This window comes from Antechinus flavipes, chromosome 3, assembly GCF_016432865.1.
Source record: "Antechinus flavipes isolate AdamAnt ecotype Samford, QLD, Australia chromosome 3, AdamAnt_v2, whole genome shotgun sequence".
NCBI lineage: Eukaryota > Metazoa > Chordata > Mammalia > Dasyuromorphia > Dasyuridae > Antechinus > Antechinus flavipes.
In genome coordinates, this window is record NC_067400.1 from 568409245 (window position 1) to 568480018 (window position 70774).

Genomic DNA, 70774 nt, shown 5'->3' on the forward strand with positions numbered 1-70774 from the left:
AAAGAGAAGGTTGCTTCTCTTTGCACCAGAAGTTCTCTGCCTCTAATTAATAAGACTGGGGCTGGTAACAGGAGCTGGGAATTATCTTGGATTGTCACAGATGGGAATTGTTTTTTTGGGGCAGATGGAAAATGTCCTGGCTGGTCCCTTACTACCTTCCCTCAGGAGACAGACTGAGCCTAGCAGGAGATGAAGGGCATAAAGTGCATGGACAAAGGAATATTAAGCTTCTCTTCTCACCTGAGGTATCAATCCAGGGCTTCAGGAGTCCCTTGTGGGCCCAGTATAGAGAAATCACAGCTTAGGCTTGAGAAGGCCTTTTTCTTATCCAATCACCATGGAAACTGAGGGAATCCCCCACGGCTTCCCTGAGGAGAGTTTGTGAGACAGAGAAACCCAGAAAGGGAGGGAGATGGAGACAGAGAATCAGACAGAGAGGGATTACAGGGAAGCTCACAGATGAAAAGAGACAGAAAGAGACAGAGAGATACATAGAAAGAGAGAAAGAAAGAGAGAGATGGAGAGAAAAGAAGAGGAAGAAAGAGGAGGAGGAGGAAGGGGGAGAAGGAAGAGGAAAAAAGAGAGAGACTTAAAAATGGAGAGATAGAAAAAATCAGAATTGAAGAGAAGAAAATCCTGAGATGAGGGGGGTGGGATTCTCTAAAATGGAGAAACAGAGAGAAAAACGAATAGATAGAAAGAGGGAAACTTTTAGAGAGAGGGAGTGAGAGACTGAGATATGGAGACAGACTCAGACACGGACCAGAGATAGGGAGTCTCAAAGATGAGAAGAGAGACAGAGAGACTCAAAAGTGGAGGAAGAGAAAAGCAGGGAGGAGGTAAGAGAGATATTGTAAAGCCTACAGAAAGAGAGTATAAGGAATAGAAAGACAGAGAGACAGATTTAGGATGGATGGAGAGAAATATTCAGAAATAAAGGAAGAGAAATTGAGATGGAGAGGGGAAGGGAGGGAGGAGAGAAACAGACAAGAAGGGATATGGAGATGGAAGCTAAAACACAGAGAAAAAGGGATAGACAGACACATATTCAGAGATTTAGACTAAGGTAAAGAGGAAGACAGAAAAGCATTGGGATAGATCCAGACAAGGATAGAGATAGGGTAGAGAGTCAGAGAACACTGAAGTAGAGCTAGAGAGACCCAGAGATGAAATTAAAGGAAAGTAACAGAGTATAGCCTCCTTCTTACCCCTGTAATTACCTTCCTGGCTCCCAGGAGCTGGTGGACTTTGGGACTGGGAGGGAAAATGGCAGCCAGTCGACACAATTTTTGGTGGTGCTTCAGGGCCCCAACCACTGTACCCACCTCTAAGATGAGAGTGCTGGACACTGACTTCTGAGCTCTTTCTAGTTCTATGGTCCTTCCTGATGCTCTATGACTCTCCTCTTGACTAGCAAGGGCCACAAGAGCCATTAATGATGGTAGGAGGTATTAGCAGGATCAGTGACTTTCACAGCTGCTCATTCCATGCCAGCTTAGATTAAAATTTATACAAAGAGATACGGTTTTCCCTCCCTTTCCATGCTCTCATAATTGATTTCAAAGTTTCACCTTCTACAGTAAATGGCAATGACTAGTTCCTGAAGCCACCCCATCTTCATTCTCCCTCAGTATATCCTTCCTTACATCTTCTCCACAGAGTGCCAAAGTCTCCTAGTTCTCAGTCTCTATTCTATAGATGTGTCACAGAGTTTCTCTTCCTTTTCCCTTGCTTATTGAAATTTCCAACTAACCTCATTTTGATATCTGATCTAATAGGAATCAGGTATATAATTCTTGGGGTTAGTGGGAAGCTGGAAGCCCAAGCCAGGAGAGAGGATACTCTAAGGAGATAATAGAGAATAGTAAAAATGACCTCTTAATTGAGTCAAATTATAAGGATACAAATCATTCCCAAATTAATAAATGAACAAAGAATATGAACAGACAATTTTCAGATGAATAAATTAAACCCATTTATAGTCATATGAAGAAATTCTCTAAATCACTATTGATTAGAGAAATGTAAATTAAACAACTCTGAAATACTATTTTATAGTTTTGGTAAGAATTGGTAAAATTTTTGGTAAATTTGGTAAATTTGGTAAAAATGACAGGAAAAGATAATAACTGTTGGAATAGATATGGGAAAACTTAGACTCTACAGCATTGTCGGTATTGTAAAGTAATCCAACTAGTCTGGAAAGGAATTTGAAACTATGTTCAAAAGACTACAAAATTGTGCGTATCCTTTGATCTCTTCTGGGACTGTATCCAAAGAGATCATAAAAGAGGGGAAAAGATTCACATGTACAAAAATGTTTGTAGCATCCCTTTTTGTAGTGGCAAAGAATTGGAAATTAAGTAGATGTCCATCAGTTGGGAAATGGCTGAATAAGTTATGATATATGAATATAATGAAATATTATTGTTCTATAAGAAATGATGAATTGGCTGATTTCAGAAAAACCTGGAAAGACTTACATGAACTGATGCTGAGCAAAATGAACAGAATGAGGAGAACAGTGTGCACAGTAATAGCAAGATTGTGTTATAAAGAACTACGATAGACTTAGCTCTTCTCACTCACACAGTGATCCAAGACAATTCCAAAAGTCTTAGGATGAAAAATGTCATCTGCATCCAGAGAAAGAACCATGGAAACTGAATGCAGATCAAAGCATGCTATTCTCATTTTTGTTTTGGCTTTTTTCTTTCTTATGGTTTTCCCCTTTTCTCCTAATTTCTTCTTTCACATGACAAATATGGAAGTATGTTTAAAAGGATTGTATATGTATAATCTATGTCAGATTGCATGCTGTCTCGGGAAGGGAGGGAGGGAGGGAGAAAAATTGGGAGCACAAAGTCTTACAAAAGTAAATGTTGAAAACTATCATTGCATGTATTCAGAAAAATAAAATTCTATTAGAAAAAATGATCTCTTACTCCAACCTATGATTTCTAAGATTTTAAAGATGAAAGAGGACACCAGACAGAGGGAAGGTGCTAGTCACTTTCTCCTCCACACTCTGAAGAGACATTTCTGACATCTCCTCTGCCCCTTTGCTCAAGAGTTTTTTTTCAGTTTCAGGGAAGTTGAGATGACACTCTAACCCCAGGGAGTCTGTTCTCCCTGACAGCTGCATTGCCCTAGAGTTAGTGGGAAAAATTCAATCAAATGTAAAATATAAAAAAAGGAGAAGAGAGCTGGCTTTGGAATCAGGAACACTTGGATTCAAGTGCTTCCCTCTAATAAATAATGGTCATTGACCTTGGGAAAGTCACTTAACTCTCAATGTCTTCAGGCAGCTATGAGACTCTTCAGTTTCAGAGAAGGTATTGATCTGTTCTTGTAGAGGGAGATTTCTTACCAGGAGCTCCCTTAGTTGATGAAATCATAGATCCCAGGATTTCTGGAAGACATGTATCTCTCATTTGTTTTAGGCACAGATGACCATTAAATAGATGCACCTCTGAGTTTGGAAAGGGAGGCTTAATAAGGAAAAGAGCACTTATCCAGATGAGGGCTCAGAGGGAGAGATAAGAGGGACTCTGGAGGTTAGAGGGTGGGGAGAACAAATTTTAGCAGCTGCTGTCAAATTAGGACATTGTTGATGGAGAATCAGTCCATCGGTGTGATTCAATGTAAAGGGATACTGAAGTCAAAGGATCAGCATTCAAGTGCCTATTGATAATTGCTTATAAGTATTGATAATTACTTATCTGTGTCACCTTGGGCAAATCAGTTAGCCTTCTTGGGCCTCAGTTTCCTCATCTGTATAAAGAAAGGCTTAGACTAGATAATCTCTGAGGTCTTTCAGAACTTTAGATCAATTCTCCTATGAATGAATTTGTTGCTTTGTATTTTTCCAAGTATCCTCTCTTTTAAAAATATATACTCATTGATATCTTTTGTTTTTACATGGTCTAGATTTTCTTTTGTGTCTCTTTCTCTCCATTTTAGAGCGCTTTCTCAAATAACAAAGATTTTTTTTTCCAAGGAGGAAAAGGAGACTTTTTTTGTTATCAAAACTAATTAATATGTCAAAAATTGACATTTATATAATGTTTTTCATCCATGGACCCTTACCTCTTCAAAAGAGTGGTTTGAGATGTACTTTAATATCCTTTCTTATTCTTTACAATTTGTTTTTGATAGTTTTGATGTGGTAGGTTCTTTCCACTTCATTGTTGTAGTCAGTGTATATATTGTTTGCCTGGCCCTGCTTATCCCAATGCATTTATTAAACATGCACCAGCTGCTGTGTTAGTCTCCGAATCTAAGAGGATAGGGGCTCTAGCCACTAGAGAATGAAATTTTCAGCCCCAGATGCAGGCAGAGAAGTTGGTTCACTGAGATGTGGAAGGAGTGGAAAGAGAAGTGGCAGAAGCACTCACAGCTGATGAAACCTCTGCTCTTTTATTACAGAGATACAAGGAGCTAGATTCTGGCTCTTCTTTGCATTGGTGGATCTTCTTTGAAAGATGTGACAATTTCATAACAAACTTTTTCAAACTTATATGATGGGCATACAGTTCATCACTGCCCAGACTCAAAGCTGTATCAGATTGGTAGTAGGACTTCACTGGACTGGAGCTCAAGTGGCCCAGTCTTTGAGAACTCAGTAGTAGGCCACCTCCATACCATCAGGAATCACTGGGTTGGATAAGAACCTTTTAGAATATTGAAATGCAGGATCCTTATGCCCTGGAGTTTGTGAGGATAGGAAAAGAGGACAATCAGTTTGAAAACAGGAGGGACAAAAGAAGGAAAAGTCAGTTAGGAAGCAGGAGATTGGTCTCTGAGCTATACAGGTGGGATTCAGGATTCAGAATTCAGGATTCCGTATCATAATGAGACCATGGATTTAGAACCAGAAGCATCCTGAGAGTCCAATCTCTTATTTTACAGAAGAGGAAATTGAGACTCAGAAAGTGGAAGTAGTTCTTCCACTGTCACATGGATAGTGCCGGAAATGGTATCTGCACCTTGGTCTTTCTGATTCCAAGTCTAGTTCTCTCAGGCTGCATCCTCCCAAGACTATTCCAAGAAAGGACTGAGAGCCTTAATGAGGTAGGGATTTGTGAACTTGTTTTTTTAAGTTATTAGTTTGATAATTGTATTTTAATATAGTTGATTTCCTTTGTGTTCCTATGTATTTTGTATGTTAAAATATTATTCAGAGAAAGGGGCCAAAGGTATTATCAGACTACCAAATTTAAAAAGGATTTAGAATTCCTAATCTATTGGCTTCAGCATTCAGGAGCAGAGAGGCTCCTGGGTAGATTACATAGACCTTCAAATTTCCTAGATTTGCTAAAATAACCAAACTCTTGTAAAAGAGGTCCTTGAGACCCTTAAAGCATCCTCTCCTTTCAGTGGCTATATCCTGTTGCAAATGAAATCTTTACCTCCTCCTGGCCCTGCTATCTATGGTCTCTCTCCTTTGACTTTGGCTTCACTTTAATTCAGCAAACATTTATTAACACCTTTTTTTTCAGAGCCCTGTGCTAGGCACCTGGGGAGACATGAAGTGTTGGTAAAACTTTGTCCTCATGAAACTTGCAGATTAATGGGAAGGTAAGACATAGACACAGGTAACTATAATACACAATATTACAAAGCAAATTCATGGTTCTGGAGTTAGAGAACCTAGATTCAAATTCTATCTCTGATGCTTACTACATAACTTTCCTGGATCTAAGGGTTCCTCCTTTGTAATAAAACAAAGTGACCTCAGAGGTATCTTTCAGTCCCAAACCTACGATGTACAAGTACCTTGATAAAAAAAAGTTTAAAAATGATAACTTGAATTTCTGGGCCTTTTGAAGTTTACAAAATACTTTCCTCACAACATCCCTGTGAGACAGGATTATCACTTTTGGTAGAGAAGGAAACTGAAGCCCAGAAAGGAAAGATTGTAGGATTTGGACCAAGAAGGGACTTTAAAAATCATCCAATCCAACTTGCTCATTTTTGAGAGGAGGAGACTAAGTGTATTTGTCCCTAACAGAATAGCAGAGCCAGGATTTCAGCACCAAGGATACCTCCCTGGTAAGCGGAAGGGATAAAATCCCACTCCTATTCAGGAAAATAACTTAAGCCTAAACCCTCAGAGAGTTTACAATCTCTTAGGATATAAACATAATTATGTACAAAATATCTGCAAAGTAAATACAAAAAGAAAAAAATTCAGGGGCACAACACGCAGTACAAAACGAAGAGTTATCTTCCAGCAGGAGGAATCAAAGCAGGCTTCCCGAAAACAGTGGCATTTGAAATGGACTTTAAGGGAGGGAGAGGAAGACAAGAACATTCTAGGCATAGGGTTTAGGCTGAAATTATTTTCCTATGTAGGAATGGGATTTCCTCTCTTCTCTCTTCCACGCCCCCCCCTTCCACCAGGAGCACTCAGTGCTGAAATCCCTGCCTCTGTGGGGGATCCCAGCTGCCACACACTCTCCCCCCCCCCAGAACAGACTGGAGTGTCCTGGCCTCTTCCTACCCACATCCTGGCATCTGTGTCTGCGGGGGTGGTCCCTGCTTAGGAGCCCAGGATGGAACATCCGAGGGTGGGGCCTCCCAGGCAGCCTAAGCCAGATTCTCCCAACTCTCAACCCCAGGCATTTCTCTCTCCTTTGGGTCCATTTTATCTTTCCCACACTCATGGGGGATCCTGGGACCTGGAACCCCCCATAGCCATGAGATTCCAATCACTTTATAAGCATTTGCATCTATAATTCTGCCTGAAGATGCCATCCCCTCCATCTGTCCCTGCCATCTGCTCCTGCCTATGTTTTCCAAACCGTTTGGAATTGGATTTTTTTTTGGTGGGGGGTGGTGAGTAGAGGGGGGGATGGGTGGCCTTGGAGTCCAGGCAGAGGGCAACTCCAGCCACTTTCCTGTGAAAGAGGACAAATAGCTGAGAGATAGTCACAGATCCCCAAATTCCATAAATGGAAAGGACCTCAGAGGTCTTGCAATCTTATCCTTATCTAATCAGGAATCTGTAATATCCCAAACAAGGGATAACCTCTAATTGAAGGTCTCTATCAATGAGTGATAGAGGTAGCTAAGTGGCACAGTGAATAGAACACCAAAATTGGAGTCAGGAACACCAGAGTTTAAATCCAGCCTCAGAAACTTCCTAGCTGTATGACTTCAGGCAAGCCACTTAACTTCGATTTGCCAGTGAAGAAAGAATTGTCAAATGACTCCAGTATCTTTGCTAAGAAAATCCCATGGACAGAGGTCCCCTAGGTCACAAAGAATTGGACATGACTGAAATGATCTAACAATGAGGAGTTACTTCCTTCTGAGGAAATTTATCTTCCTGCTGGACAGCTCTAAATCTTAGACAGCTTTTTCCTTAGCTCAAGTCCAAATCGTCATCACTTTCCTCCATTCATTGTTCCTAGTTTTGTCCGAGGGTCAAATAATAAGATTAATCCCTCTTCCATAAGATAGTTCTTCAGATTCTTGAAGACGGTTCTCATGGCCAACCCCCATCAATTTATCAATCCCAGGAAGGAACTTTAAGGGGCATCTAGGAAAGTGAGATCCAGAGAAGTTATATGACTTGCCCAGTATACACATGTAATTAGTGTCAGAGTCAAGATTCAAACTTTGGTCTTTTATTCCATATCTAGCTCTCTTCAATGTGCAATGTGCATGTTCCAGATTTTTGGTGAAGCATCCTTTTAGGCTCACTCACCCAACTCTTGTTCACACTAGTAGTTTGTGACTCCAGAAGGCAGCAGATTTCTCCCTTCTTGAGGGTTGTAAGGGTAACCATTGAGAGACTGTGTCTTCTAGTACTGTTACTCATGAGCCCCATCTAGTGTGATCTTGGATCGTGATCAACCAATGATATCAATTCACTTTTACAAAGGAATGTTTAAGCCAGGTGATTCAGGCAAGTTCCAGTGGTTTTGTGATCTAGAGGGTCATTTGGACCTAGAGAAAGGACTTAGGCATTGAGTGTGGATCACAGCATAGTATTTTCATTTTTTGTTGTTGTTTGCTTGCATTTTGTTTTCTTTCTCATTTTTTCCCTTTTTGATCTGATTTTTCTTGTGCAACATGACAATTGTGGAAATATGTATAGAATAATTGTACATGTTTAACATATTGGATTTCTTGTTGTCTAGAGAAAGGAGTGGGGGGAAAGGAAAGAGAAAAATAAGGGAGAGAGAAAAGGAGGGAGAAAAAATTTTGGAACACAAGGTTTTGCAAAGGTGAATGTTGAAAACTACTTATGTATATATTTTAAAAATAAAAAACTTTTAAAAAATCAAAGAGATATTTACTGAGAAAATATAACAAGTAGATATAAAATATAAAAAGTAGATAAAATATAACATTCACATACATAATCTTCCTCCTTCCTTCCCTCCCCCCTTTTGCCTCTGTCTGTCTCTCTCTCTGTGTCTCTATCTTTATATCTATCTTTGTGTGTCTCCCTCTCCCCCTTTTTCTCTCTCTTTGTATGTGTCTCTCTGTCTGTCTCTCTATCTGTCTCTGTCTGTCTGTCTCTTTCCCTTTCAGTTTCCCCTTCAACCCCCAGGGAAAGTGAGCTTAAGTTTAAATAATAATAATAATAATTAATATTTACATAGCACTTACTACATGCCTGACATTGTGCCAAGTGCTTTACAATTATTATTTTATCTGATGCTCCCAACAACCCTGAAAGGTAGGTGTTATTATCACCCCCATTTTATAGATGAGGAAACTGAGACAAACAGAAGTTAAATGCCTTCCCCGGGATCCCATAGCCGGTAAGTGTCTGAGGCAGTTTGTCTTGTATATTCCAGACTTTGTGTACTATCAACAAGTACAAAGGGAGCAAGGCATACATATAGGGAACATTTGGAACCTAGGGTTACCTTCTCGTCCTAGGGGTCCCTCTCTTTTCAGGCTCCCTACCAAGTTTGCTTCAGGTGTCTATAATATATGAATCACTCCTGGGCTGGCTGCATAGAGCACGGCCCAAGCCATTGCTGGGACAGGCCAAGCAAGTTGTTCAGCAAATTGTTGTGCTAGTTTCTGACGGAGCTGGCTTCGGCGGCTGCTACTGGCTCCGGTTATTGGTGAGAACTCTGGTGGTTCTTCCAAACTCACTGGCTGCCTGGGCACTCCCTTCTTGGGGAACTCTTATGCTGAAGACCAGGAAAAATAAACATAGAAGAGACCAAGGAAACACAGGCACTCTGTGTTTGGGCATGTGGTCACTGGGTGGGGAGATAAAGCAACTGCTGCCTTTCTCCGCACTGGGGAGATCATGGCATTTCTTGCCTTGCTTTCCACCAGAAAGAAAAAAAATCATAAAAGAGTCTAAGGGCAGTATCCTTTTGCACATGAATTTAGTTTTAGCTTCTTGTCTCTTGAGTTATCAGTCCTATCCCTGAAGCCAATTAGAAAATCAATAGGAAGCTTTTTTGCCACGACATAATACAGACCCCTGAGTCAGTCATGGCCCAGAGAAGGCTCACTTATCCCCCATGTGTTGGATTGGGATGAAACAGGGAATTTCGTACATGTTATGTATAACCTACTAGGAAGGGCAAAACTGAGCATGCTCCAAAGACAGGGTCCTCATTGGCCAGGATTTCCATTACCTCTGATTTTCTAAAAGGTAGCACCCAGAACTGAAGATATAATGCTTCAGAAATGATCTGACCATTGTGGAAGTCAGTGACACTATAATCTCCCTCATTTGGGACACTATACATCTATTAATATCAAGATTGTGTCAAGTTTTATGGACACCATGTCACACTCTCAGTTATATTGATCTTGGTCCACTAAGATCCCCAAATCTCTTTCACATGACTTCTTGCTTATAACCTCATCTTCTTCATTCTATATTTATTCAATTATTTTTTAAACTCAGGTGTAGATTTTTACATTCAATTTCATATTATTAGATTTATGCTTTTGAGACTTTTTGGGAATTTAGCCTTGTCATCTTTCATGTCATCTACAAGTTTGATAAATGTGGTATCTACATCTATATCCAAGTTATTGATTTAAAAAGTGAATTACATGGGGCCAAGGAGTCTTAGGGGACCCCAAGAGAAACCTCTTATCAGCAACTCTCCAAGGAGGTTTCTAGGTGGGGAAAACTTTTCTGGATTCTCTTTAAATTTCCCCCCTCTCATTTCTTCTGTCTTCAAAGTGGACTTCTTTCCCTGGTACTGGCTTAAGTGAACTCCCCAGCATATGATCCAGTCTCTCAGAAGTTTAAAGCAGCATGTGTAGTGGAACCTGGGTTCAAATCTTCCTTGTTATTTGTATGACTTTGGATAAGTCAAACAACCTTTGGGGATTTTCAATTTCATTATCTGTAAAATGACTGGGGACCACTCCTTACCCTCTTTTAGCTTATTAAATTCTTACCCATCTTTTAAAACCCACTTTCAGTGCCACCTTCTCTGGGAAGCCATCCCAGAGCTGTGGATCCAAAGCTATTCCATTTTAAGAATCATCTTCCCTCTTCAACACGTGCCTAGTATCTCTCTAAGATCTTTATCATGTGTATTGTACATTTGAGTGATCTGTGCTAACCAATCCTTCTGTGGCTGTAGTTGTTATTGTTAAATTCAGTTATCTTCCTCCTCCTCCTTTTTTCCCCCAGGGCAGTTGGATGTGACAATGGATTGGGTGCCTCAGTTTCCTCATCGATAAAATGAGCTGAAAAGGAAATGGCAAACGACTCCAATATCTCTGTCAAGAAAACCCCAACTGGGGTCATGAAAAGTTGGACTTGACTGAAAACCATAATCTTTCCTCCCCATCCTTACCTGCTCTCTATTTCCAGTACAGGACTCTGCATACAGCAAGTAGTTAATTCAATTTTTATTGTCTGAATGATTGCACAAACATTATTCCATTTTTAAAGGTCCTCCCAGACAAGAAATCTGGTGAGTAGACAAAATCCTACATTTAGACTGGGAGGGACATGATGCAGAGGTTGGGAAGCTCCCTAAAGGAATAAGAAGGGCTCCAAGTGTAGCTGAGAAAACTTGATTTGGAGTTAGGGGGCCTGCGTTGAAATCTCATCTCTGTAGCTAATGACCCATGTGTAACCTTACTCTAAAAGGAGAGGAATGAACCATGTAGCCTTTAAGGTTTTCCCACCAGGATAGCCTGTTATTCTTGTGCTACATTTCCCTCTTCTTAGCCCTATCTAACAGATGAATAAAGTAAATCCCAGAGAAGGGGTATCATGCAAGGCTACATCCCAGGCTACCTATAGGAGATAGGGTGCAAGAAAGGAAGGAAGGAAGGAAGGAAGGAAGGAAGGAAGGAAGGAAGGAAGGAAGGAAAGAAGGAAGGAAGGAAGAAGAAAGGAAAGAAGGAAGGGAGAAGGGAGGAGGGAAGAGACAGAGGAGTGAAGGAGGGAAGGAAGAATGGAAGAAAAAGAAAGAAAGGAAGGAAGGAAGGAAGGAAGGAAGGAAGGAAAACAAAAGACCTGGTCTGTCAAGGACTCCAGTGAATGCCCTCTGCTCCAGGCTTCGGCTCCCTGGGCCGATGAGTTTAGGACAGACTGGTGGCTTTATTTTTTCCAGAGCTCAGTGGTGAGGAACAGAAGGAGAAGGTATGGACCTCACCTTTGGGCAAATAAAACAGAGTCACATGGCTCTCCTGGAGCTCTTGGACAAATCTGGAAAATAGGACCACTTTCAGGAGCAATCTGTAACTCTTCAAGTATAATTATTATACACAAGGGTCCAAAGAGAGAGTTAAGAGAGGGATATAGGCAAAATGTGGATGTATGAATACACAGATGGGAAGAAAAGGAAGGAAGAAAAAAAATTAGGGCAGAAAGATCACTAGATGGGCAATCTGTGAGCATCTATAAGTTTCCTGTTCTATAAGAATGAGGAGATTGTCATCCATGACCTTTGTGTTTTCTTCCAGCTTTAAATCTCATGAACTTCTGATCCCAAAATTACTAAGAAATCAGGTTAGGGAAACTCGGGGGAGTGTATTGATTGAATAGGATGACGGAAGCAAAATCGCAGAATGTCAGAACTGGGAAAATTCCAGAGTCAGGAGGGGAGAAATCTTAGAAGAGTGAATGTCAGCACTAAAAGGAACCTTAGGACATGGACTCTTTGAGCTAGATGTATCCAGAAAGATCTGAAAACACAGAAGGTAGAATGTCAGAGCAGCTGGTAGAGGGGTAGATGAGAGATCCTCAAATCCAACTCTAATTTTTACATATGGGGAAACTGAGGCTTAGAGCTGGCTAATATCTTCAATAGACCAATGGAACAGAGAAGTCAGGATACTTCAGGCTTGTGGGGGTGGTCTTGGTGACAGACAGAAGAGGCTGAGTCCTTGGGAGTAGAAGAGCAAGAGATGTGAGATACTTATCATGGAAGGAACCCTTTTTCCTGATTTGCTGGTATTTGCCTTCTCTATTCTCTATATCCCTTTCTGGGAAAGGGGATCCCAATTCAGCTGAAGGATGGAGATCACCTCTCTGCCTCACCCTCCAGAGGTAATGCATAGGGTCATTTTAGCCTTTGCAAGTTAAACCTACTGTGCCCAGGGCATGGGCACTTCCCAAGACCTTGATCTTGTGCTGAGAAGCTTCGGGGGTGAGGTGGGGTGGGCAGAAAAGTGAAATAACAGAGGGAAAGGGGGCCTCCCCTCCCTATTCTGCCTCTGCCAGGACGCTGTGTGCAGGAGGCTGCTTTGGAACACACCCCCACACGGATGGCGTCTCTCACGCCTCCGCCAGGGGGTTCCACGTGCCCTGGCACAGGGCTGGTACAGAAGCGAGGAGAAGCTGCTCATATTCCTCCAGGAGGTGCTAGTAGCCTCCCCCAGCCATTTCCTCAGGGGACCCCCTCCCCGGGCTCTGCCCACTTAGCTCATAGTGCCTGATGCCCAATCTCTGAGTCACTGAAGTCCTGACCAGGAGGAATCTGTGTCTTAGGGGGTGGACCTGAAAATAGACCATAGATAACTTTCTAATGAGGGAGAGATGAGAGACTCATGAACCCATAAAGTCACTGGCTAATTAAGAGGAGCATAGAATTAGAACTGAAAGGACCTTAGAAGTTATCCAGTTCCCTCTCTCCCTCCCATTTTATAGATGAGGAAACTGAAATCACACACACAATCCCACAGTCTAAATTTGAATCCAGTTCCTCTGACTTCTGATCCAGAACAGAGTCCTACTGTTTTAGGGGAATAGGGAATATTTTCAGAGCAGGGTAGGAATGGGATTCTCAGGAGAGATGATGAGAAATTAAGTTCCCCTCTTTGGACTTCCTGACACCAATCAGCTGAGTAACGTTGGACAAATCACTGATCTGTCTGCTGCAGTTTTCTCAATTGTAAGATGGGAATAGTAGCTGCACATACCTCTCAGGTTATGAGACCAAATGAGATAATATTTGCAAAGCATTTAGGGGCAGCCCCTGGTTCCAGACTTGGGGCTTTCTTACTAGCTGTAGGATTCTGAGCAAGTAACTTAACTCTATTTGCCTCAGTTTCCTCACCTGTAAAATGGCTGAAGAAGCAAATGGCAAACCAGTTCAGTATTTTTGCCAAGAGAATCCTCAATGGGGTCAGATGGGACTAAACAACCAATAGTGATTGCGACCAATAGTAGGAGGCTATTAGAGGACCTCTAATCAGCTCATAGCAGTAATAGTTCACACTTCTTTAATGTCTTAGAATTTTAAAACTTTTATCTCAATTCATTAGGGCTCTCATATACTGTGTGATCTTGGATAAGTCATTTCCCTTTTTTAAATCTCAGTTTTCTCTTCTGTGGAATGGGGATATTATCATTCATACTGCCAATATGGCAGTGTTTTGCTCACCACAACTCCCTGAAACAGATAGGACTCAGGAGGCCCAGAGAAGGACTTTGCCCAAGGTCAAACAGTTTAAAAGTAGCATTTAAAACCAGGTGCCCCAATTCCAAACCCTGAGCTTTTTCCACATTCCGTGTTATCAATTATTATACACACTTTACAAATGAGGAAATTGAGATTAACACACACACGTGTATATATATATACAGAGAGAGAGAGAGAGAGAGAGAGAGAGAGAGAGAGAGAGAGTAACTGGCCTATGGTGACTCTGGGAATCAGTGTTAGAGGCTAGACCTTTAGGCCACCACGTTCTGGTTCTATGGGTTCTACCTGGGATCTAGGTAGGCGCTCCCCTGCACGGAGATGACCGGGAATTCTCCCTTGTCATTCCCTGGATCCATTCCCTCTATGAGCCGGAGGCGGAGCGAGGTACAGGTTGGGGGCCAAGGTCATGGAGCTCCCTCCCTCGCTCCCTTTCAGTGCGGCCCAGAGACCCTCGCGCTTCATCTGAGCTTCTACACAATCCGCGTGTGCCCCCCCGCCCTTCCACCCCCCAGCCTCCCGCAGCAGCTCCTGCTTTGCGCCGGCGCGTGGGTGTGTGGGGAGGGGGCGGTTCCTGTCCTCACTTGCCCTGATAACCTGGCCCCCTCGCGCCCCTCCCCCTGCCTTATGGTCTCAAGTGTGAAGTACCTTTGGGGACCCTCACTGCAGGGTTTTCAGAAGGGGTGTCCCGGAGGCGGGGCAGGGGAGGGGGCGTGGTTGCGGGCCAAGTGACCCACGAGAGGGGAGCGGGAGGGGGATCCCTTGGAATCCCTAGCTGCACCTACCTCACCAGGTATCAAGTCTCCAGCAGCGGGCCCCCAGCCCCTGTCTGGCTCAACTCAGCTCAGGGGAAATACAGGCCTGGGGAAGGGTATCGGGGGCGGGGGGTGGGGGGAGGCGGTGCAGAGGGAGGTGCCTCCAGCCTCCTCGGAGGAACCTGAGGTGCCTGGTGGGGTAGAGAACTGAGATCCGGAGCAAGTGGGGAGGAGGGGAGAAGCACTGGGACCCTCCCCCCAGCTTTGGGAAGGGCACCCCCTCTCTGGGAGTTTGGGGTCTGAAGCCTGGAGGGGAGGCGTGTGAGGTAAGAGCAGGGGAACCGACACTAATTTGGGAAGACGGGTCGAGGTCCAGCTTGCTGCTGACAGCCATCCCTTCCCAAATCGAGGTGTGTGGGGGGGCATAAGTGAGGTGAGGTCCACACCCCAGAAATCAACGGTCCAAGCTGGGGGAGTTGGGGAGTCCCTGGGGAGAGGGAGGGGCTCCGCGGATGAGCCTGGGGAGGAGGAAGGTGGTAGGACTGCCTGTGGGGCGTCTCCCTCCCCGCCTTCCAGCACCCCCCTCCTCCTGCCTTCCAGCATCCCCCTCCTCCCGGGCCTCCCCCCTCCCCTCCGGCCGCCCTCAGTCGCCTCCCCCGTTGCAGCGCCTCGGATTCCCTGCGTAGTCCGTGTCTTCTTGCAGAGGGGTGAGTGGGGGCAGCTCCGGGGAGGGACTGGGGGCTCCTGAGGGTGGGGGAGGATGCACAGGAGAGCAGAGTGGGGGAGCTGCTCTTGGGACCCCCGCCCCCTCTTCTCTAGAAGCCGGATTCGCTGCTCGGCCCCGGGATCCCCATTTCTCCACTGCCTCCTCTGCCCGAAGAATCGGAGCAGGAACCCCATTGCAAATAGTGGGGAGGGGGGCTGTCCAGTGGGAACAGGAAAATATGGGTAGGAGTATCCCAGAGCAAGAACAAGAATCCAGAGGCTGAGAGGGTGTCCCAGATCCGGGGTAGGACAATGTCGGTATCATCAGCTGTGTGTGTGGGAAAGATGCAGAGTGAGGGAGGCTTTGGGGTTTTGAGGGGGGACCTGAGGGGTAGGAAGACTTGATGGTGGAAAGGGAGAGGAATGGATGGTCCAGAAGCCTCCGACAGACTCTAGGGGACTTGGGCGGTCTGTTTTTGGCAGCCCTTTCAGGCTAGGCTGGGAGTTCTGGAGATGGGTTTCCAGTTGTGTGGGTACTGGGTGTGGGCAGAGGAGGGAAGCTCTGGCACTTCTCTAAAGAGGGAAAACCAGGATGTTTCTCTTTTTCTTGGGGGGTGGGGGAAGGATCTTCGGGATTGCTAACTCCAGCCCCTTCTTTTTGGCCCCCTTCTCCCTTTGGGGATAGGGTGGTGGAATCACTTTGGAAGGCTGAAGAAAGGAAAGGGTCCTATCCCTGTGTGCCATCTGCCCTCCTCCCACTGATCTAAGGCCTGAGAAGATCTACCTTATCTCAGTCCAGCTGTGTTTTGGAGCCCCTTTACTCAGGAGACAAATAGTCTCCATACTGTAGGCCCAGCTTCTTGGGTAGCAGAAAAGAAAATGATTGGGTCTACTTCCCTAACTGACTCCCCTATATCATCGAGAGGGGGGCATATTATTGGCCTGGGTCCATAGCCCAAAGCATCAATTTTTGGGGAGGACGGTGGTATATCTGAGTTGACGGTGGTATATCTGAGTTCTTAGGACAGGGAGGGCTGATCCAAGAAGGACAGGAACACATATTTGCAGGCATATGGATGTCTGAATATATTTACAGATGCGTGGACATGGATGCGAGTGCATGTATGCATGGATAATAGACACAGTCACAGGTTTATGCACACAAAAGCACTCGTGTATTTATGCATGCCTATAGACATTTATCATTCCACATGTATGCACAAATATATGCAATTACAGGTGCACAGAAATCCATACACGAACACATGCAATTACAGTCTCACAGAGTCTGCTGCCTCTTCTATCTCTGTCTCTTACACACACACACACACACACACACACACACACACACACACACACACTGGTCAGCCATTTCCAAGATGCCTTTTCCCTCTGTATCCTTCTCTTCTCTTTCCTCCTGTGAAATGGGACTCTTCCAGTTCTTATCAAATGTAAAGAAAGTGGGGCAGGTGGTTAGAAGGCACAGGACTTTTCTCACCATGGGGTAATGGGAGGATAATGAGAAAGAGACTATCCTGTGGCCCAGGGTACTGGAGGATATTGGGGCCAGTGTCTAGGTGAGTCATTATGCACGCACAAGTGTGTGTTAAGTTTCTAAAGAGCTGTAGAGGAAGCTGGAGAGAATACTCTGACTTAGGAATCAGGAGGCCTGGATGTGGGTCCCGCCCACGACTTAGCTGTGTGATCTTGGACAACTCATTTCCCCTCAGTTTCTTCATCTAACACTAACAAGGTGGAGCTGCATGGTCAACATTGTCCAGCACTCTCGTTCCAAAATTTTGTGATATCATGTGCATGAATTATATGATAGTGATCTTAGGTGTGCTTGGGTACAAATGAGGTCGTTCAAAGAGCAGAGGGAAAAAGCAGAATGGGGTAGAGTGAACAAACGTTAGTTGGGAGGCTGAAATTTCTAGGTTCATTCTTTTCTCACTGAAGAAATTCCCTTCTGAGCCTGTTCTTGGAGAAAGCTTAAGGCTCTCTGGTCAAGAGTGAGATGGAGTCAGAAAGAAAGCAGGCTCTCAAATCTCTCCAACCTTCCTTTTGGCTATTTTCCCTTCCCTTCTCTTTTCTGTTCTTCTCTTCACACTTGTAACTGTTCATGTCTGTTTTCTCTGTTCCTCCATCTCTGTATTGCTCTGACCAGCCCTGTCTCCATCCCTCTATCGATTCTTCTATTTCTCCATCTCTACATCGTTGTCTGTTCCTCTGCTTATCACTATTTCTCTGCTTCCTTCCTTCCCTCATCTATCACTATCTTCCATCCCTCTCTCCTTGTCTCTCCCTGTCTCTCTCTCTTTGGCTCCCCATTATAACTTCTCTGAGTTTTCCCTCATCCTTCTATTTACTGTCTCTTTCTATCTCTCTATTTCTGTCTCTCTCTCTGTCTGGTTCCCTATTTCCGTTCTTTGTACTTCACTCAGTCCTCTTGTCTCACGGTCTATGGCTATCCATCTCTTTCTCTCTATGTCTCTCCCTGTCTGTCTCTGTCTTTCTGATTCCCTGTCATTATTTCTCTGTGCCTCCTTTCACTCTTCTATTGCTTTCCACTCCCTTTGTCCCTGGCCATCTCATTGGCTCCTTGTTGAGATGACTATTTGCATCTCTCTGTCTTCAAAATTATCCCTGGAACTCCCTCTGTCCCTTTCCCCCCTTCATTGTCTCTCTCTCCTTCTATCTTTCTTTTCTTTGTGCTCTTCCTGTGGAATGCAAGCAGGGGTTCTGAAGTCCCACTGCCGCTGTCATGGGAAAGCAGAACAGCAAACTGCGCCCAGAGATGCTACAGGACCTTCGGGAAAACACGGAGTTCTCCGATCTGGAGCTGCAGGAGTGGTACAAAGGCTTCCTGAAAGACTGCCCCACAGGCATTCTCAACGTGGAGGAGTTCAAGAAGATATATGCCAATTTCTTCCCCTATGGAGATGCCTCCAAGTTTGCTGAGCACGTCTTCCGCACCTTTGATACCAATGGCGATGGCACCATCGACTTTCGGGAGTTCATCATCGCTCTCAGTGTCACCTCTCGAGGGAAACTGGAGCAGAAGCTCATGTGGGCTTTCAGCATGTATGACCTGGATGGCAACGGCTACATCAGCCGGGAGGAGATGCTGGAGATTGTCCAGGTACGCTGCAGCCACCCTCTCCTCATCCCGTTTGGCCTCCCACCACCCAGGCAGGGTAGAATCCGTCCATTCATTCATCCCCTTGGTCAACATTTAATAACACCTTCTATGTTCAGGCCATCCCTGTGTTATGAAGGAGATAGAAAATATAGACAAAAATGTAGACTGTCTCTAGTAGAGGGACATGATACAAACTGATCCCTCTAATATACAATATGACACAAGTGCCCTGGAGAAATAGAAAGTGCTATGTGAGGGGTGGAAGGCTAGATGATTATTAACAGGGGATTCAGACAAGGCTTCTCAGAGGTGATATTTGAGATGGGATTTCAAGGATGGTGGAGAAAAGGAGGGAAGAGATTACAAGCATAGAGAACTGGGTAGGTGAGACACCAAAGTGGAAAAAAGCTCTTTATATTGGGGAGTGGGTGCAGAAAGAAAGAGTTAATCCGTTTTTTGGAATATAGTTTGTGTTTGTAGAGTAATATGAAATAAGATTAGAAAGGCAGAGTGATATCAAATTGGGAGAGCCTTAAATGCCAGGCATAAGTGTCTGAACTTTATTGAAGCACTTCAACATTTGAATACTAACTGTATGTAAGGCCCTATGGATATAAAAGCAAAGGTAAAAATTGCCTTCAGGTAGCTTACATTTTATAGGGGGATATAACATGTGCTGCAGTGGATAGAGCACTGGACTTGGAATCAGGAAGATTTATCTTCATGTTTTCAAATCTGGCCTCAGATCCGTACTAGCTGGGCAAGTCACTTAACCCTGTTTGTCTGTTTCCTCATCTGTAAAATGAGCTAGAAAAGGAAATGGCAATACCATTCCAGTATCTCTGCCAAGGAAACCCCAAATGGGGTCCTGAAGAGTTGGAGATGATTGCAAATGGCCAAATGACAACATAAATATAAAATCATTGGAGGAGGGAGAAAACACTAACAACAGTGGTTGGAGATGAGGAGTCATGAAAGGTTTGCTCTAGGAGGTGACACCTGACTTGAATCCTTAAGTGGAGCTAAGGCTCCTAAGAGGTAAAGGTAGGAACACAGCACATTATAGACATGGGACACAAGCCGTGTGTCAGCAATAGGGAGCTATTGAAGATTATTGGGCAGAGAAATAGCATAAGCATATCTATGCATATATCTGGTAGTATGTAACTGTGGGGTTGATGGGCCGATCACAAGACTATAGCCACGATCCAGGCGAGATCTTAATAAAGAGGGTGACTAGCAGGTGGGTATAGAGCAGGGGACAGGATGCTTTGGGATGGCTGGTACAATGGGGACACAGAGGAGAGGACACAGTTTCTGTCTTTAATCTGATTTTTATCCCTTCGCTGCCCTGCTCAGTGGCTTATGATCAAAGCCACAATTACTGATCCTGCCATTGAATATTCTTCACCCATTAGTTCCGACCTGCCCATTTAGGCTGGTCTCATGTCATGTTCCTGTCCAGCCCTTGGCTTCAGTCAGATTTTTAATCTACTGTCCCAAGGGACAATTAGCATTGGAGAAAGATTACAAAGAGCAGGGAGGAGACCCGGATTCTAGTTTGGTCTGTGCCGTCAATTCACGGTGTCTCAGTTTTCTCCTCTGTAAATGAGGAGCCTGGACAAAGATCAAAAGAGATAATTGTAAAGTGCTTAGTACAGTGCCTGGCACATGGCAGGTGCTATATAAACGCTAGTTATTAATTATTCACATCCAAGATCATTCCAAGCTTCTTTCCAAGCTCTGTACCCTCGAACATGGTGTTCCTTTGAACACTGACCTCTCCCTTCTGATCCCAGATTGTACCCACCCACAGGATGGAGCTTGGGATCATTATTTCACTTTTCATTGCCGAGGAAATCTATTTCCCTACAGTGCTTATGGAGAGGAGTGTAGAGGGAAACCAGTGCTTCCTCTCAGAACGGCTTAACAAGCCCTCCAAACGCTGTCCTTGGTGCTCATCTGCATAATTTCCTATAAATTGGTATAAAGAGCTGCTCCTTGATCTTCCAGTTGCTGAACTCTCTTTACCAGTCTTGCCTCCTCACTTGATATCTGACAGCTGATGTTTGAATGTGCATCCATTTGCATAATTTCTCATCTCCCCCTTTTACTCCCCCCATTTTGTACCACTAAGGACCCCTGCCCCACATTGGCCAAGCCGAGCACTCCCAGAGCAGATGCTCATTTAGATTCCTCATGTAGAAGTGGAGGAGGGGGGTTTGCCCCCCAAATGCACTAACGTTTCCTTTTCTTTGATGTCTAAGTTAAGAGAAATTCCCTGGGCCCCCAATCTTTCCGTCTAGGGAGGTAGTGGAGGGAAGGGATCCTGGCCCAGAGCACCCCCTGCTGTTCACAGAGGTCAATAGCTCAGGTCATTTCAACATATCTATCATTGCAAGGAAGAAATTGGGGAAGAATGGCCCAGGCCACCCTGATCAATCCATCTTCCTCCTTCCTCCTGACTCTAGGCCATTTACAAGATGGTGTCTTCTGTGATGAAGATGCCGGAGGATGAATCTACCCCTGAGAAGCGGACTGAGAAAATCTTCCGCCAGATGGACACAAACAATGATGGTGAGGGGACTGGGGCTGGGGGCTCCCTGGGATCCTCTCCGAAACCTGACCCCTTACTCTCCAGATAGCCTTTCCCTATTCCCTGCCCCGCTCCTTCCCTCGCCAACAAATCACTGCCTTCCCCCCGAGTCAACTCCCACCAGATGACTGATGTTCTCTCCAAACTGACCCCTGTCCTCCCCACCAGGGAAGCTGTCCCTGGAGGAATTCATCAGAGGAGCCAAGAGCGACCCATCCATTGTCCGGCTGCTTCAGTGTGACCCCAGCAGCACCTCCCAGTTTTGAGCCTGGGGCCTCCGGGGGGATGTGGAGAAGGAAGGGTCGAGGGCCAGGCTGGGACCCTGCCTTACCCTGTCTTCAACTCCCATCTCCCACAGCTTCCCTTCCCATGTCTTTGTGTCCAGACTGGATTTGGGGAATGCCCAGGCTAGGGTGGGGCCTAAACTGTCCCTTGCTCCTACCCCAGATTCCTGGGTCCCATTCTCCACATAGCAGGGGTAGAGCCTGCCTCCTTCCCCAGCCTCTGGCCAGGGCTCAGCCCAATTACCCTGGGGTGGTCGGACATGCGAAGGGCAGGAGCTGGGCATGTGGACATACTTGCAATGGGGAAGATAGTGTGTCCCTGTGCATCCAGGAGCTGCCCCCTCACCTCACCCTGGTCCTCCCCTCAAAGTCCAGGGACCGTTAGAAGCCTGATATCCAGTGGATCTTCCCTGTCCGTGAGTTTCTCAGCCAAGGGGACAAATGGCTCCCTCCAAGGGAACGTCACATCCCCCATCCATGACCAAGAGCAGGATGCCCCCCACTCCGAATAAGGTCTAGCCAGCCCTGGAGCTCAAAAGAAGTGGGGGTGGTAGCCAGGAGGGAGCCTGGGGCATTTGCCTGTGGAGGGACTAGAGATGGGGGAGCAGCTCTGGAGGAGGGAAGTGGCCAATGGCATATGGCACTGTCAACATATTCTGCTCCCCCCTCCCTCAAGCCCCTCGGATACCTACCCAGATCTGGGTCTCTTCTGCTCTGGCGTGGAGGTCTGGGGAGCTGGCAGGGGATTGTGGGAAGAAGCAAATCAAGAGCCCCTTCCCCCGGGGGCAGCCCTGCCCTGAGCACTTTTCCAAATGTACACGCACAGATATGGGTCTGGGTCTACCCACCCCCTGGCCCTTCCCCATCACACCCAGACCTGTCTGCTCTATCCCCCAACCCACCCTTAAAGCTGGGTGTCTCAGAACATCCCCTCACCTCCTGCCCCGCTCCTAGACCCGGGGGCAGCATCAGCAGTCCCCACCCCTCTTCTGAGCATGCATTCACTTGGAATTACTTTGTTCTTTTTAATAACTTCAGAATAAAGTCTTGTCTCAGTGCCGTGCCCTGGGCCAGAGCGGCCACGGGCTGGGAGTGGTGGCTGTGGGGAGCAGGCAGGCTTCAGATGCAGGATGGGCTGGGGAGGCTCCTGGCGCCTGTCGGCTCCTTCCAAGAGACGGGCTGCACGTCTGCCCAGGGGAGGTGCGACCCCCTCCAGGGGGCCGGGATTCCAGCGTCCGGGAGCCGATCAGTCTCTCAGGGGAAGGCGGGCTCTGAGCTGGAGCAGCTGAGCAGGTCTCGGCCATCAGAAAGACTTGAGTTTTCTGTGATCTGTGACAGGAGCCATGAGCAAGTTGGTCACCGAATACCCCCACCCACCTTCACCAGCACACACACATACAGGGGGCTGAGTGGGCTGGGAACAGGGGGTATAAACAGATGTGGTTGGGCTGAGGGATTGTCCCTAACCCTCCTCCCAAAAGGAATCCCGGTCTGGAAAGGGCCACAAAATCCTGCCACAGAAGGGCCATCTCCTCCAGATCCCCACCGATGCAGAATTACCCTCCATGGGATCCCCAAAAGGAGGCTTCTGGATGCTGTTCTCCTATAATAGAGCACCCGGAGCCTCCCAAGGCAACTTATTTCACTTTAGGCAATCTCTAATTGTTAAAAATCGACCCCCTGTTCTTCTGCCCGCCCTTCACCCATCTGTACTCCTGCTCTCTGGGGCCACACAGAACAAGACTAATCCCTTCCCCACATGATAGTCCTTCCGACTGGAAAGAGCTTCTGTGTTTCACCCGGCGTATGCCCTACATCTCATAGATCCGGAAGAAATCTGAGAGATCTTTTGTCATTTAGGGCATTTTTAATTTCCCTTCCCAACCCGGTTAGCCTCCTCTGGACATGTGGCAGTTTTGCCAATTAGATTTCCGGGACCAAAGGAAGTCAGGAAATGATACTTTCTAGGGGGGACCTCAACTCAAGTCTCTCAGAGTTGGAGAACCTGTATTCACAACCCACCTCTGAAGCTTCCTTCCTACCTGAGCTCGGACCTGAGCTCACAGTCTCTCTAAACCCTCAGTTTCCTTATCTGTAAAATGGGAGGCTAGACTAGATAACTTTTAAAATCCTCATCTGGAAGTCTGAGAGTTAGGGTCCACCTTCTGGGGAGCTCAAGACACCGGACATATCCTCTCTCTTCCCATCTTCTCTCTGTCATGCTCCAGGCTTAAATTTATGGGAAACAAGTCACCCCTATATCTGGAGCTTATTATCAAGGAGAAAAGACTTGAATTCAGTGGTTTTTGAGGTTTCTCCCAGAATTGGGAAATTCTACGAACACACTTCTGCCTGCTGATTTCTCTCTGCACTCAGAGAGCTGGCAAAGAGCACGGGGAAGGGCAGGTTCCCTTTATTAGTTACTAGGGGATGGAGCTCTCACCCAAGGAAAGCCGGCTTCCCTTTCTTGGGAGATAGGGAGATAGGGAATTTTAAGGACTAGCTGGGAGACAATGACATGCCCTCCCTAGCCAGCTAAGTCTTAGGTTTTCTCACCTTTGTTCACTGGGGACAGTCTCTTGTCCCCTGCCGGATAAGGAAATAAACAGGAAGAAACATGCTGTCAAGCATGAGGCTGGACAACGGGGGTCACACACCTGGGCAGCTCCTGGAGAGAAGCCAAGGGGTCCTGACTCCCAGGCCCAGCATAGGGTGGGCATGGGAGTGTAAGGAGGACTGGGAGAGTCCTTACCAACTGATTCGTCTTCCCCCACCAGGGCCTCAGTTCCAGCAACTGGTGAGTGAGCTGGGCTGCCCGCACAGCAAAGGCACTTTCAGCCACACAAAGTGTCAAGGAGATGGCCCAGAGACAGAGGGTGGAGCTCTGTGGGAGGAGAGGCAGAGAAAGTTCAGGTCTGGAGCTGAAGGGATGCGAGGCTGATGGACGGAGAGCTAAAATGCACCCCAGACCCAATCCCTGAGGGCCGAAGGTCACCTGGGGGAGCTCAGCGCCAGAAAGAATCCGGACTGAGCCCCCTGGGAGGCTGCCCTCTCCTACAGATATATGTGGGGTCTAAAGGGTGGTCCAGGGAGTCAAGACCGAAGGGGTCACTTACATACAGGACATATTAGGTACCCAGGGAGCCCTGCCCCCAGAGAACATTTATAGGCACCTCAGGGAGGACCCTATGGAGTGGGGGGTCATATAAGGTGGACAGAGAAAATCAGGGGGAGACTGAAACTTAACTTGTAGGCAGAGGGTCTCCTTGTCCTACGGAGACTCATCATTGGGGGTTACTTACATAGATTCGGGTGGGATCAAAGGGGCAATCCGGTGTCAAGGAGAGGAGCTCGGAGTTACTGAAGGAGCAGGTGGCGAGCAGTGACCGGCCCTGGTTGGCGAAGGTGATGGCAATAGATGCCAGGAGTCCAAGGGAGCAGACCAGGGAGAAGAGGGCACTGGTTACACTGGCAGCAAACACTGTCCATCGCTGGAGGAAAAAAGGTCCATTTGTGGGGAAGGGGCAGTGGACAGAGAAGAGACCCTTCCCCAACAAACACAGGCTTCGGGCTAGGCCATCTCTCCTCCCACCAGCTGTGACCAGTTCTCAGGGGACAAAGCTGATGGTGATGATGATGATGATGATGATGTGTGTGTGTGTGTGTGTGTGTGCGAGTATAATAAACTAGCACTATCAGCTAAGGGAAGTGGGATAAAAATCATTAAATCCAATCTCTTCATTTTCTATAGAAAGAAACATGGAGAAGGGGCTCAGGCAGGGGCAGAAGTCGATATTTTTGGCTCTCCAGACGGTGTTCTTTCCTTTACTCAAACATCCCAGTGTTCTCTGGGGGAGCCCAACTCTCCTTAATGCCATGGTCCCCAAATCTCCTGCTGCACCCCACAAAGGGAGCTCCATCCCATCCCATGCCATTCTTCCCAGCCTGGTCCCATGCTCCCCTCTTGTCTGACCTCCCCATCCCAGCCTCGGTCACCAGGGACTACTATACCAGAGAGGTGAGGGAGAAGAATCTGGACAGCACAATGACTGTGATCCCACAGGCAATGATCTGCGGGCAGAAAAGGCATGAAGTGAAGGGAGGCCCTTGTCCCCCCATAGCTACTGATGGAGGCAGAGGCAGGAGGAGGCCGTGGGTCGCTCCTTCTGTACCCATCGCTTCCCAGGGCTGCTCTTGAGGCACCCCCTCAAAGCATCCTCTCTAATTCACTGACGTCCAAAGCAACATAAGCTCTTAAAAAAATAATAATAACTAACAAACTAAGGTTTGACAAATACTTTATACATATTAGCTCACTTGACCTTCACAACGACCTTGTAATGTTGATATTATCATCTCCATTTTACAGATGAGGAAACTGAAGGTGAGAGAGATTAAGTGACTTGCCCAGAATTACACAGTCGAGGAAGTGTCTGAGCCAGATCTGAACTAGGGTATTCCTTAATTCCATCTCAATGCAATAGGAAGATAATCTCTTTGGAACCTTAAGCCAGACCAAGGATACAGACTGTGGAGAACATTAGCCTTGGAGCGGTCCTTCTGTGTGGGCACACTGCCTGTTTAAGGGGACTAGGAAAAGGGGGTAGGGCTTGGAATTTGGGACTGACTATACAGACAAAATTCTTTCCTCAAATCCCACACCCCAGCTGGTCTTCTAGGAGCAATGAATTCTATTGTAAGGCTGTGAATTCTACTTTTAATAACTTATACAATAATTCCTATTTATATAGCTTTTGAAGATTTATTTTAAAAAATTATAGATGAAGAAAAATGGAGGCCCAGGGAGATAAATTATGTAACTTAGTACAGCAGAGCCTGGATCTAGGGGTCTATGAGCACAACTGCTTCCCTTATTTCTTAATGTCTTTACATCTGACACTTACTGTTTGTTCCCATCCTAATCCAGACCCTCCTTGCATTTCTGTTAACAGCCTCAGATTGGTCTCCCTGCCGTTGGGATTTTCCCCTTCAATACAAAAACCCCTATTCTGTCTTCATTACAGCCTTCTCTCCCAGCTTCTTCCTGCTGTTTTCCCAACAGAGACCCTCTAGCTCCAAATAATTCCTCTCCCTTAATCAATCAATCAACATTTAAGTGCCTACTATGTGCTGAGGGTTGAAGAGACAAAAAAGAAGCAAAATGCAATCCCTGTTCTCAAAGAGGACGTTACAATCTAATGAGGGAGCTCCTTTCCTCCAAGGCCCACTGCATTCTATAATGCCAGTTATACCCATCTTGCAAGGGCCATTTCAAAAACCATCTTTTTAGGGAAGCTTTCTCTCAGCCCCAGCTTCCACTGAACTCTCCCTTTCTCTGAACTCTGGCAGAGCCACACGGTTTACTATATACTACTTACTACTATAAGAGCCTAGAATATGGAATTGGAAGGGTCCTTAGAACTTCTTCAAAACCCCTCATTTTATAGTGGAGGAAACCAAAGGTGATTTGTCCAAAGCACCGCAACCAGTGTTAAATAGCAGAACTTCAGTAAATGACGGAGCCAGCACTTGAAGCCCGGCTTTTCCCGGCTCCTGCCTCCAGCCTCCACTCCATTTATAGAAGCTACTTGTCTGTGTTGGAGGCGTTTTTGATCTTTTTTTTCCTTTCATGAGCATAAAGACTAGTTGCTGCTTAATCATTTAAGAAAAGCCCCATTTGTAAAACAAGGATTTACATAGATTTAAAGATGGAAAGGACCTTAGAGACTGAGTCTTACCCACTTATTTTACAGAAAAAGAAACTGAGGCATCAAGAGTGACTTGAAAGGAAGGTCTTTCTGGTTCTATCTGATACCTCATATTGTCTTTCAAAACCAGATATGACTATGAAGAAGTGGAGGAGAAGGGGTGGGATGGATTTTTTTTCCTATCTTAAAAATGTTTTACTGACTCTTTAAAAATGTTTTCAGTCATTCCTGGACATAAGTTCCCAGAAATGAACCTTCTTTGTAACAAAGAAAAATAGGTAAAAACAGGAGGTAGAGTCAGTCCATCTGACAATATAGGTGACCTTCTGCTCCCAGAGTCTCCCACCTATGTACTGAGAAAGAGTAAGTGGGGTTCATTTGCTGTTGTTTCCTAGGAAGAAGACTAAAACTGGAACTAAGGCAAGGGTTTTAGCTTTGTGTGTCCTAAACTCCTCTGACAGTTTGGTCAAGTCTACAGACCTTTCTCAGAATATTTAAAATGCATAAAACAAAATGCACAGGATTACAAAGGAAGGCAATTATACTATCTAAATATTTTTTTAAAAGTAGTTCTCAAATTCCAGATTAAGAACCAATGGTTTAAAATATTTTCTTAAACTGTGGGTTGAGAACACATATGGGAGTCTCATAAAATTATGATTTATTATCAGTAAATATTTGATTTGCATACCTATTTTATATATCTATATACTCAGAATCATGTGAAAATTTCTTGGGCAAAAAGGGGTCTCCAGTAGAAAAAGTTGAAGAAGCTGTGTTCTAATGGAGCATTTTCTAAAATATCTTCTAACACTAACAGCGATTTTTCATCACTTACCCTTTCTAGAACTCAGTTTTCTTCTCTGTAGAGTGAGGGAATTAGAGATGCCCACCAGATTTAGAACTAAGCCCCCCCTCCTAGCTGCAGCTTGTATTTAGTTCCAACCTCTAACCTTTGCTCTCTGAGCACAAAGACAATGCCCAGCTCCCACTCCACAGAGGTCTCTCCCCCTCCCAAGGAATGTGAGCCCCACAGCAGGTACCAAGATGGCCGAGGTGACGGCCAGGATGTTGGAGACGGCATACTGCAGCGAGATGGCATCCTGGGTGTCTGTGACATAACGCAGAGCTGTGCCGTGCAGCAAAGCACCCGTGATGAAGCTGATGTGCCCCAGAACTAGAAGCACCAGGCCAGTCTTCATCAGAACCTTCTTGTAATCACTGCAGCTCAGGCCACCTAGAGAGGGGAAGGACAATGGGGGCAGCGTCCTGAGCCCCTGCTCTTTGCCGCTCTGACCCTCTGCTCTGCTCGTAGAGACTGGTTTTCAATCCCTGCTATCTCCCCTCCAGTTCTTAGGAGGAGACCAGGTTGATTAATATTTTGTTCCTTGGGGTTATCCTCTCTCCTGGCCCTGTAGTCATGTCCTTCCTCCAGGGGCACTTGAGTCCAGACACCAGTAGCTGACAAGGAGATACCCCTTGGAATGACTCAGGCCCTTTCCAAGCTGGCGGCCACTTATTTGGTCCCATGAAACCTTTCCTCCCTAATGGGACATCTCTCAGTCCCATTGTACAGATGAGGAAACTGAGGTTTGAACCAGAGGAGGGAGTCTGCTTGAAAAGTCCAAATGAATATATTGACTTTCCTTCTGAGGACTCCTATGTCTGTCCCTTCCTGAGGGATCCTGTTCTTTACCTGCCTGACAGCCCTTCTTCCCAGGGGATCTCCAATATTCCTTCTTTCTTTCCCCAGCCCATCAGAGGAGCCCAGCTCCTTAAGGAGCAGAAAAAGCCAGACTCCAGGCTCTTTACTGGGGTTGGAGGAGGAAGCAGAAGCTGGCCCCGGAGAAGCTCCTTAGAGGGAGCAGGTGGTAGTAGTAGGGGGCGGGCTGGGGAAGAAAGCTTGGAAGAAGGTTTGGAGATGACCTAGTTTAATCTCTTCCTTGTGAGGATAAAAGAACCGAGACCTGGACACCCACAGCCAGCTAATGGCAGAGCAGGAAGCCACAGGTAGTCTCCTCTGCTGTTGCCCAAGTTCCTGTGTCTCATCATTTCCTTCACATCTGGGTACCGGGAGCCATGAGAACTAAGGAAAAGGGCTGTGGGACTCCTAGTTTAAGGTAATGATGGGGGAAAAACAAATAAACAAAACTCGGATCATGGGTGGGGGGTGTCTGGACATCTAGGTTCTAATTCTCGGACAAGTCCTTTATTCTCTCTGAGCCTCAGTTTCCCCATCCGTAAAATGAGGGCTCAGATTGAATCTACCAGGGCAAGGAGACTTCGAGACCAACTGGTCCATCCCCTGATCTTGTCCGGAGGGCGACTTGTCCCGGTTCTAAGGAACTCTCAGTCCTATGTAGGACAGGACAACAATCTGTCCCTCCCTCCTCCTCCTCCTCCCCCGGGGCTGGCGGGCAAGAAGAGCTAGCTCACCCAGTCGCAGACACATCGTGGTTCCTACGGGCGAGGGTCCCAGGCTCCTTGCTGGGCTCTGCCTTACTGAGGCTCCTCTTCCCGGGGACCTCCCCGAGGCCCCATGGCCATCCACATACCACCGCTCGCCAGCCCCAGCCTAGCCCCAGCGGCCCAGGGGGGTGGTCCGGCTGGACGTCCGCGGGCCAGCGCCCTCTTCCCGCCTCTGTAAGCCAAGGCTCTGGCCCGGCCTCCCTTCCTTGGCTTCTCTTCCCATGAGCCCGCCCCTGGGCTTGGCCCAGCCCAGCCCAGCCCGGCCCAGCCCAGCAGCGCCTCTGCATCTCCAGTTCCTGTTTGACCAGCTCAGCTGGCGCAAAGGGCAAGACCCCACCTCCCCCTTCCCCCAGGAAGGGATGATTCATGACTCTGATCCTTCCCACCCACCCTCTCCTAGGCAGCCGGGCTGGAGCAGCCAAGCCGGCTAGCCCACCATGCCGGAGTCTCCCCCCACAAGCCAGGACGTCACCCAGCCCCTCGCCTCGGTGTGGGGCTCCAGTCCCAAGAGGAGAGGAATGGGATTCTCTCGGTGGCCAATAGGCTCCAGGCTGCCCTTTTTGGGGAGTGGCCAGAATGAATCACTCACCCTATTATTGATGGGGAGGGCCCTGGGCTTGTATTCCCGGCTGATTCAATAGATCCAAGAGGTTTGCGTCTAAACACTTGGGGCTCAAATCTCTTTGATATTGTATAATGCTGGGCAAGTCACCTAAGGTCTCTTTGACTCAGTTTCCTCCTTTGTAAGATAGGGGACTTGATTTAAATGACCTCTAAGCTCCTTTCTGGATCTAAGACTAAGACCAGTGGTTTGAATTCTAAATCCTGGCACCCCTGCAAATCTGCAGTTTGATTTAATCTTTCTGCCTGTTTCCTCACTTGTAAAATGGGAATAATAAACCCTGCCCAAAAAGAATAACAGCATTTATCATTACAAAGAACAGTACACACTCTGTATAATCTTAACTAGAGGAGAAAGACAAGGCAGGATTATTATCCCCATTTTTATAGATGAGGAAATTGAGACTCAGCTTGCGTGGTGGGGGTCACTAGGAAATGTCAGTGCTGAGGGTTTCATCTAGATCTTCCATCTACAAATCCAGCATTCTCCGCATGACACGATAATGCCTTCTTCAATGGACAGAACATGCACTTGATGCTCATAAAGCTCACATATAGAGTGATAGTATGGGGGCACCTAGATGCTGAATTGGATAGAGCACCAGCCTTGAAGTCAGGAGGAAGGACCTGAGTTTAAATGTGGCCTCAATCACTTAACACTTTCTGGTTGTGTGACTCAGGACAAGTCACTTAATCCCAATGTCTCACCAGGAGAAAAAAAAAAGAATAAAGTGATAGTATTAATATTAGTCAATATCCATCCATTTATTCACTCAGTATTTTTTAAACCGGAGAGGGAGGGAGGGGAGATCAGACAATGAAACTGCCTCTCAGTCTCCTTGTAGCATTATCATCATCCTCTCGCATTCTACAGGTCTGAGTTAGACCTCCGGCAGCCTCTGGCTCCCATATCACAAAATATGGGAAAATATAGAAGGGAAGAGAGTATATTATGAAAGGCTGAATATTATGAAATTTGGACAGCTAGGTAGGGCCGTGGACAGAGCACCGGGCCTGGAGTCAGGAAAACTCATCTTCCTCAGTTCAAATCTGGCCTTAGACACTTACTAGCTGTGGGATCCTGGGCAAATCACTTAACTCTGTCTGCCTCAGTTTCCTCATCCTTAAAATGAGCTGGAGAAGGAAATGGCCAATTGTTCCAACATTCTTGCCCAGAAAACCCCAAATGGGATCAAAAAGAGTGGAAAAGGACTGAAAAATGACTGAACTCCAACTGTAATTGTTGTAGGATTCCAGAGAAAGAGAGTATGTGGAGAGACTCTCTAGGGGCAAGAATAATCAAGGAAGGCTTCTTGGAGGAGGCAGAACCAGATCTTCAAGATGGAGGGAGATATCATGGGTTAGGCCATGGGATGAGCTCAAGGGTCACCTCCTTTGCATGGTTTTATTCCCCTAGGTGTTAGTGCTACCTCCCCCACCTGCACCTTCGTCACTGTGTATTTGTTTTATTATGTCCTGTATTTATTTTTCTGTGAACATGGTATAGATCTCCTTATTTGACTGTAATCTTTTCTGAGAGCAGGAATTATCTAACTTTTCCCTTTTGTGCCCTCCAGCACTCAGCACGGCAGGAAGCACTGACACATAGCAGGCTTTTAGAAAACACCCTTCAATTGAAAAAGGTCTTGGGAAAAGGCAAAATGTGGAGGCATGAGGTAGGCTTGTGACACGGAGGAGGGGAGACAGGTGGAGAGATGGGGTGGGCCTTTAAGGAAGGGATTAGGAGGGAGTGTTGCCCCAGGGTGTGCTCAGGCAGGTTTGGGGGAGTTCTTGAAACATGTGGGGCTGTGAGGACCTTCCAGGCCTTGTGGCCCAACCTGGCCGGCTAATCACCCAGACTGGAGAATTACATCAGATTTTAGCTCTCTTTTCTCTTCTCTTACCAGGGCTCTGGGAGGGGATTTGATGGGGAGCTGGGGGATATGCTGAGAACACTCTATGAAACATACAGAGCAAATGTAACCCCCATTTTATAGATGAGGAAATAATTTGCCAAATACTACAATAATTCAGTTCAAAGCCAAAATATATAGGGACATAGGACTTAAGAACACAGGAGAGGCCCTTGGAGATCATCTAAACCAGGATCCTTGAAAAGGAAAATTTTATGAGGAAACAAAGACCCTATTATTACTCCCTACGCTTGACCCAGTCTTGTTCAGTCCAAAGCTCTTTCTGATGTCTTCCTGAGCCCATCCCTAGAATGTGTCAGAGGCTCAGGACACCAGGGCAGGATAAAAAGCTCCTTCTTCTGCAGCCCGATGATAACGATAATAAGAGCTATCATTTCTATGGCCCTTCAAAGTCTGCAAAGCCCTTTATGATCTCATTTCAAGTGGCTCCTGCTTTTACTGGGCTGGCTCCAGGGATCTTATCAGCACTATCTGACTCAGAATTGAATTTGGGGACACAGACGCCAATTCCCCCATAAAAATCTCCAGCTCCCTGCCATCTCCAGCTCCCACTCTCCCTCTCAGACCCAGGGATCTACTCAGCTGCTTAAGTGACAATGGTCTGAGAGAGCCTCTCCCTTCCCTCTCCTCTCACACAATTTTCCTAGAAAAGGTTTCATTTAAGAATTGTAACTCCAAAGGAGGAAGTCCATCTCTCTCTCTCTCTCTCTCTCTCTCTCTCTCTCTCTCTCTCTCTCTCTCTCTCTCTCTTTCCCTCCCTCCCTCTCCTGTCTCTCCTTCCCTCTCCTGTCTCTCTCTCCCTCTCTTTGTCTCTGTTCTCTCTCTCTACCATCTCTCTCTTTTTCTTTCTCCCTCCTCTCTCTCCTCTCCTTCTCCCTCTCCCTTTTTCTTTCCCTCTCTCTTCTCTCTCTCCCTCTGTCTCTGTTTCTGTCTCTGTCTCTGTCTCTCTCCCGCTCTCCTCTCTCCATTTCTCTCCCCTCTCTCTCTTCTTTCCCCCTCCCTCTCCTTCCCTCTCCTTCCTCTCTCCTCTCCTCTCCTCTCCTCTCCTCTCCTCTCCTCTTCTCTCTCTCCTTCTCTTCCTCTCTTCTCTCTCACTCTCTCTCTCTCTCTCTCTCTCTCTCTCTCTCTCTCTCTCTTAATAAACTTTGCCTCTTGACTTGAATATGGATTCAAGCCTGCTAATTTTTTTGAAACACCTTGAGACACTGGTCTGTGACCCCAACCCTTTCTGAACCTCAACATTGACATGTTGTCTCTCCCATCAGACCGTGAGAACCAGGGTTATCTTTTGCCTTTCTTTGTATCTCCAGCATTTAGCACAATGCCTGGCTCATAGTAGGTGCCTGATAAATATTTGATGGCTGACACTGTGCCAAGGACATCACTGGGTATTGGGGGCATGTTTTGCAGGGTGGAGCTGCAACATTATCAGAGATAAGTGTGATACAAGATAGGGATGAAGGGGGGTGGAAAAGAACCATGATGAAGAAGGCTAAGAATATTTGAGGAGGAAGGGAGTACTGCCAGGTGCCAGGTAGGGGATTGTGGGAAGGCTCCACAGAGCAGCTCATTAAATTCAAGTCAATAAATATTTATTAAACATTTTCACTGATTGTCCTTCTTATGCCTAACCTCCTCCCTCATCCCTGCCTGCTGGTTCCAGCTAAAATTCTCCCTTCAATAGGAACCTTTGCCCTTGGCCCCTCATTTCCATGCTTTTCTTCTGCTGAGTGTCTTGAGGCTGGCCTGATAATAGCTTGCCTGTACACAAGTGGTTGCATGCTATCTTCCCCGGCTGCCTCAGCTCTGGGGCTGAACCTTGAAGGGATATAAAGCAGGAGGTGAGGAACCAGTAAAATAGCCTGAGATGTGTTTCCTGTGATCAAAGGACCAACGGGTAATAAAGGGTAAGAAAAGAAAGAGACCTGAAGTTGTTGCAGGCTGGAGAAGCTCCTGACAATGCACAGACATGAGAGATATTGGTGTCTGGAGCAGAGAGCAGTATTTACCCAAAACACAGCCCTGTAAAACAAGGTAGGGCAGGACGTGGAAGCTGGACATTGCAGGACCTCCCCAGTCAAGCCAAGGGGTTCCCCTTTTATCCAAAGGCAATGGCAGTCACAAAAGTTAGCTTAGCCGTACCTTAGGAAGAGTGACTTTGGCCACTGAGTGGAAAAGGGCTTGGAGGGTAGTGACAGGGATACTGGTAAGGAGATTACAATAAGGCGGGTGAGAGTACTGGAAGACCCAAATCTGGATAGAAGCTGCATGAATGGAGAGGGATGGATGTGAGAGAGGTAGTGGAAATAGAAGTAATGAGACTTGGCAATTAACTGGATAAAAGGGAAGGCAGGAAAGGGGGGAAGGTCTAATGCCATGGAGCAAAAATAGGATTTAAATTCAGGTCTTCCTGATTCCAAGGCCAACATTATTCTACCTGTAGCATAATGATGGGTCTGAGAATGAGCTGCTGATGAGATATACAGGAAGAGATATTCAGAAAGCATTAACAGACATCAGATTGGCATTCAGGAGGAATCAGGACTATATAAATCAGTCACCTGTATAGATGTCATAACTGATCCCATGAAAGTTGATGAGATTGCCAAGAAAGAGAGCAAACCTGCGGTTCTTAAACTGGGGTCCTTGGTCCCACTCCAATGAAGCCTATGAACTGCCTTCCCAGAATCAGATTTTATTTTGTTTTTAACATTTTATTTTCCTCAATTACATCTAGAACAATTTTTAACATTTTTTCTTTAAAATTCTCTCCTTCCCTTTCCCACAATGAGAAAGCAAGCAAGTTGACATCAGTAACACATGGGCAGTCATGCAAAACATATTTCTATGTAAGTCAGAATTAGGTTTTTAAATACAGAAAATAAAATATATAAGGTCATAAATGAAGCTAATTTCTTGAAATATAATTATTATGTTGTAAAAAATTACCCTGGCATGGATTCTGTCAATAAAAAGTTATTTAAAAAAAACAAACAAGACTATGCAAGGGTCAATGTTGTCAAATTATCTGTGCATATGTTTTGAAAATAAAAAGCTTTATTAAAAGTAATATGAAATTTATGAAGAAAAAAGTATGAAATTGTTGCCTAATAATAAAATCTTATGGAAGTGAAAGAAAAGAAATATAATTATTAAAGATATTTTAAAAGCACAAGTTCACAGACTATAGATTAAGAATTCATGATATAGAGAAAGAGAGATGAAGTCTCAGGACAGATTTTTGAAGTGAGTGAGTGAAAAATGCATGGAGCTTTAGCAAAGGAAACAGATAAAAGAGCACTCAGATCCACAGGCTCACCTTTCTTCTCTGGAGGATGGCCAAGTGTTATGGCAACCAAGGAAAGAAGAAAAATCTATTCAGAAAGTGGGGAAGTGGCAGGTGGCTAGCAGGGTCAAAAGTTGCAGAATGGTCAGTTCTAGTCAAATGGAAGGACAGAAGCCAAGATGGAAAGAGTGAGAGTGATCAAGCATAAGCAGGGAATAAAGAGGAAGTGCTCTAGGAATGCAGGAATGTGGCTTTGAAAAGGACTCAAAGGAAGACGAAGTCAAGAAGGGTCACTGTTAAGGATGTGGTGTCCTTCTTAACTTCTGGGTAACAATTAGATTGCTCCCTCCTCTTACTCACACTCTTTGGTGTTTGTTGCACTTATTTATTGGGTTTCCCATCTCTCTGGCCACCCTAAGTCATTCTCATTTAATGGATCATCATTTATGCCCTTTGACTACTTGAGTACACCCCTAGATCCCTGACCTCCCTCTTCTCATCAGTTCCCATAGGCTTAATTATCTTTTCCATGGAGATGACTCCCAGATCTATACATCCAGCACTAATTAGCCATTCTCTTGGGTTCTAGAGTTGCATTATCATCTGCCAAATGGTTATTTACAAAGAATTTCCTATCATTCTCTTGGGTTCTAGAATTGCATTATCACCTGCCAAATACTCATTTCCAAAGAATTTCCCATCCTTCTTTTGGGCTCTAGAGTTGTATTATCACCTGCCAATTGGTCATTTCCAACTACTGTCCCATAATTCCCTTGTGTTTTAGAAAATTGCATTATTGCCTGCCAATTGGTTATTTCCAAATAATTTCTTGTTATGGGCCAGAACTTGAAACAAGGTGCTAAGTCACTGGAATTGATAGAGACAACGCCTATGTACTTAGTCCACACTTTTAAAGCTCACACCTTTAAGAGAGTTCACACATTAGAGTTCACACCTTTAAGAGAGCATATATAAGGAGGAGCTCCCACAAGCCAACTAGAGACTTCAGGAGATTCACAAGACAGAAGCCCACAAGCCCACTAGAAGCTCATTCAGGAGGAACTCTTGGAACCAAGGAGAGAGATAGGCCTCTAAGAAAGCCAACTGGGCTATTTTGAAGGAGACAATAAAGGATTTGGACTTTAACTACTGGCTGCATTTGAGGTGATTATTATTCTGAACTGAAACAAAGGCTGCCTCCAGAAGCCTCCCAAGAAACCTGTTCCCAGAGAATATTATACTTAAGAGAAGAACATTACATTTTGGCGCCCGAATGTGGGACAGATTCGATCCTGATTTCAGTGGAAAAGTCTCCTCGACCCAGAAATTAGGGTGAGTACAAAAACAGATAAGGAAACTTTGTTAAAGGGCTAAAACAATATTTCAGCTAAAATGGGACAGATGTTTAGAAAACATCTTTTTCAATTCAAGGAAAATGTTTAGAGACCATTGCCAGACATAAAAAAATCAAGGTTTAATTATAACTTGGGAGCAGATCATTGATCTTTTAAAAACTGTACAATACACATCTTCTTGATTCTCTAAGGAAAAAGAATTGGATTTAGACGAGTGGAAATTAGTAGAAGAGTAACTTTGTCAATCTACAATAAAAATCGACCTGACTCAATTTCCAAAGACACACTTAAATATATATAATTTAATTCAACTCGCTTTAGGAAATTATGTAAGTTATAGAATAAAGGAAAAAGAAGAAAGAGCAGGATGGGGAGGTGCCAACTAAACTAGGTGAAAAGGATGAAGAATCAGATAAGAATTCACAGCAGGAGAAATTAGATCATTCCCAATCCCCTGACCTACTCCCCCTCAATTAACCCTTCTTGGGTGGAGGGAGAAGGAGGAAGGGGAGAGGCAGTAATGTAACCAGAACCACCCATTAAGCAGTCTATGACAAGATTAGAAAAGGCATTGGTTAAGGCAAAAAATGAAGGACAGGATGTATCTGATTTCATAAATGCATACCCTGTGATTAAAGAGCTTGACTCTTCAGATCAAAAAAGGAGAAGATATACTCCTTTTGATTTGGAAAAAATTAAGGATTTGAAAAAGGGTTGCGCTCTTTATGGGGCTACATTATCTTATGTTAAGATGTTAGTAGATAGTTTGGCTTATGAAATCCTAACCCCCAGTGATTGGAAATCCATAGCAAGGACATGCTTAGAACTTGGACAAAACTTGTTGTGGCTTTTGGAGTATCATGAATTATGTAGGATTCAAGCCAGACACAATAGGCAAACAGGAATTAAGGTACAAATCACTTTTGACCAACTAGCAGGTGAAGGTCAGTATGGAGAGAATTCAGAACAGATTAATTATCCCATAAAAGTGTATGAACAAATTTCTAAGGCTGCAATAAAAGCTTGGGGTTCTCTCCCCGGACAATATGATTGAGGGGAAGCCTTCACAAAAGTAGAGCAAGGTCCCAATGAACCTTTTGCTGATTTTGTGGGACATTTGCAAACAGCTGTAACAAAAACCATGAGAGAAAATGCAGCTACAGAAGTAATGACCAGACATCTGGCTAAGGAAAATGCTAATGAGATTTGCAAAAGAATTATATGGGGATATACAAAGATGCTCCTTTAGAGGAGATCATAAAACGTTGTACCACAGTGGGCACAAATGCTTATTATACCCAGACTATGATGAACATGGGAAGACAGGGTCCCTCTTGGCAAGGGACTTCTAGAGAGAGTCGTTGATGTTTTCATGGGGAAAAATAGGACATCTGAGAGCCCAATATAGGCAAAGAGATAGAGAGGACAGGATGAGAGAATAAAACCCCAAACCCTATGTCCAAAATGCCACAAGGGCTTCTACTGGGCCTCAGAATGTAGATTGACCCAGGGAAATGAGAGGCGGGGCCCAGCTCCAAGATATCAATCAAAAGATAGGTGGGTCATGATGGCAGCTGAGTTTACACCCAGAGAGTCTTTAGAAGGTCAGGACTCTGATGTGATCAATCAGCCTAAAAGTAATCAACTGGCAGAATGGGATTACATGATCAACTAACAGAAAAGCAATCAGATGGCAGAAAGAGATTACAATTGGGGAGAACACAGGTTTTTTAAACCAACAGGGCAGTGTCCAGTGCAAACAGCTCCAATGTAATCGCCAGATGATGAGGAGAGATCTAGAAAGGGGTAAATAGAAGGGACTAGATAGGTTAACTGCTTGGGAGAGAGGGTTTGCTTGTATTCCTACAGACAGAGAAGGAAACAGATGGAGAAGGAAACAGATGGGTGGCAACGAGCACCTGGAGAGAGACAGAAAAGGAGAAAAACCTCAAAACAAAGGAGAAGATTTAACATCTGACACTGAAAGAGCATGGCTGATAATGAGACTGTTGCAGGACTTGAAAACCAGCAGGAATCATTGGATTCCCTAACACAAGATAAGACTGTTGCAAGACTTGAAAACCAGCAGGAATCATTGGATTCCTTGAGGTGAAAAATTCTTGATGAGACTATTTCAGGACTTCAAAACTTGCAGGAATTATTGGATTCCTAGCTCATGAACTAATGGACAACGGATTCCTTTTGGACTATTTCTAGGACTTATGGACATGTATAATTTCCTCATGTTGATTCATGTTATTTGTTACATCACTACTAGTCTGTGTTATGTTACTATGTGCTTATGTAATTCATGTGATTATGTGTAATACCTCCCATATTGATGGATTTATGTGTACCTATTTTAGGAGTGAGCCCCTTCAGAAAATCGCTAATCTGATTTGATTTCCCATTTCCTCTGGTGTTTTCATCTTCCTTCCTGAGATATGTCAGAGAGGGCGTGATCACCTCTTTTTATGGTGTTTTCACTCCTTTTGTGAGCAGTCAGGGAAAGCGTGATCATCTTTTTTGGGGTTCTCACCTCCTTGAGAAGTCAGGGACATCATGACCACCTTATGTTCTAAATCAAAAGAAAACAGGGGATGTTATGGGCCAGAGCTTGAAACAAGGTGTTAAGTCACTGGAATTGATAGACAATGCTTATGTACTTAGTTCACACCTTTAGAGTTCACACCTTTAAGAGAGTTCACACATTAGGGTTAATACCCCTCATACCTTTAGAGTTCACACCTTTAAGAGAGCATATATAAGGAGGAGCTCCCACAAGCCAACTAGAGACTTCTGGAGATTCACAAGACAGAAGCCCATAAGTCCACTAGAAGCTTATCCAGGAAGAGCTCTTGGAACCAAGGAGAGAGATAGGCCTTTAAGAAAGCCAAGGGGCTATTTTGAAGGAGACAATAAAGGTTTTGGACTTTAACTCCTGGCTTTTTGAGGTGATCTCTCTGAATTGAAACAAAGGCTGCTCCCAGAAGCCTCCCAAGAAACCTGTTCCCAGAGAATATTATATTTTAGAGAAGAACACTACAATTTCCCATCATTGTCCTGGATTCTAGTTGCATTATTGCCTGCCAATTGGCCTTTTCCAACTAATGTTACCAATTAGTCATTTCCAACTAGTGTCCATGGGCATCTCAAAATCAACATGTCTAAAATTTTCCCCTTCAATCTGACTCTTCTTATTTCTATCGAATGTACTACCTTGTTTTTAGTCATCTGGATTCCTGACCTAAGTCATACTCCATTCTTCACCCCATCTCAACAATTAGTTGCCAAAATTTTTTTTAATTAAAAAAATTCTTTTCTCACAATATTTCTTACATCTATCTCCTTTTTCTTCCTTTCATGGACACCACTCTGGCTCATGTTCTTCATGACCTCTAACCTTCTACTTCTATTAGAGGTATTATTAGAGGATATTGCAGTAGCTTCATAATTGGTCCCCTTGCTTCCAATCCCCCCTCTCTCCAATCTGTCTCCATCACTGGCAAATGGAGTGGACAGATAGGTATAATATAGAAAAGGAAATTCATGCTGTATTGTCTACCTTACTTTGTGTATCAAGGAAAACAAGGAGCCCCAAGGAATGAGACATTTGTTAAAGAGATAGTCTATGGGGAAAAACTAAGATTATTGCCCTGACTACTTTGACATCTTAAGAGTCCCAAGGTGCCCAGCATTACTCTTCATTGCTACTAGCAGCCCAATCTCCAAAATTCGGTACTAGGATTTGGAGAGTTTAAGCCCAAAATTAATTTCTCAGAATTTTGGAGAAGAATCTATCCTCATGTTCTGCCCTATTATACAGAGCAACCTGCTAGATGGAGAGAGGATGCAACTACTGTGTGTTTCTCAGGCTTGACAACCATCCCTCCCTACTTTCATATACAAACAAACTGCCTTTGGAACCCCCATCTGTGAATTCCAGCACTTACATATGCCCCATGGAAGGGAGAAGTTGGGAAGAAAAAGAAGAGGGAACAAGAGGCATTGGAATCTTTCTGAGAATTTATCTGACTCATTAAAAATTTTTTTTATTAAAGCTTTTTATTTACAAAACATATGCATGGGTAATTTTTTAACATTGACCCTTGCAAAACTTTCTGTTCCAAATTATCTCCTCCTTCCCTCCACCCCCTCCTTTAGATGGCAGGTAGTCCAATACATGTTAAATATGTTAAAGTATAGTTTAAATCCAATATATGTATACATATTTATACAGTTATCTTGCTGCACAAGAAAAATCAGATCAAGAAGGAAAAAAAAAAACCTGAGAAAGAAAGCAAAATGCAAGCAAACAATAACAGAGACTGAGAATGCTATGTTGTCATTCACACTCAGTTCCCACAGTCCTCTCTCTGGGTGTAGCTGATTCTCTTTATCACTGAACAACTGGAACTGGTTTGAATCATCTCATTGCCAAAAAGAGCCACGTCTATCAGAATTGGTCATCATATAGTATTGTGGTTGAAGTATATAATGATCTCCTGGTCCTGCTCATTTCACTCAGCATCAGTTCATATAAGTCTCTCCAGGCTTCTATGAATCATCCTGCTGGTCATTTCTTACAGAACAATAATATTCCATAATATTCATATACCGCAGTTTATTCAGCCATTCTCCAATTGATGGGCAATCTGGCAGGTGTGTAGTGGCATCTTTAAGATCTCTTTGCGATATAAGCCCAGTTAATCTAAGACTCTTAATTGTGATAGATACAATACTTTCCAGACATACAAGATTTCAAAAGTGACTTTACAATAGCACTGTGTGAGAGATATTTTTCTCATTTTATGGAGGAGAAAAACTGAGCCTTAGAAATTTAACTAAGGCTAAGTGACTTGGTGCCCTTTCCTTCTGCTTACCTAACCTGTAAGAAGCAGGATTTTAACCTCTCCTGAATCCAGTTCTAGAACTAAAATTTTAAGGTTCTTAATTAGAATTTTATTTAAAATCTTGATTAGGGTCATAAAGTTAGTGGTAGAGGGGATCCTAGAAGATGTCAAAGCTTATAGATCACTTTAGAGACGAAACTCATGCACAGAAAATTCAAGTCAAACCATGCTTTTTTTTCTTCTTTGTAACTCCAGAGCTTAGCATTGAACTTGGCTATAGAGTTAAATGCTTAAGAAATGCTTAACTATGCTCTTGCAAATCTAGTGTTTGACAAACCCAAAGATCCTAACTTTTGGGATAAGAATTCATTATTTGACAAAAACTGCTGGGGAAAACTGGAAATTAGTATGGCAGAAATTAGGCATGGACCACACTTAACACCATACATCAATATAAGATCAAAATGGGTCCATGAGTTAGGCATAAAGAATGAGATTATAAATAAATTAGAGGAACATAGAACAGTTTACCTCTCAGACTTGTGGAGGAGGAAGGAATTTGTGACCAAAGATGAACTAGAGATCATTATTGATCACAAAATAGAAAATTTTGATTATATCAAATTAAAAAATCTTTGTACAAATAAAACTAATGCAGACAAGATTGGAAGGGAAGCAACAAACTGGGAAAACATCTTAACAGTTAGAGGTTCTGAGAAAGGCTCATTTCTAAAATATATAGAGAATAGACTCTAATTTATAAGAAATCAAGCCATTCTCCAATTGATAAATGGTCAAAGGATATGAACAGACAATTTTTAGATGATAAAATTGAAACTATTACCACTCATATGAAAGAGGGTTCCAAATCACTATTGATCAAAAGAAATGCAAATTAAGACAACTCTGAGATACTACTACACACCTGTCAGATTGGCTAGAATGACAGGGAAAGATAATGATGAATGTTGGAGGGGATGCGGGAAAACTGGGACACTAATGCATTGTTGGTGGAGTTGTGAATGGATCCAACCATTCTGGAGAGCAATCTGGAATTATGCCCAAAAAGTTACCAAATTGTGCATACCCTTTGATCCAGCAATGTTTCTACTGGGCTTATACCCCAAAGAGATACTAAAGAAGGGAAAGGACCCCACATGTGCAAGAATGTTTGTGGCAGCCCTTTTTGTACTGCCAAGAAACTGGAAATTGAGTAGATGCCCATCAATTGGAGAATGGTCGAATAAACTGTGGTATATGAATATTATGGAATATTATTGTTCTGTAAGAAACGACCAGCAGGATGATTTCAGAGAAGCCTAGAGAGACTTCCATGAACTGATGCTGAGTGAAATGAGCAGGATCAGGAGATCATTATATACTTCAACAATACTTTATGATGATTAATTCTGATGGAAGTAGATTTCTTCGACAAAGAGAAGATCCAATCAGTTCCAATTGATCAATGAGGGACAGTATCAGCTACACCCAGGAAGGAACACTGGGAAATGAGTGTAAACTGTTTGCATCTTTGTTTTTCTTCCCAGGTTATGTTTACTTTCTGAATCCAATTCTCCCTGTGCAACAAGAGAACTGTACGGTTCTACACCCATATATTGTATCTAGGATATACTACAACATATTTAACATGTATAAGACTGCCTGACATCTAGGGAAGGGGGTGGAGGGAGGGCAGGGAAAAGTTGGAACAGAAGTGCGTGCAAGGGATAATGTTGTAAAAAAAAATTACCCATGCATATGTACTGTCAATAAAAAGTTATTAAAAAAAACTATGCTCTTGCAAATGTTAAGTGGAAAAACTTGGATTCAAAATCAGGTTCTCTAAGTACAAATTCACCCTCTTTTCACCTCCCTACACTTCCCTTCTGCCTCTCTTGAAATTTTCAATCTGAGAACTACGTTTAAGATTGGTGTCTTAGCAAAATCTTAAGTTTTAAATGTTGCGTCTCAGATTTTAAGAATGCAAAATTGATTTTTTTAAGATTGATGCTATATTCCTAAAATTATTCTAAAAGATTTCAAGATAGAATCTTACAGAGAATCTGATAATTGTAGAATTCATTCATTCAACAAAGATTTGCTGAATGTCTACTATGCTAGGTGACAAAGTATAGGTAAGATCCACAGAGATCTTAAGAGTACTATACTAGGAATGAAATTCAAATCCAAATAACTATTCCGTTCTGAGAGCTCAATGGTGAGGTCCAAGGGTGCTGGGGAAGTGGAAGGAGTGGGTTTTGGGTAGGAAAGTCACTCATGACTGAGGTGAGTTTTGGAAAGAATTAATGAAGGTGCTTTTAAATTGAGCTGCTTTTAAAATATGGTGAGAGAGGGAGGAGGTGACAAATTGATTTAAAATATGTTAAGAAGTTCAATCAACAGGTAAAGAGAGGCAGGACGACATTCCATGCACAGGGAGTGGTAAATACACAAAAGTATGAAGGCAGGAAAACATAGGATAAATTTATGGGACAGAACAGTCCAGTTTGGCTATAGTGGAATACATGGAGGAGTAAAGCATGTGCAAAGGCTGGAGAGGGGGGAGGTATTGGATCGTGGATGTACCAAGTAAATAAATTTCTGGTGTGACCTTCAGAAAGCCATTCTGGACTTCAGTTTCTTCATCTGTGAGAGGCTAGAACAAAAAATCTCTAGTCCCTTCCAGATTCGAATCTATGATTCCCACAGACTTTACTTCAATGGCAACATGAAATCATTAGCAAGAGAGTGACATGCCTGATGGCACAATGGATATCCAGCCTCAGACATTTGCCAGCTGTGTGACTCTGGGCAAGTTGTTTAACCTCTGACTCAGTTTCCCCAGTAGGGAAAATAGGGATCATAATGGCACCTGTGTCTCCTGGAGTTATATCAGGATCAAATGAGATTTTTTTTGTAAAGGACTTTTAAAAAATTGTATATGTATGTAAATACACATATACACACATAAATACTCCTTTTCATCTAAGTATAATGAAGATTAAGCTTATAACAGCATGTCTGATAGATTGGGAGGGGGAGAGTAAGACCCCACTAGGGTGTCCTTACAATAATCTGGGCAGGCTGATAATGGGATAACTGTACTGACAGAGAACAGAAAGGAAGAGATGAGGGTTGACAGGAATCAATGACAGATTGAAGGTAGGGGAAAAAGACAAGTCAAAGGCAACTTTTAGGTTCGGGTAGAGTACTGGCTGGAGATTAGGACCATTGAGCAACTGGGAAGTCAGAAGCAGCAGCAGCTCACGAGGAAAGACCATAGGCTCATTTTTGGTGGCTGTTAAGTTAGAAGTGGTAGAAATGAAGATGAAGGTGAAATGTATGAAGATGAAGGCGAAGTGTCCAAGTAGATCATCCATCATCAAGATGTCCTACATGAGGTAGAGATTCAAGCCTGGAGCTCAAAAGAAAATCAGGTAATTGGAAATTAGTATGGCAGAAATTAGGCATGGACCCACACTTAACACCATATACCAAGATAAGATCAAAATGGGTCCATGACCTAGGCATAAAGAACGAGATTATAAATAAATTAGAGGAACATAGGATAGTTTATCTCTCAGACTTGTGGAGGAGAAAGCAATTTGTGACCAAAGATGAACTCAAAATGTGATCAAAGATGATCACAAAATAGAAAATTTTGATTACATCAAATTAAAAAGCCTTTGTACAAACAGAACTAATGCAAACAAGATTAGAAGGGAAGCAACAAACTGGGAAAACATCTTCACAGTTAAAGGTTCTGATAAAGGCCTCATTTCCAAAATATATAGAGAACTGACTCAAATTTATAAGAAATCAAGCCATTCTCCCATTGATAAATGGTCAAAGGATATGAACAGACAATTTTCAGATGATGAAATTGAAACTATTACCACTCATATGAAAGAGTGTTCCAAATCACTATTGATCAGAGAAATGCAAATTAAGACAACTCTGAGATACCACTACACACCTGTCAGATTGGCTAAGATGACAGGAAAAAATAATGATGAATGTTGGAGGGGATGCGGGAAAACTGGGACACTGATGCATTGTTGGTGGAGTTGTGAACGAATCCAACCATTCTGGAGAGCAATCTGGAATTATGCCCAAAATTATCAAATTGTGCATACCTTTGATCCAGCAGTGTTTCTATTGGGCTTATACCCCAAAGAGATACTAAAGAAGGGAAAGGGACCTGTATGTGCCAAAATGTTTGTAGCAGCCCTGTTTGTAGTGGCTAGAAACTGAAAAATGAATGGATGCCCATCAATTGGAGAATGGCTGGGTAAATTGTAGAAGAAATAGAAGAAATAGAAGAGTATGTCTGAAGCCAAGGGAGAAGGGAGAATTCAGTAGGAGAGGAGAAGTAAATCACAACATATGCTGCAGAGACGTCAAGAACAATAAAAGCTGAAGTGAACCCACTGCATTTTAGATTAGGTGACTGTAAGGTTAGTTTACATGGAATGGAAGTTAGTCTACAATGGGATCAATAAGAAAAAAGAGATTTTGCAGGAAGACACTTTTTTTCTAAAAAGCTTAGCCATGAAAGGGAGGACATGTTCTCTGGATGAGGAAGGTGGGGAGGAACATAATGAAAATAATGTAAAAACAAAATAGCAATACAATTTTAAAAAAAGAGAAAAAAAATGGAAGAATATTTGGATGGACTGGAAGAGACAAAGAAAAACCTTCTTTAGTGGGGACTGGGAATACTTGGAAATGCTTGTAAACATGGATGAAAGAGAGAGGAGAGACTAGATGATCGTGTAGTGCCGGAGAAACTGAGGCAAGATAAGAGATTAGAGAGTTTTTAATATTTTATTTATCGGACAGCTTAATTGATTGACTAGATAGAACTCTTGTCTCATAGTATCCATCGGTGAATGTGAGAGTGGAGGTTTTATTTTTAATAGGTCTCTATTGAGAAGAGAAACAAAGGCAGAAGGCAAAGAGCGGGAATTTTCAGGGATGGACCATGAATTCGGTTCTGACAGGATGGGGGTGAGAACTATAAATTCCTACTAACTGGGAGATAAGAAAGTGTCTGGCTAGAGATGGGATGTCTGAAAAAACAGAAGTAAAAATGTCAATTAGATATCTGAGATAGTTTTATCTTTTGGAACGTTCAGAGTGAGTAATGCAACCCTAATGGACAGAAAAAGGCGGGGAGTGCATACTAACTCAGGGAAATGGAGATATTATAATTCAGGGAAATTGAGGTAGAACAGTTCGAAGAGACTGTGTCCTAACAATCTTTGGAGCCAAGAGGTTGGGACTGAAGTGAAACTCAGGGTATAGCAGAGAGGAGGGCTACAATTCTCCCCCCTCTCCCTTTCCCAACTATAACCACACAAAAAAGGGAGAATGAATGATGATACAGAATCATTTTTTGGAATTATTTTTTTTTCAGATCTGCATTCTCTTTCTCCCTCATCCCCACTCCCCAAATGAGAAAGCAAGAAAGACAAAACTGGGTCTCACAGAACAAATTCCCCAATTGGCCAGAAAGTCCCAGCCTGCCCTCTGGAGTCCTTCACCTCTCTGCCTGGAGGGGAAGCAGGAGCCCCCTGTTATTGGGGTTGCTCAGTGTGCTTATCTAGTTCTAGGTCTGTCTGCAACGCTGACTGTTCATCTGATGGCAGAAGTGGTCCTCCCAAGGGGGCCCCCTTTAACCCTGGGTATGAATGCACTCCTTGCCCTCAGGGGGGATGCACTCAAAGTTTACGAAATAACAAACAAGTCAAACAAGCCCCAGGATGGATGACATAATCAACCCTAATGGGAGTGACGTAATAAGGACCAGGGAGGGAGCAAAGAATAAGGCTTCCTACAGAAGGTGGGGCTTTCATCCAGGTAGGAGGCCTTTACTATAGTTTACAAGTGACTTTCTGAGTGGCCCAGAAGCAGCTGGGTTCGGGCTAAGAGTCTAGGAAAGGAAAGTAGGACTCCAAGTCCCAGTTGAACCTCTTAAATAGCTGTGTGATCCTGGACAAATGGCTTAACTTCTCTGAGTCTCTATTGGTCTTTAAAATTGTACTACCTACTTTATAACTTGTATAATTCTTCAATTTCATCTTTTTCCCCCCATCTATTTTTTCTCAGTTTCCTCAAATGCTTAGGGCCCTTAGGACCCATTTTGGAAAAGTGGAATCTGGGTATGGATTCTAGCTTTCTTTACTGCTTGAGTCACCTTAGGCAGACCACCACCACTCGTTTTTATTTACTTATTCGTTCATTTATTTATTTTTATTTTTGTTGAGGCAATTGGAATTAAGAGACTTGCCCAGGGTCATACAGCTACAAAGGGTTAAGTGTTCTGAGGTCAAATTTGAACTCAGGACCCTCCTGACTTCAGGGCTGCACTACCTACCTGCCCCACCAGGAGGAGACTCATGTTCTGTTGTCCTAAATTTAGGGCTAGACAAAGTTTTTCTCAAACAAGAATGTGAAGTGGAAGACAAGAATCGTGGATTCTTCAATGAATGAAGATCCATTGGTCTCTTCCAGCTCCGCGTGCCCTACAGTCCTCCAAAAGTCCATTAGAATTGCCTGATGGGGGGGTTTAAGAGTGCAACCACAGAACCCATATCAACCCACTTGGCTGGAGCTGTGACCCATCAGCACAGTGCTTCACCCAGACAAGCTTATCAGATCCCATGGCTGAAGTTAAACCAGGTTTGAGAAGCTGAGAACGGAGGGAAGAGGCTGTTATAACTTCAGCAATCACTGAACCTCCAGGTCTTGGTGACAAGGTATAGCAACCCGTAAACATTAAAATAAAAAATAAACGTTAAGATTATTAAATTACTCCTCTGCAGTAGGGTATTTCAAAAGTTCAGACTGGTGCTGTTGGGAAGGCCGAGTCAAAGCTGGAAGTGACTAAATAATGTGTGCTTCTTGCCCAAGGACAGCTGGATGGGAGCTGGGAGTGATAAATTCAATCTACCATCCAAACAACAGGCGACTACTTTGTGCAGAGGGGATTAACAGGTGACTTGTTTGCCCTGGCAAAGCTCAGCAAAGTGGAAGAGTGGGTAGCTACAGATCACACAGGACAAAGCCATGTGTGTTTAAGTGTAATAAGGGGTTCAAAGTGCTAAAGGATAATCAAAGAGGGGATGATCCTTTCTGGCTAGGCTCCCGGGCAAGGTCTGGGTCAGGTGCTGGGCGTGGGGCAGGAGGATGGGAGGAAAAACACAAGATAAAGTCCCTCGGGTGGAAGGATCATAAACCAAGGAAATGTTAAGGACTTAGGTTAGGTCATGGAGCTAGGGCCCTGAGCTGGATGGCTGGGGCCGAGTGTCTAGTTCAGGATGGAGAACAGACGGCAGAATGACATTCTCAGGGGAGGGTTTCCTGGAGAAGAACCCGAGGGAGCCGGCTCTCCTTGTCCAAGGGCTGAGAGCTAGGGCTTCAGGGCAAACTAAGCTTGGTTCACTTAACTTCTAGGGCAGCTAGAGTCCCGGCTGTTTCTTTAACTCACATTTTGACCTGTTTGATACACATACCCTTAAATTACAGACTACCCTTTTCCATTCCCATCTGGTTGGCCTTTCTGCTGTTGCTGACCTAGTAATGACAATTACAATTCAGGCATCTATTAGTGAGAACACACCAGATGCTCTGGCACAATCCTCGTTGTTCAAATACTAGGGTGCTGTCACCTCCCCCAGATCGAATGCAAAGTCTTTGTCTTTTTTTTTTTTTTTTAATTACTCTATACCAGGGCTTCTTAAAACTTTTTCTACTTGCAACCTCCCCCCTTTTTGCCCCCCAATTTTTGTGATCCCTGGTATAGAGGTATATAAACTAGGGGCACAAATCAAAGATTTGACCAATAAGAAATAATTGTGCATCCCCCCCATTTTCAAGACCCCACCTGGGGTCAAGAATCAGTTTAAGCAGCTAGGCTCTATACTAAGCTCAGGTCCCCGAGTTTCGAAAGCCCAAAGCAGGTAATGTGCTGCCCTAGCCTGGAGGAGGGAGTTAGGAGACCCCAGTTCTAAATCCTAGCTCTTCTATTATCATCTATGGTCTATCAAAAGGGAAAAATAGCCCTATGCCTTGTATCCGCCTCACGTGACTTTAAGGACTAAGTGATGTCACCTCATTCTTAAATCCTACTCTGTCCTTGTACAATTCCTTCCATATCTTCTCCCCCAAGGTTGCCCTTCCATCTTGGTTGCTTCTCCCCAAATCATTCTCCTTTTCCAAGGGCTGGAATGAGGTTGTTCCCAGTCATTTTGGTTCAAAATGACTATTCCTCCCCTCACCTGCTTTCTGCTTGTAGTGTTTTCTAAGCCAGCTGCTGAATGGATGGGTTCAGGATGGTCTCCCAATTGCTACCAAGTGTCTCACTTTGAGAAAGTGACTTAGCTTCCCTGCTGAGGTATACTTTCTGACCACTGGCAACATAATTAATGGATCTCATGACACTCCAGCTAAATGGAGGTGAAATGACTTTCTGGATTCCTTTGTGGTATCAAATTTAAGACTTTGTTTCCTACCATGTAGAACACTACGATGGGTGCTGGGGAGATTCAAAGACAAAACCAGAGGGCTTCATTTTTGATTTGTTTCATCTGATTCACTCTTCCTGCTAATTCCTTAAACCTCTTCTGAGAATGGACCAAGATGGAGTCTAACAGTGTCCAATATCTACCAGAGCCCCCAGGTACCCTTATCCCTATACCTTGAGAACTTCCACAGGAGGAAAAAAGGTAGAAAATACACTTTGGGTGGGTTAGGAGAGGTGTTGTCTTATGAATTGAGCTAATCTAACATACATAGTGGAGTGATGGGCTTTGTGAATCAGTAACAAAACAAAAATAATCCCCATTTTTTTTCGGGAGGTGGCATATGATTTCATCAGCCTAATAGTATAGTCAAAATTTATCTGTGTGTTTCTACAACACTGAGGTAGAGCTGAGATATAACATTTTCCCACTGATGGAAATGTTCCTTGCTCCTATTTATTCTTGTATCACAAAGAAAGCAAATCTCATCCTTGTCTTCCATATAGTCCAAAGGGGTTGCTAGATACTAATGGGTACTCTTCTCTCCTATCCCAGGTGTCCCACCAGGTGACAAATCAGACGGCGAGAGAAAGGAGCTCTAAGAGCTGTTACTAGCCAACAGTCGATTATCTGGATCTGCTATCGATGCTGCTATCTGCTCAAAACTACGTTAGCCCAGGGGGGTGGACGTGCGATCGGTGTGGATGGGTGCAGCTGCCTGCCACCGTTCTTTGCTCATCACCCTCCACGGTACAGTTTGGTTCCATTCATGAAAAAGGCTCCTCTGCAAAGGAAGGAGATGAGCGCCGCCCTCCCCCCAGGAGGAGGGCCTGCTGATGCGCAGGGCAGACTGGCCGAGGCGGCGAGGAGGTGGAAGGCCTGGCGTTGGGCAGAGTCCGAGGGCTGCTCCTGGTCCCAGCCCTCCCCATGGCCCGTACCAGGCCCTGGGAGCTGCCTCCAGGAGGGAGGCTCCCAGGGAAGGGAGCTGCCCCGAGTGGCCTCTAGAGGGCGGGCAGGCTCCATCCGAGTGCTCTGCCGCCCGCTGCCGATCCATTACGTCCCACTTTTGTTTTTCTAGGGGCGGTGACAACCCACAGCTCTGCTTCAGTCAGGTTGGCGCGCATTTCCTCTGTCCTGGGGCGTCCTGCCCAATATCTGCAGGGCCCAGTGCTCTCTTCAAATCCACCATTTGGATCCACAAGACATTCCTGCCAAGGAAAGTGGAATCTGAGCAGGATTAAGACAGAAATCTTTATTAAAATGTGTCCTTCAGCAATATGTTTGCGTACATATAATATACACACACATACATATATACACTCTGACACACCTCACGGATCACCACCAGCGGTTTAACCAATAAATTAAAACTAAAAAAAAAAAAAAAATGAGAGAGAGAGAGAGAGGGGACAGGGAGGGTAGAACTGAGGGGGTAAAATTTCCATGTTTTATCTGTAAGAAATGGCATCTTTCCCAGAGCTATACTGGGGTAAACCTGTGACCAGAGAATATCTGAAATAAAATACATTAACTAAAAAAGTTTCCAAGAGATGCAGTTACAAGTGTGCATCTCCAGACAGGAGCCTTCGACTTCATACTCTGACCTCCACGCCTTCCAGCTTCAACACCATTTCCTCTGCCTTATGCCCCTCCGCTTGGGCACAATGGTTCATGTGGGCACTTGGGCTCTGTGCGCCTCTGGCTCGGGGAGTGTGGGGGTGGGCTGCAGTCTGGGAGCGAGGGGAGCCACATTCATCCGACGTAATGTCTGGCACATCGTCAGACTGTGTGTCCGAGCTCTCCAAGTCGCTCCTGATGCTCTCCGGCTGCGCCAAGGTGATGTCCCAGGTTTTGCTGGCAATGCAGTCCTTATGATCACAGCTTTGGTGTTTGCAGGGCGGCTCCTCTTCGCTCCCTTCCTCGTTCTCTGCCATCTGGGCATGAACATGCAGAGAGTCCTCCGTGCTGCTTCCACTCACCAGCTGATAATGGCTGGGTTTGGCCTCAATGTCCACTTGGATTTCCATGTTGTTGCACTCTCTGGGGAGACAAGATGCGCCTTGCTGAGTCAAGGATTATGGGTTTAAGTGAGAGAGGTCAGAGGGTTCAGGGTAGGGAAATATTTGGCCCGGAGATTCTTTCACTCCTAAATGTTAAGACTTAAAACTGAAATACTACAACCTCTCAAGGTGGAAGATTAATTTCTAAATGCTGATATGATAGCACATATGGACAAAAATTTCTGCTAATTTCTATAGGTTAGTGGGTTTTTTTCCTTTAATTATCATGAGAAAAAGTCTCATTCATTCTTAGAAAAGTATCCTTCTAATCCCAGTTTCATCTAACTTTTTCAGCATAACTAGCCAAGACACCTGGGAGAGGAACCCATTAGCCATGCTCATCACCACATAAAGGTGGTGGTCCCACGCCAGCTTCTCAAAAAAACCCCAAGAAAACCAGAGAGTCCCTGGCTTTGCGGAGCACAAACAAGGTCCCCCAAGTCCTGCGTGGGTAACACTACTTAACTCCAGTGGAAGACGCATGAAAGTACAAGTCCGAGCCAAGTGAGGCAGCCAGGACACGGCCATCCCACCAAGGAAGCCCAGGAGCCCCTCTCTCCGCGGGCCCAAGGACAGGGAGAACAAGCTGTGGCTTGCAGAGGCTTACATACCTGTCCTGAGGGTTGTAGGAACTGATTATGGAGCCAGCCATTGCACGGGTGCTGGCATTGTCGCTAATGGCGCCCAGACTGGCTGTGTCTTTGGGGAAAACCTCCTTTTGGATATCAGCCTGAACTTCCAACCTGTGTGAAAGGAAAGGAGGCACGGAGGGTGTAAGCTCTTGGGCTCAGGACAACAGTCCTGTCCCTACCTCCTCTGGCTGCCCTCTGAGACACTCGGGGACATGAGCTCCTTGCTGGGCCCCAAGCATCCCGCCTCACACTGGCACACCCCCCCTCTGCTTCAGAGGGCCTCAGCCCCAGCCATTCAGCCTCCGGGCATGTGCCTGCTGCCACCCAGGAGAGCTGCATTTGTTAAATGCACATCAGGGAGCCCTGAAGGCTGTGGGGGCAGGATCCTGTCCTCCTGCACTCCTTCTGGGACAAAGGAAGCCAAAGTAGGACCAAAGCAAAGTATTTTTGCTTTCCACTTGCACTGCTGTGTCTCCCCACCTCTCCGTGAGGGGCTCTGGGCCCCTGCTCCCCACTAAATAAAACAAAGGAGACTAGATGATGTGACCAGGGCACTCACTGGTAATTGTGAATGAGGCAAGGGGCTGAGGGAAATAGAAGGCAAGTATAACTGCATGGGGAAAGCAATACAATAGTGCATAATGCTGGCAGACATTTCTAACTTTATTTGTGGTTTACAAAAGTGTTTCTTTTAATCCTGAGAATTAGGTTGCCCAAGCCAGGATGACTCCTATTTTGCAAATGAGAAGCAGAATCAGAGGGAGAGACCTGCTAAGAATTAAGGGTTCACACTTCAAGTCTAGCTCTTTATCCCACCCACCACCATACCTCCACCAGGATCATTCTCAATCAACAAAGGCCTTGGGACCCAACGACCAAACCACCCTGGAAAAAGACCAGTTTGCCTACCTGCTGTACTTTCCTTTGCCACTGGAGAGAACTCCACCACTCAGGGTGCCCCCCGAGAGAGCTGCAAAGCTGGCTGTCTCACTGTAGTTGCCCTGGATGACGCTGAGTCCGTCTGTGGGGCTGCCACTGGTACTCAGCACACTGGTCAGACCTTCGATGCTGCTCTCCCCAATGCTGGGGTTCTTCAGGGCTCGCCAGGCGTCAGCCACTAGGGATGGAAGTAAACGTTTCAAGTCAGGAATGAACATTAAAGCGATGCTGATCCACCTTTTCCATAAAAGCCTCCTACAATCCACTCTGCATTATTGTTACTCAGCTGGGAATTAGCGAAGACTACATTCAAAAGCATGGGAACTTTTTATCAAGGTAGATCAATAGACCCCCTATAATTCAACAAGTACACTTAAGAGAAAAGATTAGAACTCATGGCTTCAGAGTCGATGCCTATTTACCCTCTGGCACCATACTCCTACTATTATTTACTGAAAGTGGTAGAGCACGTTATAGGCAAGGGAAAGGACTTGTGGGAGGTCACAGAGGCTCAGGATATGGCCTCCTGCTGTGCCTGGGTTGGACAACTATGAGGGAGGAGACTGGAGTGTTCTGGCTGGGGCAGCCCACGCTACTGTTTGGTCCTACAGCCCTTCTGGCTCCCCAAGCCAATGAATTTTCCACTATAGCACATGGCTGCCAGCTTATTCTTATCATAATGTGTCAGTATCAGAGGAATTAACCTACTCTACTAACTCCAGCACAAAGAAATGAGGTTAAAATAGCAGCCCCCACAGAGCTCATTAGCTATGATAATCCTTCCACAACAGTCTTTCTGTAAAAGGCACTGAATTTTTACTGATTCTGGGTAGGAAAAAAGCTATCTTTACCTGTGATGGGACCATCATCTTCATCAAATTCAATTTTCACACCTTTCCCATTGGCAGTACTGACTCCACAACCTCCTCCACGACAGAGAGAAATGGGAACGACCCCATAAACATATGCCAGCATAATAGGGACGCCAATACCTGCAAAGGAATGAAGCATAGCAGTGAGGATGAACTAGTGAGGCCGTCTCCCCTCAAAGCTGGACAACACACAGGCAACGCTCCCTCCTACACAAAGCTCTGTTCCTCCCAAGGAAGACTAAATGCTAATCCAGGTCACTCAGGAGAGCCAGAGATAAGCTGGAGAATGATCGGGGTGGTGAGGCAGCCTAGAGGCCTGGCCCTAAAAGGGATGGTTGAAGGAAACAGAGAAGGGTAACTCAGGGGTCCTATAGCTGGAGTCAAGGATCCAGAGGACTGTCATACAGAAAGGAAATTATAGATGTCTACAAGTAGGCTGGCTTTACTACAAACTTATCACCTCCCATGGGAGCTGCTTGCTGGGGATATTGCAGAGCCATAGGGTCTTTAGGCACTGGTTCGAGAGAACATGTAAAATCCCTTCTAATTCCCAGATGTTATCACTGTATGACACCGAACACATTATGGGAGCATAATTTATATTATTATAAATTATAGCTAGAAATGACCTGCAACAACACCCCTATGGCCACCAAGGTCTGTTGGTATAATTTCTGGCTAGCCAGTTACATTATATTAGGTCATAAATCTCAGAGCAGCCCACAGGACCAGAGAGATCTGGCACGAATGCCACAAATGTTTTACTGATTAAGATTCTGGGACCTCAGGCCCAAGGTTCCCAAATCCCCACTTACCAACACTAACAGCAGCGATGACCGGGGATGCAATGACAGACAAGGTCACACCACCTGTGATGGCTAAATTTCTCTTGTGCTTTGAAGTCTTCTTACCCTCATACCTGCTGTGGATCTGAGAATCAAATAAAAACCTAGGTCAGAAATGGGCACACTCTGGTAGGAGAAGCTAAAATATAAAGTAGCATTTACAGCAAAATAAAGCAAAACCTCCTTTCTTCTGCTATGTATATTAAAAAACAAAACCAACCAACCAACCAAACTTCATGGTCCGTCCCAAAGGGATGCCAAAGAGATGCTTTTTTGCATCTCAGCCTAACCTAGACTTCTCTACAGAATTAGCTTCTGTAGTAAAAGTGAGCATCAGCCAGAGACAACTCAGGGGGATCAGCTAAGAAATATTTCACCTTTAAGTTACTGGTCTGAACCAGGACAAGTCTGGTAATAGAAACTTTCAGATCACATGGGGTTTATGAAAATCCATTTAAGAAATGAAAGTTATTTTTATCCCAGAACCAGCTGGTTTCCAGAGAGCTCTGTGATGCTGGCTCCTGTTTTTCCCCCTTCAGACATCAAGTGCTCACCCAGGCATACATACTTAGGGCCCACCATAGTGCCACACATGCCTTACCTTTCTGCCAACATAAACAGGGATGCCAATGACCATGGCAGGAATGGCAATGCCGGCAATGAGGGAAATGCCCACTGGAGCACCAATTAAAGTGCCCAATTGCCACAGGATCTTCTTCTTACGACTCCATGGCTTCTTGCCCCAGAATGTACAGCCAGAGGGGCTATGGAGAAAACAAATGCTGGCATTATTGTGAATTCTGTGTTTAAAACAGAACTCTCTTTAAAGAGTAACAACTTCTTTGTTTTGCATAACATCTCCAAGAACAGGGGTCTCAGGACTGAATATAGGCTCTCTGATCTTTCTGCTCCAGCCAGACAAACCTAATTTTCCACTTTCTTTCTACCTTTTAACTTCACAAAAAGTGGTAATACCTTTTTGGTACTTCTGCCTTGCCAAATCATGGATAGATAGCCTTCTGAACAGTAAAAATGCTGTTCCCAACTCCCCTCTCCCAACTTGCAGTTTTCCCTGATTTATCTCATCCAGCATAACACCCCACACACCCCCTTGCAAAGTCTCTCACAGTTTAATGGCACATTTATAAAAATTCCTTTAAGATATCTCAAACTGTCTCGTGTCCAGTGACTATTTAAGCAAATGCCAACTGCCTGCTCTACTACCCACAAAATTTCAATGTCTAAGGAGCAGAGGGAAAATTGGGGGGGGGGGGAGAAGAAAGGGCGCTTCTCAAAACCGTAAGGCTGAGCCCTGCAGGCCTGCCCTTCAAACCCAAGCCAACCCACATTTCCTCCATACCTCCCCACCCAAACAAGGCCATTACTCCCTCCAGCTCACCTGAGGTAATGCAAGTCTGAGATTTCTTTCATACAAAGCCAACAGAACTCACAGCCACACACTGCACAGGTCATGTGATTGCAGCTCCCATCATTCATCTTGATGATATATGCACTGCAGCGTGGGCAAGGCTTGATATCATCCGCTGTAGAGAAGGGAGGAAAAGGAAAAAACTGGGCTTGACTTAAATGTAGTATCCCAGGAATGACCCAGAGGTAAAAAGAAAGGTAGCAAGTTCCCAGGCAGAGATTCCAGGCTCAGGAACATTCATGTCCCGTTCTTAAGTTTAGACTTCAGAAAGGACCGTAGCTGAGAGTTCCCAGCAGGAAGGCTATTGAACAGCTACGTCTTGTCTTCAAGAGAAGAACAGTTAACACAGAACTAAAACTTCCCCTATCTAACTCATCAAGGAAAAACCTAGAGTAAGGGGTCCACCAAAAACTAAAATCTGGAAATGAACTTATTTTTGTTTTGGGGGGAAAAAAGAAAAAATCTGGAGGGACAGATTTATTTTTCGATTTTATTCAAATATTATGATTGATGTTGAAGGAACCCACAGCCCTTGGGTGAAATACTAGGGAATGATACATTTTCCAAACTGCAATGAGAAGAAGTGAATATGCTATAACAGCATGTCTGTTCCTGCTGATTTTTCACAAAAGCCCATAACTATCATGTTACAATCGATGAATCTGTGCCAGGAAAAATCAAATCCTAAGACCTTCCCCCTTCACTCTTCTCCTTCTCTCCTTTCATGACATCAGTAAAGTAAGATTTATAAAAGCCAATAACCGTAGCTACCCATTAGTATCTTACTTGTAAAAGTCTGGAATGAAATGTGTGGCACACCTATTAAGGTTCATTATGAAGACTGCTATGGAAAAACCCAGCACTTCCTGACTCTTCGACAAGTCTAAACATCAGAATGGTGCAATGGAAAGAGTGCTGGTATTGGGATTAGGAGACCTGAGCTCAAATCCCAGATCTAGCTACATGACTATGAACATGTCATTTAATCCAAATCCAAAGATGTTTCATCATCTTTAAAATTGGGATAATACTTGCATTATAGTTAGTGTACTCTGGGTAATTGTAAGGTTTTGTAATCTTCACAAGTGTTATAGAAATGTGCTATTATCATGAATAATAACCAATCATGCACTCTAATCTAATGGAAACAGTAGCAGACAGATCTAAAAGGCCTAACCCAGACTAAACCCCTCTCTTTTCACTGTGTGTAAAAATGCCAACAGCTTTTATCCATTTGGGTCTCTAAGCACCGAAAGTGCTTAGTACAGAAAGAGGACCACATCCTGGGCCTAAAGAATCCGGCTGATGATTCTGCTACATCTTGGGCTGAAGAACCTTTACCAGCCAGAGGAGGAAGCTGTGTGTTAGTAGCTAAGTTGTTCAGAATGTGTGACATTCTGGAAGAACGCATTGCCAAGTATCAAAGAAACATCTCTGAATCCCAGGAAACCCGGTCTAATAGATGGGCCGTCTTGTTCAATATCAGACTCATGTTGCTATAAGCTCAAAGAAGGAAAGCGTACCTGGCCCGGATTCTTGGCCATAACTGAGCCCTGAAGTGTGCTTGGTCCGTACTCGCAGAGCCTGTACCCTCTGCTGACGGGCCATATCGCACGTTTGATTCGGATGCCATATCTGCTTGCAGTGGTAGCAGAATTCAGTCTGGCAGCCTTCCCTCTCGCAGGTCAACTTTGGGCAGCTGGCACAGCCATAGGCAATAACGGCATAGCTGCATATGGAAACAGGAAGAGACACCAGTAAGGTGAGAATGCTCTCACAGGGACTGGCATACCACCAAGACAGCCAATGTAGGAAAAAACCTTCTGCAGACCTGGGCCAATTGTATATCACACATCCATCTGTGAGCACAAAAATTTTGTCTTTACCTTAATCTGAAATGTCAATTTGTACATGAGCCTACTGGACTAAAAATGACCTTTCTCTATTGCTCCAAAGAATCTGTGGTATGGGCGGGTAGTTCCTGCAATGATGCTAATGAAATCCAGTCTTATTTGAAAAACTGCTTCAAAAGCAATTTATTCCAGTAATTCTTATAAACTACAAGCTGAACAATTATCTCTGAGCTTGTTATATCATAGGGGCATTATAAATTCCCTATTATATGACAAGGAAGCCTTTTTCCAACTAATCTGAGGCTTGAAACATTGAAGGAATTTATATATAAAGTTGGTTTGGAAAAACAGAATACCTCTGGGACTTGATGAAATTTTCTCTAGGTAGGGCTGGAGAAATTTTGGAGTAAAAGAGGAGGCATCTTTTTTTCATACAAACTCTTTCACACATATATTTCTTGATATATACATATAATTTCACATGTATTACCTTAGAGGGGAAAATATAGTTAGCATTGAAATTTTCATTAAAAAATTTGAAGTTACACCACAAAGGATGCTGGGGGCTCTGTGAAATCCAGTGTAATGAAATGCTGAAATAGAGGAAACTAAAGCAAATCACTCACATGCTGCCTGGTCACTGAAGGAAGGCAGCACTTAAAGCTGTCTGTTATCAAGGAGAATCAATAAATTGAGGTATTGTCGATCATTTTTCATGAAAGCTCCTTTTAGAGTCTCTCTCTAGATCTTGCTTTAAAATAAACAACAAACCACCAAAAACCCCTTTAGATTGTGATTGGTTTCATTTCTACCACCAGAATCTTAAGATGCCACTTAATTAGCTTATTAAATAAATATATAAAGTCACTTCTTTCATTTGATACAAATGTCTTTCTGTTTAAGGACAAAATCAACTTGTCAGTACTGGTGCATTTTTAGAGGTTCCTTTCGAATTTTAGTTTCTACTACACCAAACATTATTATTAAAGCCTACAATAAATCTAATATAATTCACTGTGCAATTAATGTTCTTTAAACCTTTCTGAAGTTCCTCAGTAGTCTTAGCTGATCTAATAACACAATAGTGACATATTCAGCTCATGTGAACCAGAACTCTGTTTACAACAAAGCATAGATAAAATCACTTTAAAGAAATAAATCAGGAAAAACAAAGTTATGAGTTCTGGAAATTAGCCGTACCATAAACTGGCTTATTAAAGACATGCATTCTCTGTGTGGATACTGCTTCCATGACCACTGGGAAAAGAGAGGGGGGAAAAAAATCAAAGTAAAAGAAACCAAAGAAAGGCTCTAGATGTATAAGCTCTGAGATTCATTAGAGAGTCAGATTTTTCCATTTGATTTTTTTTACATTTATATTTTACATTTTTATATTAAATTTAAAATTTAATGTTTTATTCTAAACCTAAACATAGAATAAAATGAACTTTCCAATACAGAAAGGGAAAGACAAGAAGATCATACAGGAAACTGTAAATTTACAGTTCTTTTGGCTTGCTTTATATTTTCCACATGTAATTATTAAAAGATGTCTTGTAATGAACATAAGGAGACAATGTAAATGCTCTGCAAGTCTTAAAGTGGTAAAAATATCAATTATTATTATTATTATTAACTGATGACTAAAAGTAAATTCACATAGAAGAAGCCAAACCCCCAAAGTCTGAGCCAATCCCTGATACTAAAGCGTAAGGATGGACAGATAAGTTTTGCAGGAACCCAAAGGCAGCCATAGAAAAAATTGAATGTCTTAGAATCAGCAGACCTAGGTTTAAAATGCCTGCTATTAAAACACTTACTATCTATGTTAAAGCACTTTACCTCTCTCAATCACAGTGAGCAAGTCCTGTACTTTTTACCTTCAAAACATCTCTTGCATGCAAGCCCAGTCTCTCTTCCTCATCTCATACCTAGACTACTGAAAGAGCTGCTGGGGATCTCCTTTGCTTTAAGTCTCTCCTACTCCAATCTATACTCTACTCAGCTGTCAAAGTGATCCTCCTAAAAACACAGTTCTGATTCATGAGCCCCCAATTAAATAAATTTCAGTGGTTCTCTATAATTCTCCAGGACCAAATATAAAACCCTCTGTTTAGCTTCCAAAGCCCTTTATAACTTGGCCCCTCTTCCCAACTTTCCAGTCTTTTCAAACTTCACTCAATTTCTCCTCTCTAGGGAAGATTCTGGGATATCAGTTCTCCTCCGATCCACCTACCTCCTGACTCGCAGTGCTTTCAATGGCTCTCTCCGATGCCTGAAATTCTAAGTCCTCTTTTCCATCTCCTGTCTCTTCTTTTAAGTTATCAACTAAAATCCCATTTTCTGCAAGAAGCCATTCCTAGTACTCTTTCTTCTTAATGCCTTCCCTTTTGAGATTATCAGCAATTTATCCTGAAGTTAGCTTTTTTGGACAGTTGTTTACATGCTGTCTCCCCTGATAGACTGTGAGCAGAAGGGATAGGGTTTTTTTGGTTTTTTTTTTTTTTTTTTTGGTCTTTCTTTGTAACCTCAGAACTTTGCTGGAACCAGTAGATGCTTTAAATGTTAGATGACTGACTGAGTGGTGAAAATACACATTTGCAACAGACAATGTATGAAAAGTGCTTTCTTTATAAACCACTAAGTGCTACAGAAATATGTTATGATCTACCTCAAGGTGTGGGGAAAATACTTTGTAAATCTTAGAGATTTACATTGTTTCTATTATCAAATAAATGATCATTGTATAGCACTTAGCATGGAGCCCAGCATATAATAAACACCTTATATACATGTTAGCTATTATTCCAATTCTCAGCTTTACTATATTTTCTGCAGATTGTTTTTGAGGGTAAGGGTCTTGAGGATTTCTTGAGAAGTCTGTTTAATTAACTGGATAATTCAGATTATATTAAAATCCATTAAAAGGAGAACAAATGGAAAATTGGTAAATGTGTCACACTACAAATGATTCATATCCTGTGGGAGTTTTGAACAAATTCACCATGATGTGTGATATCTAGGTGCAAAATAAAGACAAACATTTCTCTTGAAGAAAGTCACATGCCTACTATTTAATCTTAAGAACATAGGATAAAAAGACAAAGTTCTAGTAAACAAGAAAAGTTAATTAACTTCTGAAGAAAAGAGCGTCAGATTCCTTGCGGTCAGCCCAAAGGCTTTAAGCACTTTATAAGCCTTCTAGACTACTTACCACAAGTTGGAGACACTGACAGGACACTGGGCAGTTTCAAAATACAAAAGAATATAATACTTTGTATTCTGGATTATATAGTTTTGATTCCAGGGACAGAATGAGGAAAGCACAAATCTTTATATAAATGTAAGCTGTTACAGGCAAAAGCACATCAAAAAGTTATTATAATTCTCATCCATGAGAGAACTTCTGAGAATCAACACTGGGTTTTCCAGTTTGGGGCCTCCATATCTACAAGCTAACTGACTCACTGCATGATACTGTTAGTCACAAGTCTTTCCAAGCCTAAGTTTCCGCCCACAAAATAAAGCCATAGGTAACATTCTATCCAACTAGTAGTTTTTTTATAGGGTATATCCCTACTTTCTTTACAATATAATCTAACCCTAATTCTGCCATTCCCCTACCATCTTATCCAACTCAGAAGGACACTCCATTCCAAAACAATCCTTTCTCAAATCAATTTAATAAATAATTCTTATGTGTCAAGTACTGTGCTAAACACACTAGATAGATATAAAGAAAAAGAAAAATGGGGTAACTGCCTTCAAAGAGTTCATAGTCTAACGCTATATATAACTTGCTATAATTAACTAAGTGCGAGAAGATAAATAATCTTGGAGAGAAAAGGGAAATGGAAAGGTCTTTTGTATAAAGTGGAATTTAAGCCAAATCTTGAAGGAAGCCAGGGAAGCTAGAAGGGAGAGTTAAGAAGGGAGAGCACTCCAGGCATGGGGGACAGCCAGGGAAAGGGAATGAATCAGGAAATGGAGTGCTGAGTATAAGGAACACTAATTAGGCCAGCATGGCTGGATCTTAGTATGTGGAGGAGACCAAAAAAAAAAAAAAAATTAAGAAAAGAAAATTAAAAAGGGAGGAAGGGTTCATATTGTGGTGGTCTTTAAAATATTTTTATCTTGGAGGTTAATGGGGACCCACAGCAGTAGGTAAAAAGAGTAAGAGGACCCAAAATGGTCAGACCCGCATTTTGGCAGATGAAAAGAGGAGAGTGAGAAAGTTATTACAATAATCCAGGGGAGAGGAGAAGAAGGTCTGCATTATAGTAGTGGCTACTGGAATAGAGTGATAGATTAAATGAAAGAAGTGAAGGTAGAAAGGACAAAACCTGTAAACAGATGGGTTATGTGGAGTAAGTTGGAAGAATAGAGGATGACAATAAGGTTGAGAGCCTAAGTAAATGGGAGAATGGTGGTGGCCTTGACAATAGGAAAGGGGAGCAAGTATAGTAGAGGGGAAGGTAAATGAGGGGTCTTTGGAACTTGACAAGTTCAAGAAAACTAAAGGGCATCCAAAAAGCAACTAGTAAAATTCAGGTCTGATACTCATGAGAGATTGGAGCTAGTAGACTGATATGGGAATCACCTACATAGAAATGATACATCTAACAAGCAACTGACTACTATCCTAGTAGAATCAGTAACAATCAAAATTCTAAAAACAGTCTTAGGCTCTTAGTTTCCTACATATCCTGGTACTAATTTGAGCCCTAGGATTTCACAGCAGAATTCTGAAAATTGCTACCTTTTCTTTCCTTCTACTGCTGTCTGAGGAGCTCCTCCTACTTGAAACAAAATCTGGCCTAAGCACTTCATTCTTTTCACATGAAAGGCCTTGTCTTTCCCTTCTGCTTCCTTTAGGCTCAACTGATTTATACTGTACCTTCAGTTACAGAAAACACTCCTCACAATCCCCTTGTGAGCAAAGGAGTACAATGATTATACTCATTTTGCAGGTGACAAAAAGTTGGCTCAGAGAGCTTAAGGGACTTGTTCAAAGTCATCCAAGCAGTACACAGAAGGGACAGGAGATTTGGAACCGGAATATTCTACGTCAATTGCGCTATCACATAGGATGATTCCCCAGTACAAGCTAAGAAATAACACACACTCACTTCAACAGAATTTTTCACTCATTTTGTTTTACATCATTTCTGAAGCTTTAGAAAATTATTAATATGTCAAAGCACCAAAGAGTAGTACCAGTAAATTTGAAACCAGGGCAGGAAAAGATTCCCATTAGGAGGGAAATCTTTGATTATGTGCTAACAGACCCCTGTTGTCAAGGAGACTCTTTCCTCTGTTATGTTTGTCCTTTCCATTCCTAGGCAGTATAACTAGCCACTTACAAATGGATTCAGAGCATATGCAGGGGGAAAAGTGTGGTGAACACTGTGGGTCAAATGGTCAACACTGAAACATATCGAGATTAAGGCTGGCCTTGTAAAGATGTGTAAACCTTCCCTTCTCAACGACATCCACTCTGGCCAGGTTCTTATTCCCCCAGTGTCCTTAGGCTGTTCCTATGACAAACCCTCAATTTGTGGGTCAAAGACATAGTGTATGATGATCCTTATCGCTGATGACAGAGTTGGGAAGATGAGGCATAAACAGGAAAAATTAAATAGACTAAATGAACATGGCTAATATTTATTTCTCAACTCCTTTGAAGAGAGAAGACAAAGGCATAAGAGAAAAGATCATCATGAATTGATGTGGTCAGGCTACACTGAAGTGGTGTCATCAGGTTTAAAAAACATGCCCTTGCCCTCAGTCTCTTCCATGGAAGAAGCAAAGCTGAAAACGTCCCAAAAGGTAGAGAGTGGGCTGTCGGAGAAAGTCATTGTGGCCTCCTCCTCCAAACAAATTAAGGGATGCTGCAAGCATTTTCAATTTCTCAGTGTTAGTAAAATGAATACACAAGCAGGAAGAACAACATTCTCATTCCTAGTTTGAGCTAAGGATAGAAGAAGGGTAACGTGAAAAAGAAAAACAAAAAACTGGGCATCTCTTGGCACCTAACATTGTACAATTCGGATTAGATTATCCTAAGGGCCTTTTTAGCTCTAAAATTCTGAGAATTTATTGGAGTAGCCTAGCTGGGGTGAACTGCTCATTTTGTGAGCAGTAGCAGAAGAGGAAGTTGTAGAAGTTTGAGATTTGGGGGCTCTTAGATTTAAAAAGTACATATGAGAATAACTGACCAGTTTCTGAATAAGGGACATTAGCTAACCTAAAACTAATCTGTAATAACTTTAGTGGGTGCAATGGGTTAATGTGTTATCTTTTATAGGATAAGATTTTGTCTTGGAGGGGGGCAAGCTAGATGGCACTCCTGAAAATCAGGAGGGACCTGAGTTCAAATCCCACTTCAAACACTTAACAATGACCTTGGTCAAGTCACTTAACTAATAGTCTTAGTATGTGTACAATGGAGAAAAATGCAGGTGTGATAGATAATATTTCATTTTACTGAAATCTCCACAAACAATCTTCCCAGGTTTAATATATAATATTAAGCTCTGAGGTGGAAAAATTCACAAAATTTAATTATACAACATAATATTGATGTCATTTAAAGGGGACTAGGACAAATTTCCAGTTAACTACCAAAATAGTGTGTATATATACCAAGGCCACAAGGGACACAATTCTAGCCAATTTTAAACTGTCCTAGGCAACAATGTTTAAATTCTTGCTATCTATACAAACTAGCTCTCACAAAAAAATAGGTCTATAACAGGAATTGAGGTCTTTTCCCTCTCGTATTTGTATTTTGACCCTGATAAACTTCAAGGTCTTACATAAAAATTTTGTATCATATGCCTGGGAGAGGCAGTGGGAACAATTCTAACCACAAGTCAGGAGACATAATTTCTATGCACTGCTTGACTTGTCCTGTGACCTTGAATAAGCCACAACTGCCTATTCTTCATTCTTCAAGTGGAGATTCAATCGATTACATCCCCTTCTGTCTTACAAGGACAGAGAGAAGATGAGACAAAGTAGAAATCCCAATCTGCCCAGAAAACATATGGTAAATAAAATACCAATACTACTTAAATAATTTCTAAACTGTTTACTAGGATTCATATTAAGAATTAGAAGATGCCTCAAAAGTCATAGACACCAACCCACTTATTCTATGAGATGATGAAACCAAGGCACAGGAAAATGAAGTATCTTGGTCAATGGTATATAAATATTAAGCAGCAGAGCCAAGATTGGAAACAAGGTCCTCTGATGTCAGACCCAGAACTTTTTCTATTGTACTACACCTTCCCTTGCACTAAATTTTCACTTACTATTTTGCAGATGATTCTAGAGCTAGTTTCTGAAAAGTCAATATTAACTTAGTCTTTTGGAGCTAAATTTTCAATTTCCAAATGAAATAGTGTTTTGGGGGATAATTTCTGAAGTATTCTTAAAACCCAAATTCCTACTTGAATCATAATTTAAATTCCATTCCCATGTGACCTGTCATGACAAAAATCAACTACTGATCAAGAAGGGTTTCATTCTCTACTCTGTTATTTTCTATTATTATTAGAAAGGACTTCATAGGTCACTTGGTCCAACCACTTCATTTCACACACAACAAAAATTCAAATAGGAAGTGGCAGACACCACCTTCAGTCTTCATTTATGATAAACTGAGGCAATGAGCTTAACTTCACTAATCAATGAATCAATAAGTATCTATCACATATGGAAACATATCCCCATCCCCAATTACTACATCCACTTTGTGGCATGGCTTGACTGACCATTAACAAATGGTTCCTAAATAAAGAAGAGAAGAAAAACACTCCATAATTTCTGTTCTCTGAGTCATTATTAAAATGATTAGTAATTGGAGATAAACAGACCAAAGAACACTCATCTTTCCCAATATGGTTCTGATAACTTCAGCTTTGGGAATTGAGGAGTAGAGTGAAAGGATATGGGGTATGATGCTGGGAAAATCTCTACAGCTCAAATTTTCTTATGCTCCTTGTCTTTCCTAGGCCAAGATGAGGTATAATCAGTTTATGTTAATCATCATCACCAATGAGCATTTATTTGGTGCCAACTACATACCATGCCAGGCTATGACTGTGATGTACATCATGTTCATTTAAAACAAACACCAATCATATGTCAACCCAGTTTGAGAACACAGAAATTGATGGTAAATCTCTGGGCATTCAACAGAAATGGCGGTATGACAGAGAGGAAGGACTAGTGGCCATACTCAAAGAACTTACCCACTTGGGAAGTAAAAAACGTCAGAATTACTGTGTATTTACATAACACCTTGAACTGAAGATTTCAACACACTGTGCAAACATTAAGACTCACAAGTGAGGCAGAAATTATGCCTATATTATAGCAGAAGAAACACATGAAATAAATGTTGACAATGAAGTCATTAGTCTGAAATAGATCTCAATTCTACTAGCCTCAGCTCTGTCATAATACCACAAAACTTGACAAGATATCCTATGATGAACTGGGAGGTTATCACTGACAAGTGCTGACTTTTCTAAGTCAGACTTCTTTCTCCCCAACCCCCACTGTCAGTTAGAGCTTGAAGAAATTTTAGAGACCAAATCCAATGCTTTCATTTCAGAGATGAGGAAAATGTAGATATGAAGTAATTTAGACATCTTAAGGATGGAGTGGTAGTCTTTTTTTTTTTTTTTTTAAAGCTTGGTTTATTAGTTATTTCTTTTACTAGTAAAATTGAGGGAAACTTTACTGCATGTTAGCTGGATTGCTGGGAGGACATGGACAACAGTCACACAGGATGAGCAGTCATGGAAGATTGCAATCTGAAACATCCAGATGAATGATATCACAGATCCACTTAAGTATATATATTATATACTTAAACCAAGCTTAAACACTAAATGAACCTCCATGTGTCTTATCACCAAACTCAACAGAAATTATTGCAGTCAATTCAACAATTATGTACTGAACATGGCAGAATGGGAAATCAGGAAACCTGACTTCTAGTCTTGACTCTAATATTTGCTTGCCTGAGGCTTTAGTTTCTTTTTACAGAGTTGTAAGGAAAATTTATGGAAATGTGAGTTATTTCTATTACTGGGCTTTGTCAATTTTTATTGATGAGGGTGAGGAAAAGAAAAAATTAGTTTTTGAATAAAAATACAAAAAGAAGTAGGATGGAGAGGTGAACCAGATGGTCAGTAACGCAGTCCCATTTCCTCTTTACAAATGAATAAGATATAACTAAGAGAATGGTCTTCCAATGCTAATTTTTATCTTTTTTTTTAAATTAAAAAGCTCGAATATCAAAATGCTTTAACTCTTCTCCTTCCCCCAACTTCTCAAAGTCAAAAATAAATGCTAACAAAAGGAAGAGACTATACCCAAGACTACAAAGTCTGGTCCTTATCAATAGAAAGTAGGTATCATCTACCACAGATAAAGTGAATACCTTTGGCCACAATATCTACAAGAACTTTAGAAACTCCATCTTATACTGGTTAGATAATACATCCATCTAGAAACAAGTCAGAAAAAGAATTCAGCTCTTTTGACACCTTAGTAATAATGTCTCTGTTGTTTCTAATGACACTTTTCTGTGAAATTTGATATGAAACAAATTACAATTAGTCTATTTTCCTCTGAAAGACCTGACAAGCAGAATTATAAGCACTTACTAAAGAATTACATTTTTATTACAAGAACACTTCCCCCCCTTACCTCCTTCAACAAACTAAGTCACATGCATATAGCTTTTTTCTTTTTTAAATGAAGCAATAGAAGCTTTGAGAAGTTAACTGACTTGCCCATATTCATACAGATAGTCTTGAGAAGGATTTGAACTAGATCTTCTAACTCCAAATTCAGGACTCTTTTTTTTTTTTTTTCTTTAAGCCTTGCAAGCTTCAATCACAATGAGGAAATTATTTGTTCAAGGTCATATTCTAAAGTTCAATGTATGTCCCAAGGCCCAATCCTGCAGTCTAGCCACTTAAAAATAAGAGGTCTTTTCTAAAGATGCAACTAGGGTTGTCCAGATCAGAGAAGGAAAAAAGTGTCCACAAAATCTAATTCTCTAGGACAGAGTATACCACTCTATCCAACTCTTCTCAAACTAAAAATTTCAACATCATAAGCACCAAACATCTGTCTACCATCAGGAGGCACAACTAACTTAGGAGCTCATTTTTCCTTCTTGCAGCAATTTAGCATCTTCATTTCAACTTTACTCATGTGACTCGTTCTCTTTACAACAGAAAAGCTCTGCCTCACAAACTCCCTTGTCTCTGCCAGTGGGTTACCCACAAGCTTGCCTGCCAGTTATGGGCCTAGTGGAACCTCTCTGGACTCACTGCTCTGGTGCTGCTGTTTTCCCCATTACTGATGATGTAACCACCAACCCCCTTCCCTTCTGCAATTATTTTGGAACCTTCCCAAATTCTCAGGGCAAGGCTCCCCTTCTTCAAAGCTCTTTATACCCTACCAGTTTTGTGGAGCATGGCATCGTGCCCCAAAACTAGTCCCCACTTGCGTATTTACCCCCATCCCCCTTCTCTCTCCTTTTTCTTCCTTTTCTATGGTTTTATCCAAAACGTGTTTGTAAGACAGAAAGCAGCAGCCCCCAGTCTCCTCCACCGTTCAAAAATGAGGGAATTTCCTCTCTCCGCTGAACACGAACACACACACACACACACACACACACACACACACACACACACACACACACACACGGGATTTCCCCACCTGCTTCCACCCTGGGGCTGTCTCTTTTTCACTCCAAAGGTGTGACGAGGCGGCGAGCCCCCTGCCCCGCCTTCAGCAAAAGGGAAGCCCGCATTAGCCCTCGGGGACTGAGATGGTCCCCCGCCCACTCGGTTTTCAACCAGGGTGAACGCCCGTTCTAGTCCTCGCGGGCAGCGGCTGTGACCACGAGGGGGAATAGCGGGGTCCCCCGCCCACCCCTCCTCTAGCTAAGGGCTCTTCCGGGGAACCCTCGCGGGGACAGCCCCACGCCCCCGGCGGCGCAGCTCACCCGCAGTCCGGCGCCGGGCACCAACGGCAGTCTGGGTCCGAGGCCAGGTAGCGGCGCAACATGAACTCCTCGTACTTGTGCATGAGCGGCGGATCGGCGAGCAGCAGGCGAATGTCGTGCGGGTTGAGGCGCTCGCTGCACTCAGGGCAGCTGACTGGCACACGGCTCTCGCTGATTTCCAGCCGCAGGTAGTGGCGGAGGCAGTCTAGGCACGACCGGTGCGGGCAGCTCTGCAGGCGCGGGGCGCGTTCGGGCGGCAAGCGTACCAGGCACAGCGGGCACTCCACTTCGTCACCACCGGGCTCTGGGCCCTCTTCGCTCGCCGCCGCCACCGCTGCCGGTGCCGGTGCCGGTGCCGTCGCCGCAGCCACGGCCTCGGCCTCAGGGGCGGGCTCGGCAGGAGGCGCCTCAGGCGGGGCCGGCGGCGGCGGCGGCGGGGGTGGCGCTGGGGGCTCGGCCGGAGCCAGGGCCGGCGGCGGGGGTTTGGCTCGGGCCCGGCGGCCGCGGCCCGCGGGGAGGAGGACAAGGCTGGAGAGGAAGCGGTGCCGCCGCCCGCCGCCGCCTCGGCACTTGGGGTCCGGCGCGGCTGCGGGCAGGGACGTGGAGCGCGGGGACTCGGAGTCCTTCTCGGAGCCCATGGCGCTAGCGGCTTAAGACCAAGAGCCGATTCGTCTCCTCAGCCTCGGCCACCTTCTTTTAGCCTAGGCTCGGCCCGGCCGCCGCCGCCCGCCGCCGCAGCCGCCGCCGCTACGTCCCCGTCCGTGTTTACGTCCGCTTCCTCCGCCCTCCGGCAGCCAGAACCCGACGGGCCGCGAGCTAAACGCTTATATAGCCTCTGCCGCGTGCGGAGCTCACTGCGCAGGCGCCCGCCCCGGGATACCTCACAAACCGCACCCCCGGATTGGCGGGGAGGGGGTGAGCGGGATGCTTGTTGGGGAGGCGAGGGGTGGGGAGAGGAGGGACTGAAGCAAGGCTGGGCTGAGTGAA

The 70774-nt window shown here is 43.8% G+C and overlaps 3 protein-coding genes across 6 annotated transcripts; 1 reads left to right on the top strand and 2 right to left on the bottom strand.

Moving 5' to 3' along the window:
• The first annotated feature begins 14816 nt into the window (after positions 1 to 14816).
• On the top strand, positions 14817 to 22428 carry HPCA (hippocalcin). 3 transcript variants are annotated; one of them, XM_051987875.1, is made up of 5 exons: positions 14817 to 14964; positions 15239 to 15345; positions 18081 to 18485; positions 20957 to 21062; positions 21250 to 22428. In XM_051987875.1, exons 3-5 carry the CDS (start codon positions 18108 to 18110, stop codon positions 21345 to 21347), a joined length of 582 nt encoding a protein of 193 aa, XP_051843835.1. In that variant the 5' UTR covers positions 14817 to 14964; positions 15239 to 15345; positions 18081 to 18107; the 3' UTR covers positions 21348 to 22428. The 3 variants fall into 3 exon arrangements, with proteins under 3 accessions (XP_051843835.1, XP_051843837.1, XP_051843836.1); XM_051987876.1 differs by lacking the exon at positions 14817 to 14964 and adding an exon at positions 14972 to 15048; XM_051987877.1 differs by lacking the exon at positions 15239 to 15345.
• Positions 22377 to 29730, bottom strand: TMEM54 (transmembrane protein 54). 2 transcript variants are annotated; one of them, XR_007952231.1, is made up of 7 exons: positions 29510 to 29730; positions 28117 to 28310; positions 25377 to 25436; positions 24668 to 24856; positions 24118 to 24249; positions 23922 to 24033; positions 22600 to 22694 (listed from the first exon to the last, which is right to left on the bottom strand). XR_007952231.1 is itself a non-coding variant. In XM_051987873.1 (6 exons), exons 1-6 carry the CDS (start codon positions 29523 to 29525, stop codon positions 22620 to 22622), a joined length of 666 nt encoding a protein of 221 aa, XP_051843833.1. In that variant the 5' UTR covers positions 29526 to 29727; the 3' UTR covers positions 22377 to 22619. The 2 variants fall into 2 exon arrangements, 1 of the variants encoding a protein (XP_051843833.1); XM_051987873.1 differs by lacking the exon at positions 23922 to 24033 and having other exon boundaries at positions 22377 to 22694; positions 29510 to 29727.
• A 21623-nt stretch (positions 29731 to 51353) lies between these two features.
• Positions 51354 to 70584, bottom strand: RNF19B (ring finger protein 19B). Its single transcript, XM_051987878.1, has 9 exons — positions 69788 to 70584; positions 58417 to 58622; positions 56864 to 57008; positions 56066 to 56228; positions 55435 to 55549; positions 54599 to 54739; positions 53718 to 53925; positions 52788 to 52919; positions 51354 to 52156 (listed from the first exon to the last, which is right to left on the bottom strand). The coding sequence occupies exons 1-9, from the start codon at positions 70423 to 70425 to the stop codon at positions 51709 to 51711; spliced, it is 2196 nt and encodes a 731-aa protein (XP_051843838.1). The 5' UTR covers positions 70426 to 70584; the 3' UTR covers positions 51354 to 51708.
• Between the last annotated feature and the right edge of the window lie 190 nt (positions 70585 to 70774).

Excerpts from the sequence above, each read along its gene's own strand:
- HPCA (XM_051987875.1), top strand. The coding sequence starts at position 18,108 with ATGGGAAAGCAGAACAGCAAACTGCGCCCAGAGATGCTACAGGACCTT. Across the intron at positions 18,486-20,956 it reads AGATGCTGGAGATTGTCCAG|GCCATTTACAAGATGGTGTC; the intron begins GTACGCTGCAGC and ends TCCTGACTCTAG. Across the intron at positions 21,063-21,249 it reads GATGGACACAAACAATGATG|GGAAGCTGTCCCTGGAGGAA; the intron begins GTGAGGGGACTG and ends CCTCCCCACCAG.
- TMEM54 (XM_051987873.1), bottom strand. Across the intron at positions 25,437-28,116 it reads CCGTCACCTCGGCCATCTTG|ATCATTGCCTGTGGGATCAC; the intron begins GTACCTGCTGTG and ends TTCTGCCCGCAG. Across the intron at positions 24,857-25,376 it reads TCTTCTCCCTCACCTCTCTG|CGATGGACAGTGTTTGCTGC; the intron begins GTATAGTAGTCC and ends TTTTTCCTCCAG.
- RNF19B (XM_051987878.1), bottom strand. The coding sequence starts at position 70,425 with ATGGGCTCCGAGAAGGACTCCGAGTCCCCGCGCTCCACGTCCCTGCCC. Across the intron at positions 56,229-56,863 it reads TCAGACTTGCATTACCTCAG|CCCCTCTGGCTGTACATTCT; the intron begins GTGAGCTGGAGG and ends TTTTCTCCATAG. Across the intron at positions 53,926-54,598 it reads AGATGATGGTCCCATCACAG|TGGCTGACGCCTGGCGAGCC; the intron begins GTAAAGATAGCT and ends TTCCATCCCTAG.